A 69,528-nucleotide genomic window follows, 5' to 3' on the forward strand; every position below is an offset into this window, starting at 1 on the left:
GGGTGGGTATACTTTCTCCTCCAGAAATGTTTCCCATATTTGTATGGGGTTCCCATACCCTAGCAAACATATGAGTCTTTCCTTCTCTCCCTTCCCCAGGGCACTTTCTCAGTCTCTACCCATATCAACTCCCAGGCCTCTTTCTCTAGCAGAACAGACCGACCTGATGTGAGAGGTCCTGTCCAAAAGCCCTCAGCTCCTCAGGGGGAGCTGGTGGAGGGGTTGGATGCCTCCACCCCCCCATCCCCCCGACAGTCTTCCTCTGAGGCTGAGCCTCTATGGGGGAAGCTTGGAACATTTGGTTGGTCCTTGGAGGGGCAGGCAGAGAAGCTATTTTGGGATGGCCTCAGACAGAGACTTGAGCTTCTGCTATCTGTGGGATGCAGACAGTGGGAGTGGTGGCCTGGGCCAGCCAGGAGGTGTTGACAGGAGAAGGGGAGGAACCGGAGAGGCTGCAAGTGGGGGCAGGGAAGGCTTACTCCAGTATCCCTTTTAAGATGCTTCATTGACTTCAGAAACATGCTGTCCCTATCACTCTGGCTCTCAAGAACTTTGACCTAGGGTCCAGTGACCCCTGACCCCCAGGTTTTCTTCCTCTAGACAGGGGCAGGGCCTTGGTTGCCTGGTGTGGTGGCAGAAGCCTTGGTTTTGGGAGTCAGAGAACAATGATGACACTACATCTTCCCTTCCTTTCATGTTTTAAGGTTTACAGAATGCTTTCCTCACAAATATGGCTTTAAATCTTAGCCCTCAGGCTCAGTGAGTAATAAAGGAAAAGCCATTCCGTGCCTCAATTTCCCCATCTGAAAAAGGGAGACAATCATATCTGCATGATCTATGTCACTGGGTGTTGTGAGGCAACTTGAGAACACTAGAGAAATATTATTTCTGTCTGATGTGGGCTGGGAGCTCTCCTGCTTTATTGTCCTGCCTAAGTTGGTTTGATGATCCTGGGCTAATGCGTTCTGTGAGGTATGTGAGGACAGGCTTTAAACTGTGTGCCATTTATTGATATAAAAATGTCCTGTAGAAAGAAACATATAAACAGGGAGCTTGTGTTGGGGGCATGTAAATACAGGCCAGAGGGGGAGAGGGAGGGAGGGATCGCCTGCCCTGGTCCCTCATCCTCCAGCACAGGAAGAAGGCCTCTGGAGTCGGAGTCCTCTTTGGAGGGGAGGGTGCTGGGTCAGGGCTGTCCTCAGCTGAGGCCTCGAGCTTCGCTGGCATTGAGCCTTCGCCACTGGTTGAGGCTGGCCAGCCGCAGCTTCAGCAGCGTCTCCTCCTGGACCCGGAGCGTGTGGGCCAGCACCCGCAGGGACTCGCTCTGTAGCACTGAGACAGGTGGGCAGAGAGCAGAGGCCTGCACTACCCGGGGCTCCTGGGCCGCCCTTTCCCTCCCATACGGTGCTTTCTGGAAATGACTGGATTATCCACCACATGCTCTCTCAGCCTAATCCCGTTTCCTGTAACCACCCAGCTGGTGCCCAGGGGAGCTTGGAGTCAGGAGACCTCGGATCAGATCTAGCTGCCATTTTTTAGTAGCTGGGTGACTTAGGGCAGTTCAAAGCTCTCTGGGCCTCTGCTTCTCTGTAAAATGGGGTAGCATGAGGTGAGCTTTACAATCCTTTCCAGCTGTAATCCTAAAGTCGTGTGATCTAAATGCTGTACTTAGCCTGAGCAAAGCAGGGAAAATAATCTCTTCCCTCTTCCCCCCAAAGAGTTAATTTTGGGATTCTTTGCTGTTGTCCCCCCTCTCCCCCATGCAGGTAACAGAGGTGAGTGCAAACAGTGACCCTCTTTGACCACCCCACCCCACCCTGGTACCCCACCCTGGCACCCCAGCCCTGGTACCACTCAGGTAGACAGCCAGGACGGCAAGGGCAAGGCAGGTGAGGATGAGCAGTGCCAGCAGTATCAGGAAGGCCCCTCGCGCGTGGGCCGGGTTGCAGCCAGCCTGGGCACAAAGCGATGGGGGCAGTATACCCATCAGCTCCTCCCACTGCTGTGAGGCTGGGTCATCAGTCAGGTAAGGGTGCAGGACCCCTGGAGGAGACAAGCGTTAGATGGCCCTTTCCCAGGGAGAACTCCCTCTCCACCTACAGCTTAGAAAACATGGTCTATACCTCCATTGTGCAGGTCACTGATGGACTCAACAGGGTGTAGGCTGACCTCAGTGAGGTGGCTGGATGGAATGGTCCCAGTGCCCGGGCTAACCATGATGGGCAGGATGGCATCTGGGAGGGAAAGATGTGCTGGGCTGAGTGGCTGGAGTGGGGGAAGGAGTCCCCCCATCCCCAGTGGAAAGGGCCCACAGGTCAGTGTTGTTCCCCTCACCACAGGCCCTGGATCAGTCTAAAAAGTTAATTCCATCAGTGCCCAGTCTCCTCCCCACCCCCTAGTGCCGAATCATTGGAGCCCAAGAGAATTTCACACGTGTTCTTGTAGCCAGCACCCTAGAGCCAGTCCCCTTCCTCTTGCCCTGCCCCCAAGCCCACAGGATTAGTCTTGGTTTCTTTCCTCCCCCTCCCTGCCCATGCCCATTCTGATGCCCACAGAGTCAGGCCAGGGCATAGCCAGTGAGTGTCCATTTACGCAAAACCCTGTATACTGATGGGAGACCTGGAGGAAGGAAGGGAGATAGTCCTTGTCCTAGGGGAGCCCCTGTCTGCTGTCTGAGTAGACATTGAACTTGACCTCAGGGAGTTCCTGATCTGCATGAGAAACCAGGACCCCTTCCTCTGCCATCTTCCAATCCAAGGGAAGACCAGACCCTCCTGAGGTGCACAGGCAGGCTCATAGCAATCCCTCATCAGTGGAAGTGGAAACTGTCGGGAGTGGGGAGAGCTAATCATGAAGGGCTTCTGGGGGTGACCGACTGGATACTTGGGCATGCTGTAAAATGGAGTCTCAGCATCAACCCTTGGGCAATATCAGCAAACTAAATCAGACCTGGACTGCAGTTTCTGAGGTCTTAAAGGCCGGAGAAGTATCTCAGATACAAGGACGCAGTCACCCTGAAAGACCAGGAAATGAGGCGCCACAAGAAGGAACAAGGAGATCTCATGGAACAGATTTAGATGTTGGGGTACAGGGAGGGGAGGCAGCCAGGGGTCCTTGCTCCCCATCCATCTGATCTGCCCTGGAGCAGTTTAAGAGATGACAGAACCCACAGCTGTGTTATCCAATGACCCTGTCCCAGACTGTCATGCCTCCGCCCCGCTCCTATACCCCTAGCTTCCTCCCACTAGGACCGGAACCCAGGGCTATTCCAGAGCCATGCAGCTGCCCAAGTTGCTGCCTCCACTCCTAAACCATCCCATCCCCAACCCTCTCTTTGCAGACAGATGACCCATCTCCCAACCATTGTCCCCCTGCAGGGAGAACAGGTAGAGGAGCCGGGGTAGAGTAGGAGGGATGCTGTGACCCTGAGTCCTTTCTGCCCAATCTGATGGGCCAGACTGGGAATTCAGAGGAGCAAGCTGGGTATCTTGGGGGTAAACTGTCCCTGTCTCCTTAGAATGGTTGGGCTAGGGGCATCAATGATAGACAGGACGCCTCAGTGGGAAGGCCGAAGTCAGCTTGGGCACATAGGGACAAGGATAGGGAGACTCCTACTCTATGCTTTTTCCCCAAGCTCGGAAGGCCAAAAGAGGTCCCTGGAGCGAAGCAAATGGATGCCTGAAACCACCTACTTCCACTTCTCAGATGCCTCCCAGTTAGTAATGCCCCCAACCCAGTACCTTCCACTCCTAAGGCTCTGGAGTCTGAACCTTGCCCTTGTCCAGTTCTGCCTGCCCAGGTGCCCACCCACCACCCAGACCTACCTTACCTTCTCGGGCCTCCCCAGGCATGGCCAGGTGTGGTGGTCAGTGGGGTTGGAGCCAGATGGGTAGTGCCCTGGGCAAGGGGGAGGAGTAGAGGCAGCAGCCAGCACCTCTCAGAACCCTTGTCCAGGCCACTGGCTTCCCAAGGCACGTTTGCCCAGTCCAGAAATAGTCTTGAGCTCAGCCTAGAGGGGGTTATATTTAGAGGAGGCGGGTCTAAGTAAGGTAGGGGCAGAGGGAGCAAGAGCAGTTGGAAGTCCCAGGAAAGGCAGTGGGGCACATGTATTCTGGCGTGGGAGCATGGAATGGTATTGTAGGTATGGAAAGGAACCAGAAGATGATCTCTTAGGCCCCCTCATCTTTCATCTCAGGACACAGAAGAGCAGAGAAGATGAGGCACTTGTCCAAAACCAGTTAGTTAGGAAGTGGCAGAGCTGGGATCCACACCCAGGCCTGGTTCCAAGGCCGTTCCTCTGTTACACCACATTATTTTTGTCTCCGCTGCTGCCCAAGGTGGTGAGAGGCTGGTGTTCTGTCTCTGAATGTCCCTGTTTGATTTTGGTGCAGTATAAGCTAAGGGCAGCCGATGGTGACCTTCTGCCCCTCGCCCAGCTGAAGGGTCCTGGGATACCCCAGAAATGTTCTGCAGGAGGCTGGGCCTTGGGTCTCCCTTCTGACTCGACTCAGAGGGTGTCACAGGACACACTCTGCCTCTCTTCCTCCAGGTTCACCACGATCTGGTTGGTTTGGCACCATTCACATCTTGGTGACCCACATCTGCAGCTAACACTTTCATAGCACTTTGTACAAAGTACTTTTATATGTATTGCCTCATTTGACCCTCACAAAAGCCCTGGAAGGCAGATGCCGTCATTATCCCCATTTCAGACACGAGGAAACTGAGGTTGAGAGTGGTTAGAACATTGCCCAGAGTCTCTGAGGCAAGAATGGAATTCAGGGCTTCTAGATTCCAAGTCCAAACTACTGCTCAGTTGGTCTCAATATATAGAATAATAGGATTTAGAGCTCAGAGAGGTCTTAGAAATCACCTAGACCAACTTGGTTTTTATACATGCAGAAACTAAGCTTGTAAGAGATTGTGATTTGCTCAAGTAGCAGAGTCAGGATTTGAACTCAGGGCTTCTGGCCCCATAATGCAGTGCTTTGACCACTTCTTGCCTAGACTGCAATGGCCTCCTAACTGGTCTGTCTGTGTCCAGAGCAGATGTTCTGAACCCATTTTTATGTCTTGGACTCCTTGGGCTGCAGAAGTTCTTAGAATGTTTTTAAATGCATAAAACAAAACATATTGAATTACAAAAGAAACCAAAGGGTAGTGGAAATGAAGATGTCATTTTTTCCCATCCACGTTTATAGGCCCCTGGTAATCTGTTCACAGACTTCTCAGGAGGCCCTGGAAAGGGGAAAGAGACAGAAGTGTCCTCCCCAGCCTCTACGCCCACTCCCACTCATGTCCTTACCTTCCCATGGTTCTGCAAGCCAAAGCACCCAGCAGCCGGGCCCAGGAAGTCTGCGCAGCATCTTATGGATGTCTCTGTGCATAAGCTGTTACCAGATGAGTCACAACTGGCTGTGTTTTCACTGGGCACTAACCAACCATAGGGGTGTGAGGAAGAGACAAAACTGTAGCATGAACAGACCATTGGAGACTGGCAACCAGGAAGAGATACCACATGCAGGGATATGTGTGTGTGTGTGTGTGTGTGTGTGTGTGTGTGTGTGTGTGTGTGTGAAAGAGAAAGAGAACAGGACAGGACAGTAGTGCCTTTTGCTAGCAGATTCCCAAAGGTCATTCACACACACAAACATACACACACACACACACACACACACACACACTGCAGACTGTTCGGGTTAGTACGGAGTTGGATTACTGTAAAATAGTCTTGCACGCCCACATACACACTCCAGCAGGCTATGTCCATATAGAGAAATACCCAGATCACACACACTCACACAGACACAGCTTTACACTTGTCCATCCACCTGGGACAGCCAGCCTTGATATTTCTCAAAGGCCTTACGAGGTTGCAAGGAGTGCTACACCAAGAACCAGGGAGGCACAGTCTCTACAGACATCAACACATCTGCCCATGATTGTATACATGTTATGGCCCAGTCTCTTCTCAAAAAATCCCAGAATGTCAGAGCTTGGAGGCAACATGAGAAACTATCTTGGCCAAGCCCTTCATTGTGCAGAGGCCCAGATAGGTGAAGGGACTAGTCCAAAGTCATACAGACAGTAAGGGCAGATCTACAGCCAAAACCTAGGTCTCCTAACTTCCACCCCAAGGCATCCTCCCCCCTCCACCCCACCCCCTTCATCAGCAAGGGGGAAAGACATGTAGGGTCAAAGAGAGATGGGAGAGACTAGGTCCCCCATATGAAATACACTGGGAGAGTGGACATTGGGAAGGATTGGGTCTCATATATAAAGACATTTACATAATACATACTAACACATTCAAATATCCATAGAATAACAACCACATCCCGATGCATACAAATAAGGAATCCCCAAAGTGGTCACAGGTATTTGCTTTTTCACTATTTGAAGCAATAATCTTGTATAAATTATTATATGTACAATATATCATTGCATTATATATTACATCATATACAGTATATAATTTATGACTTACTATAAGCATAATGTATAATTATATATTAGAATTTCAATTCTATACATTATAACACACTATAATGTATATTTCTACAGTATATATTATTATACTTATGTCTAGTAATTGATTCAACTCAGTGAAACAGGCGGTGCCAATCCAAACACAAGGCTACTTCAGGGGACCATGTCATTCTCACTAATCAGGACCTGGGAGTAAACCAAGACGTGGGAGCTTGCACATAATGCATCTTGCCACACACATGCATGTACATATACAGAGATAGGGCCAGTGCACACCCTTACACATGTGAACATGCAGACATATATTAACAGCTGGCATTTATGAAGTACCTGACGGGTCACGGAGGCTGTGCTTTCCAAGGAATAGAGAGCTACCCTATAGCCAAAAGACTTGGCTTCCTGCAACTCCGACACATAGTAGCTATGTGACCTAGGGCAAGTCACTTAACCTCTAGGGACTCTCTGAGGCTACAGTTGCAGAGAAGGTGCTAACTTGTATTAATAGAGGATACATTTAGTCTTCTGGGAGTTCTCTATCTTAATAAAATAACAGGCCTAACCTCCATCCCAAGATTTGCAAAGTGCTTACCATAGGTATATACGTGGATAAGCAAATGCAAACATTTAATGCCTTGCCCAGTCAGGCCCATGTGTGAAGGGGAGGGTGAGTGGGAAGGGCTGAGACCGACTTTATCATCCCCCTAGGGAGAGAGACGGCCAACATGCTACCATCTGGCCCAGGCCATGGGGGCTCCTCTTTGGGAATGGTCTCTGGAGGTACGTGAGGGGATGGATTTCACTGCTGTGAAGTCAGGAGGGGGAGCTGAGTCTTCCCTTTCTCTCCATCCCAACCCTCACTTCCCTAGATCACTGGACTAGACTTCCAGCAACTTCTATCCCATTCCCCACCCCCTCTCACACTCCAAGGATGAAGGTTGGAGAGAGTCAGAGCTAACAGGCTCTGGATCCTTCCCAGACGTGACTCTGCAAAGCCTGCACCGCAGCAGTTCCGTTGTCTTCACATCCAAGGATGTGCGTCCTAAGGTCAGCAATCTGGGGTTCCAGGTGGGTCATCACCCCTCGTCCACACACACACAGATCCTCACGCCACAACAACGTGTGACCATTCAGTCCTGTGCTGATGCCAACCTTTTTTCACCTCTGTCTCCCTCATCTCTAAGTCACACCCAAATCAAGATGTCTCCCTTAGGATGTCATTGGTCTTCAAGAATGAAGGATGGACAGCCACAACAAAAAAGGAAATGCAAATCTAAGGATCATCGGCCACATTATCAAGCCTGGCCATCTCGAGAATACACCCCCAGTGAATCTCCAAACCTGGGGAGAGGGGGCGTTCACTGGATTTCCAGGGAGCCACACATGCACACATACAGAATCATAATAATAATATATTGCATTTATACAGTTCTTTATACTTTCCAAAGTACTTTCACATCTGTTAGTTCCCTTGATCCTCACAACAGCCCTGTGAGGTAGGCAGGGCAGGAATTATCTCCATTTTACACAAAAGGAAGTTGAGGCACAGAGAGGGGAAGGGACTAACCCTGGATCACACGGTGATTTGGGGGCAGAATTTGGACCCTGTCCAAGGCTTTCTCCCCTGCAACCCACTGCCTTCTCATGCTTGTATATCCACACACAGACACACAAACATATACAGTCACATGTGTGATCCCCACGATTCTTTGTGGTCCCTGGCCCAGAAAGGCAGCACTCCCTCCTTGGCTAATCACCTGGTTGTTGTATTAACATCATACACTTCCTCCATTCCCCATTCCTGCCCCATAATCACTCTGTATCTCCTGCTCTCTCTTCTCTCTTTTTGGGGGACCTCTAGCCTCAGGGGGAAAGTTCTCAGCTTGCCATATTCTTTACTTAAGCCCTAAGAGATGGTGGTTTTTGCTCTTTCCCAAGGTTGGAGGGTGCAGTTCTCCCCCATGCTCTCAAATTCCCACTTTCCCAATGATCTGGAACTGATTGTCTAGTCCTGGAACACTGGGGTGGTTGGTCAGTGAACCTTCCCAAGTCCCAGGCATTGCCAGCTGGAAGCAGAAAATAAGGCCCTCAGGGAGGAGACACACATGACCCCAGACCACCAGCAGGCCCCCGGTCCCATCTCTGGCCCCTGTTGGGGTTACATTCATTGGTTACGGTCTGTTAATAAATATATCAGTGGTTGTTTCCCCGGCTCTGGGCCCCCAGGGCAGGGAGATTGAAAGGAGACCCCCTGCCCCACCAAAAGGCCAGTCTATTTCTCCTGGGTCCCCTTCTCCACATTAAAAGGCTGAAAGGCACCCCAGTTAGGCAGGAAGCGGGACACCCCACTTGGTCCCTTGGCCCTTCAATCCCCACTGATGTCTGGGGAAAGGTGGCAGGGTCACCATTGGGTCGCACTTCGAGGTCCCCGATCGGCCCGAGGAGGGTCTGGGGGATGGGTCCGGCGGTTCCTTCCTTTCCGCTTCTCCTCCAGATGTTTCCACTTGTGACCTTTTGGCCGAGGCCCCAGGGCTGAGGTCAAATGGGGCTCCTTAGCACTACTCCAAGATGGGGGGCACATAGGGCCTCCCCCACCCCTCCCAGGTGCGTCCACCAACTGCAGGAAGTCTCGGTACCAGAGCTTGTGGCTAGCAGGAGACCCTGCCCCCATGCCCTGGGTCTCCTCAGCCCTGGTCAGCTGCTCAGCTTGGTGGGCACCCACCACACGCAGGCTGAGTCTCCGGAGGGGCTGAGTGAAGCCATGCTCTGTAGCATGGCAGTGGTAGAGTCCAGTGTCCTGGGGGCTCAGGCTGAGGAGGAGCAGGCCCCGGTCTGTCTGGACCACTCGGTCATCCAAGTGTACCTGGGGATTAGAGAAGATCACGCCTTAGAAGGTGGAATGTTAGAGGGAGAAGGGCCCTCCAAACATACAAGACAGAATGTGTAGGGGCCTTAACAGTAACCAGAGAACGTAATAACAGCTAACAAAGGCCCAAAAAACCTTTAAGGTTTGCAAAGGGTTTTGCATATAGGATCTCATTTGATCTTCATAACAACTCTGTGAGGCATGCATCATAGGCACTATTATCCCCATTTTACAGATAAGGAAATTGAGCCTCAGAGAGGTTAAGAGATTTGCCCAGAGAGTCATATTGATTCTAAATGGAGTGGTTCTTGAGGGTCTTTCATCAATCATTGAATATTTCCTAAGCTCCTACTATGAGGCATATGCTAGTAATGGAGACAGAAAAAATGAAGGGATCCCTTCTTTCTGGCTTTTTCTTGGGGGGGGGTGTTGAGGAGGGAAGGAAGGGCAATTGGGGTTAAGTGACTTGCCCAAGGTCACATGGCTAGTGCATGTTAAGTGTCTTAGGCCAGATTTGAACTCAGGTCCTCCTGACTCCAGGGCTGGTGCTCTATTCACTGCACCACCTAGCTGCCCCAATCCCTTCTTTCTGTTTGGAGGAGACAAGTACATTTACGAATATATCCAGAATGTCCAAGAAAGGAAAGGAAGGCACTAATGTTTAGGGGGATTAAGTAAGGACTTTATATAGAAGTTGGCACTGTTATCTTAGGGACTGTGTTAAATGCTTTACATTTACATTTATATCCTCATAACAACCCTGGGGAGTAAGGGCTATTATTATTCCCATTTTACATTTTAGGAAACTGACATTAAGTGACTTGCCCAGGATCACACAGCTACTAAGTGTTTGAGGTCAGATTTGAATTCAGGTCTACCTGACTCCAGTCAGGGCGCTTTATTCACTACCCCACCTAGCTGCCTAGGGGGAAGAGAAAGTAAGCTCCTTGAGAAGTTATTCCTTACAATTATACCCCTAGCACTCAACACAGGGCCTAGCACATACTTGAATATTTTTGGATTGACTGAGTCTATGAAGCAGAGGTGAGGAGGGAGTGTATTCCAGACACAAGACGTGGGGCAAGGAGACAAGAGAAGTATTGTGTGTGAGGCAAAGAGAGGAGGCCAGGAGACACTTGAGGGAGTGGGATCATTGAAGACATCCAGGCAAGTGGTGAGAAGGGACCAAACCTGGGTGGTGGCTATGTGAGTAAAGAGAAGGAGAGCTGGATGGGAGGGATGTTGTGCAGCTAGAAACAACAGAGTTTTGTCAAATGATTAGATATGGGAGGTAATAGAGATGAAGAAGAGATAAAGCCAAGTTTATGAACCCTGGAGACCAGAAAAATGATGGTGCCTTTAACAGAAACAGGTAAGTCTGGAAGAAGGGTGGGCATTAGGGGGGAGATTATAATGTTCTGTTTTGGGCATGTGGATTTTCAGGTATCTCTGGGACATCCTGTTTGAGATGTCCAAGAGGTAATTGGTGATGACAGACTGAGGTTCTGGGGAACGACTCCCGGCAGGATTCCTAGATCTGAGTCATCTGTATAGAGATGATAATTAAACCCATGGAAGCAGACAGAATTGAATGAGACAGAGCCAGAGAAAGAAGAAAAGAGACCTAGAAGAAAGTCTTGGGGTACACCTACAGGTAGGATATGGATAGGACATAGAATATTTGAGCTGGAAGGGAACGACTCACATTTCTAGCACTGGAGACTACAGATGGCTAACACCAAATGGAACCTCAGATCTCACCTGGCCCAACCTCTCCATTTTAGAGAGGGAAACTGAGGCCCCCAAGGGGGAAGGGAATTGTCCAGCTCATGCATGTCAGGATGGGGTTTGGGCTCACACAGGAGAGTGATACCCAGCCCGATGTGGGGGATGCTCACCTGGGTTCGTGGGCTATCACTTGCCCGCTGGTAGGTCCATAGCACCTGGGCCTGCAGGGACTTGGGCTGACATTCAAGGAAGATGCTGCTGCCTTCAACCCCGAACAGTTTCTTCTCCAGCAGTGTTTGGCGTGGAGGGTCTAGTGAAGGGTGCAGAGGGGCTCAGCCATAGCATGGGTCGGGGGGATTTGTTGGGTTTCTGGATTGGGATGGCAGTGGAAGGGGTGACTGTGGATAAGTTGTCCGGTTCAAGGCCTAGCCTGTCAGTAGCCCTTCATGCATAGTAAAGGCTTTAGGGAGTTTCTCTTTGGGGTTTAAGGAACTACGGGAGGAGGAGACTGATGTGAGGCTCACTCACCCCCAGAACATAGTATGTTGGGGTCCCCATTCCGAACATCCTGGCGACGATACCTCCTAAGGGGAAAGCAGAAATGTGGTTAAGTCCTTGGGAGGCTGAGACAATTCTTGATGCCAAGCACCCCTCTGTTATGGCCACAGCCCTTGAGCATGCTAAGTGGGAACCAAACCCCTGCCCCCTTGGTTTCCATCTCCCTATCCCCTTGGCTTCTTAGCCTCCTTGGTAGCTGGAGTCACAAGTCTCTGATTCTCTGACCACTAGCCCCATGACTTCCAACCCCTCAGCCCACCAGCCCACATCTCCCCCTACCCCTTGACCTCTTGGTGTCTCCCTCTCCCCAGCTCCCAGCTCTTATCTCTTGACCCCACACCTCTTAGTATTGGGCAGATAGCGGGTACAGGCAGCCCCATCCCAGGCACAGTAGGGATCTCGGGCCAGGCAGCACTCAGCGCAGGCACGGCCATAGGCAGCACATCGGTGCAGGGGCAGCTGGGAGAGAGAGCTCTGGGAGGCCACATAAAGCTGGTGCTGGGAGTCGGAGAAGGGAGAGAGAGGGATGGAACATCATTATCAGCACCAGCACAAGCCCAGCCCAACCATATGGAAACTGGACCCAGGGACAGGAAGAGGCTGACCCAAGCTCACATGGCAAGTTAAGGCAAGGATGGAGCTGGCCCTGGAGTCAGCAGACCTGGGTTCTGCCACCCCATTTTGGTAAGCCTTAGTCTTCCCATCTATGAATTGGGAATGACACTGGCCCTACATACTTTGCAATGCTGTGAGTTTTAAATAAAATAACATAAATAAAGCATGTTGGGTGGTGCAAAGCATAGAGTGCCAGGTCTGGAGTCAGGAAGACCCAAGTTCAAATCCAGCTTCAGACACTTTCTAGCTGTGTGACCCTGGGCAAGTCACTTAACCCTATTTGCCTCAGTTTCTTCAATTGCAAAACGAGCTGGAGAAGGAAATGGCAAACAACTCCAGTATCCCTGCCAAGAAAATCTCAAATGAGGTCACAAAGAGTTGTATACTACTGAAAAATGACTGAACAACAAACTTGAAAGTGCACAATGACTATTACTACTACTACTACTCTTGCTGCTGCTGATAACCATCCTCAGATCACCTAGCTTCCAGTCCAGGAATATCGGCAGAAACAGACACAGGGGAAAACATGGACCCTCTAAAGGGCAGCTGGTGGCTCCTGGTAGCAATGAGGCTGGCATGGAGAGGCCAGCCCTGGAAAGCTCTGGAGACCCCAGAACGAGCCCTGCTAGACCTTGCTTCCCCACCCCAAACACTCACCCTCTTGGAGGAGATCTGCATATTGGAGATGGCCGCAGCATTCTGGAATGGAAAGATACCGGGATGAGGGCTGAGTGGGGGCCTAGCCAAACAGGGCCACTCTGGATGGACACTGCCTTCTCACCTCAAACACCTGTAGCTCCTCGAGCAGAAGTCCCTCTGTGCTCTGCCAGCTGTCCTTGGGTACTGAGATCACCTTGAGGACTGTGCCAATGTCTGCAAGAGAGAGTGGCAATCTGGGGCTGGGCACCCCTGGTGGAGGTGGGGAAAGAGCCACACACCCCATCCCTCCATCTTTGTCCATGAACTCTTTCTACCAGGGCAGACTGGTGCTTTCTCTCCAACTCACTGTCCTTGGGAGTTGCCTAGGGCACTGTGAGCAGTTCTGGGATCTGTCCAGGGTTGCACAGACTGTAGGGGTCAGAGGCTGACCTTGGCTCTTTAGCACCAGGCCGGGCTGTCTCTCATATACTGTTAGTAAATCACTGCTGACTTGAATTGATTGGACTGAACTGAGCTGAATGGGGAGAGGGGAAGGGGCCTCTCTTGGATCCTGCTGAGTTTCAGCTGCATTATGAGGGAGACAGAGACAATCCTTTGAACATCTGAGCCAAAGAAGGAGATGAGCCTACCAAACCCAGTCTCCCCCTTACTCTGCCCCAAATCTACAGAGAGAGAAACTGAGACTCAGTAAAAGAAAGTCTTCCCCACTTAAAATCTGTATTACATAATTACTTTTAGCTGTGTGTGTGTGTGTGTGTGTGTCTGTCTGTCTGTTTAGGTGGGGGAGGGAGGAATGGAAGAATGAAGAGACAGATGGAGGGAAGAAGGGAGGGATGGTGAGGGGGAACAAGGAAGGGAGAGAGAAAGAGAGAGGGGAGCGAGGGAAAGAGGGAAGGAAGCAAGAAAAGAAGAAGGAGAGAGGGGAGTGAGGGGAAGAGGGAAGGAGGGAAGAAAAGAAGGAGAGAGGGGAGTGAGGGGAAGAGGGAAGGAGGGAAGAAAAGAATGAGACAGAGACAGAGAGATGGGGTTGGGGGGGGACCCCAGGAAGGGGCCAGGTTAGCTCCTCTAAGTGTTGACACTGTGAGTTTCTTCTTTCTGTGATTCTGTGACTCTTTTATCATTGTGGAGAAGGGGAGTTAAAGCAAGATTCAGGGGCAGCTAGGTGTCAGTGGGCCTGTAGTCATGAAGACCTGAGTTCAAATCCAGCCTCAGCCACTTACTGTGTGACCCTGGGCAAGTCACTTAATCGCTGTCTGCCTCAGTTTCCTCAACTGTAAGATGGGGATAATAATAGCACTTACTCCTAGGGTTGTTGTGAGGATCAAATGAGACCATATTTGAAAGTACTTAGCACAGTTTCTGACACATAGCGGTGGCCTGGCAGAGTCAGGAAGGTCTTCCTAGGGGGAGGTGAGACTGGAGCTCAGCACCTTCCCAGGTAGGAAGCAGTGCATAAAATCAGACTGGCTGAATAGGAAGAACACAGAGGTCACCACAGGGAGAGCAGGTGGGGCCACATCAGGGAGGCCTTGAATCTTATGGACAAGGTGAGAACAAGTCTTGTTTTAGTAACTGGGGTGTGGATCGCAGATCTAGCAATCACTCCTTGTATGACCCTGAGTCAGTCCTTTCCCCTCTGTTTCATAAAGGAGCTGGATTTGAATCCCCAGACTCCTTCCGGATTTCTAGCATCTATGGGAGATTCAAAAGGAGCTCTGACCTGTGCCAATGAACAGAACGTCATAGTGGCCATCAGTGGCGGCCACACGGTCAGCGACGATCTGTGTGAAGGTGTAGTCGGTGCCGGTCCGGAGGAAGATGGGGCGCCCGCCGACAGGCAGAATGGGGTTGTACATGAGGGGGTGGTTTCGAGCAAACTGGATCACATCATCTGGGAAATCCTTGGTGGAGCCAAAGGTGCCAAAGGTCTTGCTGGGACACTGGGGAGGCCAAAGGGCTGTGAGGTCAAGGGGAGCATCAGGGCAAACAACCCCCAACCCTGGGAGCCCTTGGCCTGGGAGGGAACAAGGGCCTGATCTTAGGAAGCCCCTGCTCAAAAGGGGAAGTCATAACCAACCCCTGCCTTCAGGAGCCCTCGGTTTGAGGGGAAAGACAGCTTTGACCACCAGGATCTCTTAATCTGAGGGGACCTATAAGCCCTGCCCAAGGGGCAGGTTTAAGGTTTCCAGGAGAAGTTACATTTTGAGCAGAGTTAGAGGGAGGGTGGGCTTTGGGGAAGCAGAGGCAATGCAAAAAGCTGGGGGAGGTGATGAACATCTAGTCAGTGACACTTTATCCTTCCTTCCCCCTTTGTCTGTGCCCCCTGGGAGCCAGGACCTACCATGCCTGGGCGAGGGTAGGGCACTCGGCCCTGGTAGGACACCCACTGGTAGTTGGGTCCCTCCTTGTGTGCAAAGGGACCCAGGAAGGCACGCCGAACATCATTCATGCTGTACACACAGACCGCTGAGCCCTGAAACACGCTGCTGTTGGGGGGACAGTGGCAGGATCCAGGTTAGGTGTAAATACATGAATGTGCACACGTGTGTGTGTGTGTGTGTGTGTGTGTGTGTGACACTCCTGCCTTCCCTGAGCTGCCTCCAAACTCAGTCCTGCTTCCTCTCTCTCCCATTTCCCCAGGCAAGGCTCTGACCTGGAAGTAGAGAAAACAGCATAGAGCAGGGGACTCCTCCGATCCTTGGTGGGCAGCAGGAACACATCGCCTGTGGAAGACATGAGGTCAGTGAGCTCCTCAAGCACCCAGCATCCAGGACTGGGGTCATGGTCCACGCCTCCCAAGCCCAGCTCCAGGAGCTGTCCCCTGCCCCTGGGCCCACCTCAGACTCTGGCCCCAGGCCCAAGCACTCACGAAGGTCATCAAAGGCTGTGTCACTGGTCCCCTCCACCCCAGGCACAGAGCAGACTAGCCGGGCCTTCAGGAATGTGGTCCACTTGTTCACCAAGCTCCGCTGTCCTCCTAGGTCATTCTGCGTGGCAGAAAGGGAGTTAGCGATCTTTGAGATATGGGACCCCAATCTCCTTGGCCCATGTGACTCAAGTTTTGCTCATTCATCCAGGAATGGCCTGGCCAAACACCTATGTATGGTATATCTGAGTGTGCATGTGTATGGCCGCCTAGTCCCAAGTCTGGTGGGAACATGTGAGAGTGTCTATGTATCTATTTGTGAACATGAGTGTGGTATGTATATATTTATGTGAAGGAATGGGGTGTATCTACGTGTGTGTATGTGTGTGTGTATCTGAGAACAATTCAGGATTCTGGTTAGGTATATATATGTGGATTCTTGATTCTGGATAGAATGGAATACAGGATTATGGATTCAGGAGGATCTGAGCTCAAATATGGTTTCAGACACTAGCTGTGTGGCCCTGGGCAAGTCACTTAACCTCTGTTTGCCTCAGTTTCTTCCTCTGTAAAATGGATATAATTATAGCACCTACTTTCTGAGATTATTGTGAGGATCAAATGAAAACATTTGTAAAGCACTTTGGAAACCTTAAAACACTATCTATCTATCTGCTAGTTGTTATTATGTGTGTATATATTATATATGCATATATTATTATATGTGTATATATGACTGTGTTTTTTTGTGTGACGGTGGATGGGGTATGTGTGTCTCTGAGAGTGACAGTGTGTCTATTAGTAAGTGTGACTATGGTATTTGTGGGGGGGGGTGCACATGTGAATAGAGAAAAGGACTCACTCTGCAGATCTGGCCAATGCGGGACACTGACACCCTGCCCAGGCCTGGGTTCCCCTCCACAGCCACCTCCCGGAAGAAGAAGTAGATTTTGTCATCGTCGGGATTCTCACTCTCCGGGATCCAGAAAACCTTCACAAATTTGGGCTCTGGGCCCCCAAGGAGGGGTCCGGTCAGTATCCTGAAGACCCCTCCCTCTGTTCTTCCCAGGTGATTCCCATCCCTACCCCCATCCCAGCCTCTCCCCCTACTTCCAACCTGTCTCCTTGCACCAGAGGAGGCTGCAAAGCAAAGACTGGACACTGGGGGGCAGCACCAGCCCAAGGCTCAGCCTGGCTCACTGATCTGGGTAGCCCAGACTACCACTTCTCTTTCCAATTTGGCTTCACTCACCCCACACAAACCCTCTCCTTTCCTCCCTTCCTGAACGGGATGTGTGTGCACATGCAGGTACTGGGAGCACATAGCTACATGTGTGCCTGTGTGTCTGCATGTCCACTGACACGTGCGCTCACCTAGATGCAGCCCTTTCCAGTTTAAGCAGCACTTAGTCACAATACCTCTGAGAGCTGGAATGAGGGGGGTGGGCCAGACAGTCTCTCAGGCCCCTTCTAGTTCTGACATTCTGTTCTGCGCTCTTAAGTCCGTTCCAGCGTGCACATCCTGCATCTTAACGTTCCATGCTCTACAATCCCTCCCTCTTGGCTCTGACATTCTGAGCTCCAAGTTTGAAAGTCCCTCCCAGACTCTTTGAGGGAGGTACAATAGGGAGCATTGTTCCCATTTTATAGATGAGAGACCTGAAGCCCAGGGAAGGGAAGGGACTTATCAAGGGTGAAGTGGCTATAAAAAAAGGGCCAAGCTAGCACTGGACCTCGGGTTTCCTGACTCCAATTATAATAAATAACTGAGAATATATAACATAACTGACAATATAATGATAGGAACTCCCATTTCCATAGCATTTTAAGGTTGGTAACCCTCTAAATTTACAGCCACTCTGTAAGACAGGTACTATACCCATTTCTCAGATGAGGAAAGTAAGGCCCAGGAGAAGGGGAGTGATTTGCCTAATATCAGATGGCTAATTAGTGGCAAGGCTATGATTTGAACTTGGCCTCATGATTTTCACCCACTCCAATTTTTAGAGTCCTCTCATACTGGTCACTCAAGACCCTCACCATTGATTTTTTTTTCTTTTGGCCTGCTTCTTCTTTCACCATAACTAATATGAAAATTGGTTTTACATGTTTGCACACCTATAACCTATATCAAATTGTTTACATCTTAGAGAGAGGAAAAGGACAGAGGAAATTTAGAACTCAATTTTTTTAAATGAATGTTAGAAATTGTCTTTACGTGTAATTGGAAAAAAATTACTATTTAAAAAGAAAGTCCTCACCATTGAGCCATCGAGAATCATGCTGCTCTGTTCGGAGGTTGGGGCGCCGGCCAAGGCTTCTGAAGATGGTGAAATCCCGGCCCATGAGGTCTGTGGCTACTCCGGAGTAAAGTTCCTGACCTGGGTGTGGAAGAGTGGACAGGGGAAATGAGTGGAGGGGACTCCACTCATTGTTTGGGGGAGTTTGGAGAGGACCTGAGGATCCATAGAAGTTTGGGGATGGGCTCACAGGTGATAAGAGAACCCAGGAAGTTTTATGGGGCTGTAGGAACCAGGGAGGGTCTCTGGGAAGCCATGGGGAATGAGGAGGGATGAAGGCTGCCAAGAGACCCAGAGTGTGTGCACGGGGTGACCTCAAGGGCCCCTTGGACAATTTAGGGGATCCCAGTCCAGCTTCATTCCTCCCCCAGCCCTTCTCCCTCCCTACCAGGGGGAGCAATGGGCGGGAGTGCTCCATGATGATTCCGGGGTATCTCAGGAGCTCAAGCCTTACCTACAAGCACAGAGGCTGCCCGATGCTTGGGATCGTAGGGGCTCTTCCCTTTTCCGTCCTCTAGGCTGTTTAGATCCAGCCTCAGCATTGGCTCCTGGGAGTGGGCAAGGGGAGAGGGTTCAGAAGTGTCTCCTGCCCTCTCCCCACTTTGGGAACTTGTCCAAGTTGAAGGGTAAAGGAAAGCTGCTGAACCCTCAGGCTAGGATGTGCTCCAGCTTCTCTATCCCCTCTGCCCCAACCCTTTCCCAAGTCTGATCCTCACCTCCATCCGGTACCCAACCTCCAGGAAGCCACAAACAGGATGGAAAGCCCCTGTCCCACAGATGTACAAGTGAGTTCGGTTATAAGGGTGAAGTAGTTTCACGAAATTCACACACTCAGCCTGGATAGAAGGGGAAGACAGAGACAGGAGATTGGACCCAAGGTCTTCAAGTCCAAGTTCAGCCTCTCCCTGCCCCATCCCCTCCCACCTCAGCTCATTACTCACACTTCTAGATAGCCTTAATGTTTAGGAAGGGCCCTCCCCCTTAGGATACCCCTGCCCTCTGAGATAGACAGGGCAAGGGCTTCTCTTCAAATTTCAGGAAACTGAGGCCCAGAGAGAGAAGCGGTTTGCCCCGTCATATAAAGAGTAGGTACACAAATCTAGACGTGTGACCTTGGGCAAGTCACTTAACCCCAATTGCTCTACTGTACCCCCTCCAAAAAGAAAAAAGAAAAATCTAAAAAAAAAAGTGTAGGTGACTTGGAACAAAGTCTTCCAAGGGCAGGGTTTGGGCTCATCCACACCACTCCCCACAATTCCTTTGGTTTCTGTTACTCCATTAAATGGGTCTGTCTCCTCCAAGGGGCGAGGGGGTCTGAGTCACAGCCTTCTCCCAAGGTAGGTGGATCAGGGCATCCCCCTGCCATCCTCACCAGCTCAGTCTGCCCAGAAGACACTGAGACCCTTCCCCTCCTTGCCCCTCCTCATCTCCCCAAGGGCCCAGGCCAACTGGTCACTCACACTGATGTCCTTGCCAGCCCAGTTACATTCTTCTCGCCACTCCACAGGCGCCGGCCAGGCCAGCTGAGCAGGGATGGGGGAGGGAGGGAAAAGAAACAGAGGGAGTCATCAGGCAGGCTGGAGAAGGGTGCCCTCTGTCTCCGAGCTAGAGCTTGGGGAGGGGAGGCTGGGGCGTGGTAGAACCTGGGGGAGAGGGTGTCCCCTCCCTGGGTAGTGGTGGTATCTCTGAAGGGAGGGAATGTATCTCCCAGAATATGAGACAGTTTCTTTTTGAGGGGAGGATCTATTTGTCAGTAGTAGGTTAATATCTCTGCAGAGAATGTTTCTTCTGGGGGAATGTTAATTGGGAGGGGAGGGAGTATTTCTCTGGAAGGGACTGTCAGAGGGGTTGTATCTGTGTGTGGGTAAGTTATCTTTGGAAGGGGAATATTTCTGAAGAAATTGTATCTAACTTAGTGGGGTGGGGGCATAGAAATCAGTCCCTGAGAGCAGAGAATATGTGTCTTGGGGGATACATCTTTGAGGGAAATATCTCTCGGGAGAAAGTCTCCTGAGTCTGTGTGTGTCTGTGGAGGGGAGGATTTCTTTGGGAGAAAGCAGGACATTTCTATCCTTCGGTGATATCTCCTAGAGAATGTTTCTCCAGGGGGTGGTCTTTGGAAGGGATATCTCTGGGTGGAAAGAGAGACTATGTCTCCCTAGAGGTAGAGGTGGGGGGGGTGCTTTGTAAGAGGGATATCTATGGGAGGAGGGTGGCAATGTCTCCTAGAGGATGCTTCTGAGGGAGAGGGCTGGCTTCTGAAAAAATACTACTTTAGGGAAGCTTTTCTCTGAATGTAGAGAAGCTCTCTGCTTCAGGGCAGGGTGGGGCAGGGGCCTGCATCTCTGGGGAGGATGTCTCTGGGAAGAAAGGAAAAAAAGGGGCTGGAACAGATGCTCTTAGAGGTCCTTTCTGTATCTAACTCAGCAATCCTACGCTCTCTCTCAGGCGTCATATCTGTAGAAAACTGTATCTCTTGGTGAGAGATGCCAACAGGGGGATGGATAGAATGTCTCTCTCAGGATATCTCTGGGAAGAATGTCTTTCAAGGAGGGTCTCTGGGGGAGATCCTTGTCAGAGAATCAGTCTGCCAGAGGTAGGGCTGCTCTGCCAGAAAGGGACACTTCTCTGGAACATGACTATATCTCTGGGTACCTTCTTGTCCTGTTTGCTGATGTTATCCAGGCTGAGGGAGGCCACGTAGTTCTGGGCACCCACAAACAGCCTGCCACGCTCCTCATCCAGCAAAAGAGCCTCATAGCAACAGGTACGTGGCAGGGAGAAGGTACGAAGGCCATGCCGGGCCCTGAGCTCTGCCAGGAAACATGAGGGAGAATTTGAGGGTAAAGAGAGAAGGTGACACACAAAGCACGATTAGGCCTGTGGTGTCTAGTGGTCCCCCGAGGCCAGGTTTCCTTTTTCTTTATAATAGCTTTGGAGCCTGAAAACTTGGACACCTGGGTTTTGATTCTAGTCTGGATGGGGAGAGCAAGCCTCAGTCTTCCTCCCCCCTTCTGCACCTTTCTGTACCAAGGATCCCAGATCCTGGGGAAGAGGGGAGGCATGAAGCAGGACTCAAGATCTCTCCCTACATATGCATACACAATTACAGAGTCATGGGGCAAATAACCTGTAATTGACTGCCAGACTATAGTTGCCTTTGGTGGGCAACAGCTACCTCAGAGGTAGTCTGGATGGGGTGGCAGTTTGGGGTTGGCCTGAGGAACACTGAATCCATCCTTCCTCCAAAGAGACAGCCAGGAGTCTATTTCCCATACCTTCCCTCTTCCCAAGGGTGTATGTGTGGGGTGGTGTTGGGGGCCTCAGATCCCTGCCCAGCTCACCCCCAGCACAGCTCCCAGGCTGGAGCTGAGGCTTCCAGGGAAACTAGCTGGGCAGACACTGCTGCCTAGCAACCTGTGGCCCGACCCCTGCCTCAGGACTGTCTGCCTCATGAGTTCTCAGGGTCCTAGGAAATCTTGGTAAGAATAGGGGAACACCCCTTCAGTCATCTGTCCCTGAAATCCCATCTCTGTCCCTGAAATGGCTGGGGTAGGGGTTCAGAATCAGGGCACAGGCCAGCAAGAGTTAATGCGAGACCCCACAAGAAAAGAGGGCCCCATGGAAGTTCACTCTTAGCATAGACCCAAAGGGAACTCTCAGTCCTACCCAGAGACACCCTAAGCTGGGCAGAGGACCCTGCATACCCCCTTCCCCAGAAGCAGCTCTCTCCCGCTATAGGCACTGGAAACCCTCCAACTGATGGCATATCAAAGACCCTCCATCCCTCTTCCCCTTCCCCTGCTACACCCCCAGGTACACACACTCAGCTATCCAGATATGTAAATACCAAGGCACCAGGCCCGGCACACACAGTCTGTGAAACACACATGTGTACACACACAGAGCTTTACATGCAGTTACACTCATACACACGCACTCACATAGCTACATGTTCCCAGAACTTGTTAGATGCAAAGTTGTATTTGCACACTCAAAGAGAAAACTACACTGTTGCATTCACATTCTGCAAAGCACTTATACAGACATGCACTCACAGCCACACACATGAGCGTTACGCAGTCACACAGAAACACACATCCTGGCCCAGCCTCATAATCCTCCCAGCAGGTGCACCCTACCTTGGAAAGAGAGTCGGAGGCGAGGGGGGCTGTTGGCTGGGCCCCCCTTGGCCCCCAGCACCAGGGCCCAGAGCAGGGCCAGGGCCGGGAGCATGGTGAGAGAGACTAGGCAGATCTTGGCCCCTTGGGGTCCCAGGGAGGCAGAGACAGCAACAAACACGACGAGGGAGAGGCAGAAGCTCCCGGGGCTGAGCCTTGGACTCTGACCTCTGGATCTAGAAAAGAAGGAGTCAGGGAGGGAGGGAGGGAAGGAAAAAGGGAGGAACCAAAGAAGACAGAAGACAGGGTGAGAGGGAGAAGGAGAATAAAGGGAGAAGAGGGAGAGAGACTAAGTGTGTGAGTCCCAGGGGATCAGATTACAGCCGGTTTGGGCGCTGGGGCAAATACAGCCACATTCCAGTTGGCTTAGCCCCTTCCTCTGAAGGACACACACACACACACACACACACACACACACACAGATACAGAAAGACAGAAACGGCACACATGCACGTACCAATATATTCCCATATACATATACAGGTAAGTAGATGTTTGCACACTCATAGAGATGCAGGTATGTGCACCCATCCATATACTCAGGATAGCTGGGAGCTCTGAGGAGCCAAGGGCACTACGGGGATTGACCCCCAGACATCCTTTAGGGCTCAACCTCGTTTTGGGGGGTGCTACATCACCCCCATTCAGCTACCTGGCCCCTTCATCTATTCTGCTGCAAATGGTACTTAACGCCAAAGAGAGGAGTGTTGTGTATCTTTCCACATATGTTTGTGTGTGTCTTTCCATGTATGTGTGCGTGCACACACTCCATGAGGCTGGGGGGTGGCAGCCAGGATGCTGATGGGCCTGGACTCCCTCGATTGTCCCATGGAGTCTAGGCAAGGAAGTGGGGGCGTCCACCTGGACAAAGGAAGGCTCAGGGCGGAAGGACATAGTAGCTGTCTCCAAATATTTGAAGAAGGATTAGATTTGCTCTGGTTAGCCCTGAGGGCAAGAGCAAAGAGAGGTGGAAGCTGCCCAGGCAGATTTAGGCACGATGTCAGGAAGCATCTCCCAGCTCTTAAACCGAACAAAGAAGAGATGGGCCGAGAGGGGAAGTGAGCTCCCCATCTGCAGAGGCTGGATGGCCCTGTGTCTTTTCCAAGTCAAAATTCTGTGACTCTATGTGCCTTTAAGGTGCCTATGTATAGATGCATAGAGGGGTGTGTGTGTGTGTGTGTATACATGTGTGCTAGGGTACAACTCTGTATGGGTGTATGTGTCTGAAGAGCCAGAGAAGGGGTAAGAGGGGGCCTACCCAGGAATCTCTGAAGAGCCCTATCTCACCCCCACCCTGAGCCCAAATGTCCCCATCAAAGGGAATTTGGGAACCTGGGATATAGGAGACCTTTACCAAAACCCATTTTCCAGAAAGAAGAATTAAGGCCTGCCAGGAACTGGAACAGAATGTCAGGCTGGGTAGGGGTATTAGTCACCTCCCTTTCTGTTGGCCCCAAGTCTCCTGATCTTCCCCCACCCCCCTCCCCAGTGCATGACCCTGGCTGAGTCTTCCCTCCCTCTGCTTCCAGTACTGCCCTATTCTTTCTGAAGGGGGGGAAGGTCAGTGCTTGGTCCCAAATAGCAACTCTCTTATGTCACCAACCAGGCTCATATAGGATTGGCACATTAAAGTGGAGTGGGGGGCAGTTGGAGTGTGTGTATGTGTGTGTGTATGTGTGTGTGTTGACACAGAGATTCAGCATAGGGTTCTCATATCCACAGTATGGAGAGAGAGAGAGAGGATTACTGAGCTATCCCTCTCATTCAGTCATCAGCCCTTCGATGAGCTCGTGCCCTCACCCTCACTGAGCCTCATTTCCTTCCCTGAGACCTTCCTCCCCTCATGCCAACACACTGGGTCCTTCATCCCATCCCTCGGAGCCTCCACTGCCCTCTCTGATCCCCATCAGTGAGACATGGGAAACTAGAAAGTGTCTCAAATATTTCTCTGAAGCAAGAAGTGCTCCCCACCGAGGACCCCCACCCACACTCTGACAGGCTTAGTGGGGCAGAAAGAACTCAGGCCTGGGAATCCGGAGACCTGAATCTGGGCCCTGGCTTCTCCATGCACTGTCTTGTGAGCCCTGGGCCTTCCTTTTCTCTGCTTCACAGTACGTACAGCTATAAGGACTCATGGGGATCACCTGGTTCAGCCCCTTTCCTTTTTAGCAAAGCCATTATTTAGATGCGGGTCTTCTGACATCAGTCCCGTTTCCCTTCCACACTAGGCAAGCCCAGCCCTTATCCCCTTGTATCACCCATGGGGTATGACTCTCACCTGTGCACAGGAGTCATCTCCACAGTAGTAGCCCCTATTTCTCACAGGACTACTGTGTACCTCAGCTCCTTGGCCTAACTGGAAGGCAGTGCCCCAGACACTGAAGCCTCCTTTGTAGCCCTGGCCTTGGCCTGCCTTGCTTGGCAGCAAGCACCAAAATGAGGAGTCAATGCCAGGCTAGATAGGTGCCAGGGGGAAGACGTGCCCTGGGCCTGAGGCTGCTCCCTTCCTGGGCACACAGGAGAAAGCTGTAGGTGACTTCCTCCCATCCCCCAACTAACCTGTGTTTGTGGATGGCTCCACCAGCTTCCCAGTGCCATCTTTGACCCTTCCACCTCCCTCACCCCTTGGAGTCAATCAGCCACAAGTTCTGCCATTTTTACTTTTGCAAAAGCTCTCCCCCTTACTCTCTGCCTGGCCTTAGGCCTTTCTGTCCTTAAACCCAATAGCTCACCACACTCCTCTCTTCAAGAACCATAAAGCAGTTCCTCATTGCCAAAGTAAAGCAGAAGTCTTGAGCCCGGCATTCAAGGCTCCACTTTCCTAGCCTTAGCTTATACTATTTTCCTCTTCCTCCCTTTTATTGCCAGTCGTTTCCCACTCTTGTCCTGCTCCAACCTCATCCCCCATGTTCCTAGGAACATGGATCTAAAATTGGGAGGGAGTTCTGAGGTCATTTAGTCCACCCCACACATTTTACAGACAAGGAAACTGAGGCCCAGAGAGGTGAAAATAACTGATCCAAGTAAACACAGAACGGTAGTAAAGGTACCTGTGACTCCCAGGTCAGCACCCTTTGCACTGTACCCTCATTCTGACATCAGTGACTAGGAAAACCTTTCTCCTCCTTCCAGGAATCTTGCTCCCCAGGGAGTCAGCCTGCCACAACCTCCCCTTCTCCACCCTGCTCCAGTCGAAGTACTTTGCCCGATCTACTATCAGGCAGGCCCTTACCACCACCTCCCTCTTGCTCAGTTTTTGTATTTGGCTTCTCTCCCCTTTCTCTCTCCCTCATTAGATCTTAAGCTCCTTGAGAGCAGAGCCTGGGTCCAATCCCCCAAACTGCTTAATAGGTGGTTTAAAAAAAATTGAATTGAGTCTCCACCCACTGGGCCAATGGGTGTGACCCCCTGGAGAGGCTCCTCTCCCTGGGGCCAGGGGGACTTAGATGGTCTCTTGCTAGGGGTATGGGGAGGAGTGATGGAGCAGCCTGGCCTAGACTGAGCTCCAGAACACTGGGCGCCTCTTGGGGACAGAAGAGGCTGACTCAGAGTGAGTGCCTCTTGCCAGGGTCCAGGCTCCATCTCTGCCTGCCTAGCTGGCCTGGGAAAGGGCTAGGGGAGAATAAGGGGAAGAAGCAGCCATTTCTAAAGGACCTACTATGTGCCAGGCACTGCACTAATATCATCTCATTTCGCTTTCATTACAACCCTTTGAGGTAGGCTCAGTGATTGATCTACTCTGGGCCCCAGGGATGCTGCTTCCCCCCACCCCGCCCCCCTTCTCTAGCTCTCTCCTCGGGAGAGAACATCAGCCAGAAATGATAGAATGTGAACACTAAAAGCATCACCTGCCAGGCCATCTAGTCCAACTCCCTCCCACTTTACAGATAAGGAAACTGAGGCCCAAAGGGAAGAAGCAGTAGAGTCTGGATTCAAGTCCATACCTATGGAATCTTGTGACTCTAAGTCCAGAGCTCTTTCCACTGAGGTCAGCTAGGTGGTGCAGTGGATGGAGCCCTGGGCCTGGAGTCCAGGAGTCCTGAGCTCACATCTGACCTCAGACACTTACTAGCTGTGTGACCCTGGGCAAGTCACTTAACCCTGTTTGCCTCAGTTTCTTCATCTGTAAAATGAGCTGGATGAGGAAATGGCAAATCACTGGAGTATCTTTATCTTTCAAGAAAACCCTAAATGAGGTCACAGAGTCAGACATGACTGAAAAATGACTAAACACACACACACACAGGAATAGAGGGCAGAGAGGGTAACTTCCTTGCCTGTGATCACACAGCTAGCAATCCAATTCAATTCAACAAACCTCTATTAGGGGCCTGCTATAGGCAAGGCCTTCGGACAAAAACACAAACCAGGTGTTGGAGGTTGGAACCTAGGTTTCTCTGGGTCTTTTCCCTCCAGCTGGGTCAAGAGTACAAGTGGATTAATTGAGATGTGGTAGAGCCCATGGGACTGTGCTAATTCTTTTAAACCTAATCTGTGGCTGTTTAGGGCTCTTAGCTTCTAGGCCCCCACCTCCACCCCAAGATTCCAGGCTGCCCCTCAGAGATCAGGCCATTCTAAGCTCTTTCCTAAGGCTACTTTTACTCAGCTACCTCCTCCAGGGTTGGGACCTCTCTTCTGTGGGGAGGCCAATCCCTACTCTATTCCCCCCTAGAACAACAGGGAGGGCTCCTTGGCTAGGGGTGGGGTGGGATCGAAGGACTCTGAAGCTGTGGATGGCCCTAGGCCAAGCCTGCCCCCTTGAAAGCTCAATGCTACCAGTGGGGCTGGAGGGACTGGACAGGATGGGCCTGGGGAGCCAGGGCTGCCGAAGGCCAAGTTACACTGTGAAGTTTCCTGGGTGGGTGGATCTGGTGACAGGCAGGCTTCTGGGAGCTGACAGGGGAGGGCGGTCCTGTGCTTGGGAGGGAAGCTGGGTCACCCAACAGTCACCCTGGTGACGGGCGGGGCTGTGGCCTGGGCACTTTTCTGGAACATGGGCATGGAAGCAGGGCACCCAGGGCAGGACAGGGCAGGGCAGCTCTGCCAGGGAGGCTGACTCCAGGGAGGCAGGGACCCAAAGTTACAGCTCTGTGAGCTAACTCCCCCCACCTCCTCCCTGCCAAAGCTGGCAGTATCTCTGTTTTCATCTCAACCCCCCACCCTCTCCTGCCAGCCTCCCAATTACTGACAGAGAAGAGCCAATGATTTGGAGTCAGAGGCCTGAGTTCAAATCCTACCCTGCCACTTATTACCTGCTTGGCCTCAGTTTCTTCTTTTGAAATGAGTTAGACAGCTTCTAGGATATCTTCTAGCTCCAAATCTAGGCTCCTATGACTCCCCTATTCAGCCTTCTGGCTTCTAATGCCCAGAATTCAGAGAGGCACAGATCCAGCCACTGCTTCCTCCCTTAACTCTCTCTTACAATCTTCCAAAGCTTTCTCCTTCTTTAACCCTTTCTTCCTCTGTGCCCCTTCCCTAGTTCACAACGCCCTCCTCTCATACTTTTTCTCCTTGTTTCTCTTCTCCCTATAGCCCCCTTCTCCCATGGCTCCCTCTCTCCCTCCCAAACCTTTCACAAGCCCCTCTGATAGCCCCCTCTTTTTGGTTCCCTCTCCCATAATTCCACCATACCCTTCTCCCCTCTCTCCAACGGAAACCCCCAATATTGTCCTTCCCATAGTGCTCTCCCCCACATAGCCCACTCCCTGCTCACAGCCTTCGCCTCCCCACAGACCCCTCCTCCATCCATCCCTTTTACAGTCTTCATTTTAACCCCCTCCTCTCTCTGTGTATGACCCTTCCCCTGGGTCACAGCCTTTACAGCCCCATTACCCCTTTACAACCCCATCTCCCCGCTCCTCTCCCCCTTCCAGCAATTCCATGCTGGGGTAAGGATGTCCCAGGAGGGGTTACTGTGTGTGTGTGTGTGTGTGTGGGAGACCCAAGGCTGTGTGCTTGTGAGCTCTGGGTCACTGAGCCCAGCAGACATAAACAAGGCTCCCGTGCACCCCCACCCCACCCCACTCCACCACTCTCTCCTGGCCTCTCCCATCTCTTTGGGCTCCCCTCCGGCTCAACCAAGTCCTCCCCTGCTCTCCCAGGGAGGATCCCGGAGGGACTGGGTACCAGGCCGTCCACCTGACGCCCCCCGCCCATCCCGGGACCCGAACGTAATAGGCACGGACTCGAGATAAGCAAGCGATGGGCACTGCCAGTTTCGGGGGTCCGGATTCCACTTTGGAATGAGGGACCTCCAGAACCTCTGCTCCCCCAGTTCCTGTTCCTTCTCACCTGGCCCCCCCCCTCCAGAAGCCCTCGATGAGGACTGGACGGGCGGGGTCCGCACCTCTGGCCGTGGCCCCAGCCCGGCCCTTGCCCTGCTAGGACTCCGGCTCGGACTCCGGCTCCGGCTCCGGCTCTGGCTCCGGCTCCTACTCCGACTCCAGCGCCTGTGCGCGCCTCGGTAGGTAGGTCGCTCGGTGGCGGTGACAGGGCAGCCCAGAGGAGGCGGCCGGAGGCGGGGAGCAGGGAGGGGAGAGGAGGGTAGGGGAGTGGAGGAGGAGAGGGGAGGGCGGGACCTCGAGCCCAGGGCTGGGGAGGGGGGGCAGAGGGGGGGAGGTGCTCCCGGCGAACTCCGGACGGGGCCAGAGCCACGAGGCCGCGGAACAGGGAAGGCGGCCCGGGCCGGAGTGCGGCCGTGGGGAGGACACGCGCACACACACACACACACACACACACACACACACACCCGCGCGCGCGCACACACACGCACACGTATGCAGCCAGCTACACAGCCACAGACAGGCACAGGCTGATACATAGATCGACCTGAATCCTTGGACCCAAGCAGGGCGGGACAGGCGGACACAAGGAAACACAATTAGCCGCACACACAAGCGGATTGTAGAGGAAGGTACCCTGCGTTGGGCAAATATGGACATAGGCTGGAACCCCAACTTGGCTATTGACTGACTGACTACCTGCTATGTGATCTCCAGAATTCCCTTCCCCTCCCCCCTTTCGGCTCTCCCCTGCCGGAACTCTGCCAGATCCCTACAGGCTCTAAATCGTAAGGCATACATAACTACCCACGGACCTACGGATATCCACACACACCCAGGGACACACAAACACACAACTACACAACACAACACACGACAGGCCATGCCTCCAGCAAAACAACTTCACAAAACCTGCACCCGTGTTGAACTCTATACTAGACACCGCAGCACAATCCACAGCCACGTACAGAGAGACACAAGTCCCCCAGCCATGACGATGAAGGCTCATTTTATGTAATGCACATATACAAAGCCCTATTGCCCACACCTAGACCTCTTGGAGGCCCTGATTCCACATATCTCATATGCCCATAGAGGTTGAGCCTACCCCAGAGGAAATTTGGGGACTATGGGCAGAGACTTGGGTAGAGGTGGGGAGGAAGGTCCTTTGTCCAGGATTACACTGGTAAATGGTGTTGTTTTTTGTTTCTGTTTTTAACAGCTGGCTCTATGGGAAGGGCCCAGATTAACATAAAACACTTTTAAGTTTTTGTTGTTGTTCAATCATTTTAATCGAGTCCAACTCTTCCTGACCCCATCTGGGGCTTTCTTGGCAAAAGATACTGGAGTGGTTTGCCATTTTCTTCTCCAGCTCATTTTACAGATTAGAGAACTGAAACAAACAAGGGTTAAGTGACTTCCCCAGGGTCATACAGCTAGTAAGTGTCTTAAACTTTTAAATTTAATCTGCTTTAATTAACATTTTCTCCATCACTTTCTTAAGACAAGACAATCAACAAGACAGTAAATTAAGCCTTCCTTGATTTGTAGAGTTTGCTGATTTCTGAAGTGTAAATGCTAACAATGGCCTTCAGGAGCTGGTCAGTGTGTTGGCTCCAGCATACCTCTGCCTCTGTCCCCAAAACAAACCAAGAGGTTGATTCCTTCTCCCACCACCGACTGGCCTTTATTGGCCTGCTCCCTCTAGCCTAGCCTAAAGCTCTGGAGAGATTGCTAACCCACTTGCACATGTGCAGACAATCCCCACAGCCTGGTGTGGTTGGGCTCCATCCCAGACTGTCTCTTTCAGTGGCCCTCCAGGTGTCCAGTTCCCCAGGGGGATCTTATGTATGTGGCTAGGCTCTCCACAGGAAGGAGAGGAAGCTTGCGGATGGGGACCACAGCAAGCTGGCACTAGAAGAAAGGGCAGATAGGCCTGTGGCACTGGCCACATGCTGGTGCACACACAGGTCTGGGCAGGTATCTCTGTGCCTCAGGGGAGGTGAGGTGAGTGCTGACAGCATCATTCAGAACATGGGTAATGAAGGCCCTAGATCCCCCCCCTCCACGAAGGAACCAGGATCAAGACTTCCCATTGACTCCTCCCTGCCCCTAATACACACAACTCACATCAGGATTCTGACCTCACCCAAAAACCCCAGGCCACCCACCATTCCTTCCATCCCCCCCAACCCTCCACCCCTGACTCTAGCCCCACCCTGGGCACTGGGTGAGGAAGGAGGAAATGAGACATTTGCTTCTTACTTCCTTGGTGAGTGTTAGGGATGGTCAGCCTGAATGTATATTTGTGACTTTGTGGGTGTGTGTACAGGTATGTCTGTGTGTCCGTGGGTGTATATAGCCATGCATCCAACATCAAGTAAGTACCAGAAAAAATCATTCCCTCTCTCTGAGCCTCAGTTGCCTCATGTACAAAGTAGAGCTAATATTTGAATTCCCTGGGCTGTTGTGAAGAGCTCCCTCCACCAATGATGCTTAGCATAGCCTGTCTAGACTAGTATTAGAGACAGAATCAAACTGGAATCTTATGGTCATAGATGGGAGAATAGATTTGGTGTTGAAAGGGACCTTAAGGGCCATCTGATCCTAACACTATCATTTTGCATATAGGAAACTAAGGCCCAGAGAAGTAAGATGATAATAGCTAATATTCATATAGTACTTGGGTAGCTAGGTGGCACAGTAGATAGAGCACTGGGCCTAGAGTCAGGAAAACTCATCTTCCTGAGTTCAAATCCTGCCTCAGACACTCACTAGCTGTGTGACCCTGGGCAAGTCACTTAATCCTGTTTACCTTAGTTTCCTAATCTGTAAAGTGATCTATAGAGGGAAATGGCAAACCACTCCTGTATCTTTGCCAAGAAAGCCCCAAATGGGGCCACAAAGAGTCGGATACAACAGAAATGACTGTACAACAAAAATGTAGCACTTTAAAGGTGTGCCCGACCCTATGCTAAGCACTTTGTAATTATTATCTCATTTTATCTCACACCAAGCCTGGGAGGTTGGTGCTATTATTATTCCCATTTTACAGATGAGAAAACTGAGGCAAACAGGTTAAATGACTTGCCCAGGGTCACCTAGCTAGTAAATGTCTGAGACTGGAGTTGAACTCAGTTCTTCCCAGTCCTGGCACTCTATTCACTATGCCGCCTTGTCCAAGATCACATTGGCAGTAAATATCAGAGCTGGGATTTGAACCCAGGTTCTCTAACAGTGAATCCAGTACCCTTTCCACTACCCACTCTGTCTCCCTTCTTGCTATTATTATTGCCCTAATACTTCAAGTATCTATGGTTACGTCAATGTGGGTATTCTTTTCATCAGTTCAATCTTCCACATCTTAGTGAGGGGTAACTTCATGAGTTTCGTGTGGCCAGAAAAAAAAATCATTATCTGGTGTTTAGCTTCTGGTGGTATTATTATTAGTAGCAGTGGTAGTAGTAGTAGTAGTAGTAAAAGTAATGATAATAGTAGTGATAGTAGTAATAGTAATAATAGTGGCAATAGTAGCAGTAGTAGTAGCTGCAGCAGTAGCAGCAGAACCCTAGACTGGCCATTGTTGGGGAAACAATGGCCTGAATTCTCAGACCAGTACAGTACAATACAATTTAAACAATGTGTGTGAGAATGCCAGCCTTAGTACAAAGTACTATCCCATCAGAGGTGGGAGAGATCACTCAGGCAGAGAAATCAGGGAAGGCTCCGTGGAGGAGGGCATATGAATGTGGTCATGTCCATCAGTATATTTATCTGCACACACTCAGTGACCAGACATCATCTAACCACAACCTTCCCTCTTCTTGAACTCAATGATCCTTTCAGTTCCCTTCCAGTAGAGTCTGAAGGGAAGAAGGAAAGCCTGGGTTGGGAGGTAGCGCTGGGGAGGAACTGTTGCGAGAAGACTTTTCTTATAGGGGAGGAAAAAGGCAAGGTTTGACCTCTTGGATAGCCAACCCTGGGGAGAGGGATGCCTAGTAATTCCCCAGGGACACAGGAGGAGAGATCTATTCCTTGGTCTTAGGAGCCACTTTTTCTAGGAAGAAGAGTTAGAAGAATGGAATGGGGAGGAGGGTGGAAGGATTCTAAATGGCTTTTCCAGGGAACCATGAATTGGTGCTGAGCCAGAGGAGCAGAAGACGACCTCAACCATCCCAGGGAGATGAGTTCACCTCCAGGGAACAGCGAGTTCCTAAGACCCCCAAAATGTAGACCAAACTGGGACCGTAACATGTGTGTGTGCATATGTGGGCACTGTGTGTGCTGGGGAAGGGGGGAGGTCTATGAGTGCCATAGGCTGGGCTCACTCAGTCTTTTCCAGCTCTCATGGCTTCAGTTATTACCTCTACTCAAATGACACCAAAATCAGCCTAAACTGCTCTTCCCTAAACTTAGACACCCCCCCCCCCATCATCCTTCTGCCTGCTGAACATCTCCACCTGGATGTTCCATAGACATCTCAACTTCAACATATCCTAAAGAGAATAAAGAGATTAATACCCCCCTCCCCCAAACCGACTTCTCCTCCACACTCCCTTATGTCCATCGAGATGCTAGGCATTCTTCCAATCATCCAGGTTTTCCCCAAGCCCATCTCTCTTTGAATCCATCCTCTGGCCCATGCCAGGATGCAGTCAATTGCCAAGCCTCTCTAATGCCACCTGCCCAGCATCTCTTTAATCTGTCCCTTAGCACCACCCAAGGTCAGACCCCTTTCGCCTCTTGCCCAGCCTATTGTAGTAACTAACCTCCCAATTGATTTCTCTGTTTCCAGTCTCCTCCCCTCTCCAATCCATCCTCCACACAGCTGCCTCATGTCAGGAGAGGACTGACACCCTGCCTTATTGTCCATAGAATAAAATGCAAATCAGCCCAATTTAAACTCCTTTATAGTCTGGCTCCCACTTAACTTTCCAGACATTTCATTTTATTCTTCTTCACATGGCAGCCAAACTGGCGGACTTGCTTTTCCCTGGAACTCAATATCTCATTTCCCACCTCCAAACTTTTGTACAAACCGTCCCCTATGTCTAGAACAATGGTGTCAGACTCATATAGAAATCCGGTGGGGGGGAGGAATGTCAGAAATACGTACATAAGAATCCTTTTAGGCTGAATATTGACCTAGTTTTAAAACATGATATTATCAATGTTTTATTGCATTTTAATTTTTTTGGTTGTTTTTTTTTTTCCCAATTACATTTTAATCTTGTTCAGCCCCATTTGGGAATGTTGTGGGAACCTACCAGTTGCCTGTTTGATACCTCTATCTAGGATACACTTCCCTCTATCCATTTTCCCTCTTAGAATGCTTGTCTTAATACAACCCCAACTCCGATGACACTTGAACCCTCCCAGAGCTGTTAGTGCCTTCCCACTCCTCAAATTATCTCATATTTCTTCATCAGTTTATATGTTGTCAACCACACTAGAATGTAAGCTCCTTGAAGGCAGGCACTGTTTTTGTTTTTATTTTTATTTATATTCCCAGTAGATGCTTAATGCACTTTTGTTGAATTGATTAAATTGGGTTGGGGGAGCCAGCTCTGTGTTCCATGTCCCAGGTGGGGAGGGGGACACTGCAGGGATGGTGCCCCCTGCTTCTCCCTCCTCTCAGCTGTCCTGCAACTGCTGACTCTGCCCAGCCCCAGGCAAACAGAATTCTTTGGCTGTTTCCAATTTTCCAGCATAGGCTGCCAAGATCAGCAAGTGCTTGTCCACCCACCCCTCCTCACTCAGGTTCCTGGCCCGTGCCTCAGGTCCCATGGGCAGCAGCACCAGCTGTGGGCCAGGCCCCAGGGGAGCAGGATCTGAGCCCAGGATCCAGAAGCTTAGGCTCTGGTTACTCTGACTCCCTACCTTCCCTCCAGGCCCTAGCACAGGGTCCCTGGGACATGAGTTCTTGTGCCTGATTCCCCTATCCAGGGAGACAGGGTACGTCACTACTGCCCTGATCTCACCCTTCCCTGGGCTTCCACCCTCAGGCCTTGCCTCTCAAATAGGACCCCCAAACTAGCCTGAGTCTAATCAGTCTGTTGGGTTGAAGAACTGGATAGGAAGGATTTTTATTTGGAGGTGGGTGACCTTGGATAAGTCCCTCCTCCCCTTCCCTGAAAAGTGAGGAAACCGGACTAAATGATCTCTAGGAGTCTTTCCAGTTTTAAAATTGTGATCTTCTAATCTTGTGAGATGAGGCCTCTTTAGGCGGTGTCTCTGGCTGGAGGTCTCCACCCTGCCCCCCCCACCCCCACCCAGTCACCAAGGCCAGGCCAAGCCAAGCCAGGCCAAGCCAGATTAGCAGGGCTGCAGATTTTCTTAGAAATGGGGGGGGGGGTGAGAATGAAAGAGGAGAAAGGGAATGGAGGAGAGACTTTCTAGCCCAAACCTGAAGTGGGGTCCCTTGTCTGCTCTACAAACTTGGACCAGCTGGCATTCAGTCCAGCACCCATCTATATCCTGAAGTTAGGGCCTAGCCCCTACCATCCCTGCATCTCTCATAGATTCACAGATCCTTATTTATACACACACAAAGACACATGCAAATAGATCCACATGCACAGAGAGACACAAACACACACCTCATCTACCCCTCTATGCTGGGAGCTCCCCATGGGCACAGAAGGAATATAATTTCTCAACCTTTTGGCTAAGATCAAGTGAATACACCATATCCTCAGTGCTGCCTCTGAGAGAGGGAGTTCAAGTGTTATTATACCCATTTTATTGATAAGGAGGCAGAGGTTTAGGGAGGTTACCAGGTGATAGTAGGTCAAATGAATAAGTGTACCCAGAGCTCATCACTTATCAAGTTCTAAGTGCTGGGGATATGAAGAAAGGCCCTGTTTTCAGGAAGCCCATAATGAATGGATTTTTAAAAGATTTATAAATTCCTTTACCTATAATATCCCTTTTGATACCTCGTAATGACCCTGAGAGATAGGTGGCATTTTTATTTATTATTATTACCCATTTTACAGATGAAGAAATTGAGAAGTTCAGTGATTGATCCAAGGTCATTCAGTCTGAGTCTGGATTCTAACACTCTTAAAACTGTTCTACCTAGACCATCCTACCTATTATACCTGTAGATAGAGCCCACTCCCCACCCACCAGCTAGTGTTGTAGAGATGATGCCAAACTTCTCCTGTCCCCTCCCTACCCCCAGCCTTTCCTAGGAATGGATGTGGTAAGCCCCTGAGGTCCTAAATTTCTTCCCCCCACCCTTCTCAGAGGCTTTGAAGACCAGGGTCCTTGAACTCCCCACCCCTATCCTCTGCAGCCCCTCAGGGGCACTGACTTGGTAAATGAACCATCTTTCCCTCCACATCTCTTAAACTGCCTATGGATACAATATATCTCTTGAATTGTTTCTCCTATAACTGCTAGTTACAGTCAGTGCCAAGGCCACTCCTGGAAAGGGGCCATCAGCCAAAAGGATTGGCAGGGTGAGGGACTGAGGGGATAGGAAGAATTTGGGGGAGTCCAGAAGGAGAAAATCGTGTCTGGATCCTTCTACCTATGCTCAATAGGTGTCTCCCATCAGTTGGAAAGCCCAAGGAGAAAAGCACTGGAGTGTGCCATCCCATGCCTTTGGCAGGAAAGGGGGAGAAGAGCCCTTCCCCCCAGTCTTTTAGGGCATTATATTAAGGCCCCTCCCACAATGCTGGGACTATCATCTGTCCAGAGATTTCTTTGCCCTCCAACAATCTCTTAGATAGGACACGACACTCGCTAAAAATTGGGACCCCTGGTTTCTTTTTCCAGCTTGTCCCTTCTCAGGCTGGGTTTGTCAGCCTTGGGCCTTAGTTTCACTTTCTGCAAAAGGGAACCAGCTGTTCTTGGGACCCGAGTCTGGTCCCTGGGCACCATGGCCTGGGAGGACCCTTGTTTGGGAAGCAGATTTTGTGAGGATCCCTGATTTGCTCCCCAATGCCCAAGGTGGGCACAAGGCAAAATTGTCACGGTCCACCCCTACAATCTGTGCTTAGCCTGAGGGGGGGAGGCTGGGCTGGGTGTTGGCCTGTGCCTGTGCCCTTCCTCCCCCCACTCCCCCGTAGGAATTCACTCTCAGCTCCTGCCCACACCTGCTTTAGCCATTAAGGTCAGGGACTCACAACACACCCCTCCCTGACTATATGGGAATGAAGAAGAAAGGTGGCTATGGGCACTGGGCCTGGGGGATGGGGAAGATAGTTCTAGGACTCAGGAGAATTGGGGGGGGTGAGGTTTATGGTTGGGAGAAAACAGAGGGGGTTAGGGGTCGAGGCACTGACAGAGGCCACAGGATACATGGACACTCTTCTCCTTTTCCCTCCCAGGTCCATTACTGAGGGCCTTTTTCCTCACAAACTCTGCTTGGAAGCAGCCTTGGAAGGTGACAAGCACCCACAAGGCCCCTAGACCTCAAGACCACTGTTCCTTCTTGACCTAGAATTGCTCTTCCTTCCCCTAGCATAAAAACACACTGGGTGTTGGGCTGTGGGCAGAGGTGACTGGCCCCTCAGAGACCTTCCAGATGGAGAAAGGAGGAGGGGGGTAGTGGGGACAGCCCATCCCAGGTTTCCCCCTCCCCTGCCCATCCCTGGGGCTGCTTGGGCCCCCAGTCTAGGTCTCCCTGGTGATAGGATAGGGGAAGCAGGTTAGGAGGTCACAAGGCTGTGGTGGTGGGGGGAGCTGTCCCTGAGGGGCCCCTTCCCTTTCTCTTCCCCTGAGAAAGAGCAGCCCCGCCCCCCTCAGTGTGGGCTCTCAGGGCTTGCGGGGGGAGCCTGACGTGACAGCCTTTCCCCGGAGGCCCCAGCGCAGCCACCACCCCCTGGCAGCCTCCTCCTGCACATTCCTCCCTGGGTGAGGTCAGCCCGCCCCCCCTCCCTCGAAGGAGAGGGGAGGGAGCCCCAGGCCAGCCACATCACAACTTTCTCCCTGCTTCTGCTTTCTCCATCGGCCCATGGCAGAAAAAGCCTGCCTGGGAGGAGGGGAAGGAAAGGGAGTGGGGGAGACCAGGGATGTGCTCTCAGCCTCCACAGCAGGGAGCAGGGGATTAGAGGATCAGACCCCTCCCCCTAAATATTAGGGGCACCCGGAAAGCCCCAGAAACTCAGGACTCCCAGAGTTCCTCTATTGTAGAAATACTATGTTAATCTGCATGTATTTGCATACATTTACATAAAGCTATGAAAATGAATCCCATAGAAACAGGATTTCTCTAAAAGGTGAGGATGGGGGCAGCACCCCCCAAACTGGGGACATGCAGCATATTGGGGGGGCATGAGCCCCTGGACTGGACCTCTCTGACCCTGGTTCAGGAGAGGATAAGAGACGGTGTGGGGCACCTGCCTCTTTCCTCCTTGGAATTTCTCCCAGGAGTCAGAGGTTAAGAAGAAGGGACCAGGACCTCTTCCCTCTGCTTCTCAGCAGGCTACTAGCCTCCACCTCCACACATTACTTCTGTGTGAAGGGACTGAAGGGAGTGGGGGAGGGGAAGGCAGAAAGGACACCCTAAGAATCTGGGGTCATATGAGCCAATCCCCTGCACCTGCAAAGTGCATATGTGTATGTTTATATGTATGTATGTATATATTCATGCGCATATGTGTGTATGTGTATGTATATGTATGTGAATGTGTATGTATATATGCATTTGTGTATATGTGTAAGCACGTATATGTGTGTGCATATATGAGTGTGTATATGTGCATGTGTGTATGCCTGTGTATGTATGTGTATTGTATACGCATGTGTATGTGTACATGTATATATGTATGTGTATAGGTTTGTGTGTGTGCGTGCATGTGTATATGTAGGTGCATGTATACGTGTGTATGTGTGTGTGTATGCATGTGTGTATATGCATATTGTGTCTGTATGTAAGGAGAGATGTTCAATTCAGTGTCCTTCCCCAATTCTCAGCCCAGTGGGCCCTCAACACTCTTCAGGAGACAGAGCCTCTCCTGTCACTACCACTCCAACCCCTCCCCACTTCCACTCTCTGGACCCGGAGGGGGAAGATCTAGAGTATCCACATTTTTTCCAAAACACACTTGCCTTTAGACATCTTGTCCTGTAAGGGGAAACAGATGGGTGGCCCTTCTGGACTTCAGGTGGAACCAAATTTAGTATGTGGCCACCCAACACACACTGTCCTCTCTGACACCCCCTAGTTAATCAGACCCATAAGATACAGTCCCAGGCAGACCAGGACCTGACACCCCACCAAGATATCAGGAGTTTTCCAAAGCTGGGCCCAGGCAAGGGTCCTGCCTGTTCCCTTCTTGATTCCCAAGGTCAGTGATTCAAGCTGAGTGAGCTCCTGGGATAGTAGTTTGTGAATATGTGACTGTACAGACCTGTAGGGTGGAAGGATATGCCTTCATCACCTTTCACCTGGTCTAGGGCAGGAGACTACTAACACATCTGTCCCAGCTCATTCCCTACAGTTTCCAAATTGAAATTCCTAAAGGAATTCCTCATGGTCTGGCCCAGTTCCTCTGTCTCTCCAGAATCTTCAGCAACTCCTTGTTCCTTTTAGGATAAGTCACCACAGGTCTCCAGCCTCCTTTCCATGCACACTTCACATTATTCCTGCTCATACACTCTATCCCAGATAAATTAGCTATCCCCCAAACTTCACACATCATTTGCTGCCTCCAGATCCTTCCACAGGCTCTTTTGGAATGTTCTCTCCCTTCCCTAAAAGTACTTTGCTTCTTTCAAGACTCAACTCCCCCTTGCCAATTTTCCTGATTCTTCAGCACTTCCTCTTTTCAATAGATCAATCGGCAAGCATCTATTAATTGCCTACTGTATGCCAGGCCCATTGCTAGGTGAGGGAGATGCAAACACAAAGAATGAACCCATCATGCTCAAGGATCTTGCCTGCAACATGTCAAATTATCTTGTGTTGATTTATTTACTTATCTGTTTTTATTTCTCTGGCTATGGCTTGCTTCCACTTGAGTCTCTTGAGTGGAGTGACTGTTTTTCTTTCTTTTTGTCTTTGTATTTCCAGGCCCAGCAGTGCCTGGCACCTGGGAGGGTGCTTGTTGAAGTGAATGAAATCGTTTCTAATTGCCGGTCCCGTCTGCCGGACTCTGACTGAGTCTGTGCCTGTATGTGTGTGACTGTGAATGGGTCTGTCTAGGCCTGGGTCTGTGTGACCGTGACTCTGGATGTGAGGCAGCCTTAGTGGGACAAGGGGTTATCAAAGGGAGAAGAGGAGGAGGGAGAGCAGGGTGAGTGGTGAAATCTGTGCCAGGGGCCAGGGATGGGGGTAGGGTTGGAGGGGTGGGTACCAGGAGTCTCCCTGGGGGTTTGGGGTTTTGAGCTCACACCCATCCCCCCACCTTGATTCCCTGGGAGGGGGGAGGGATTAGGGTCAGGTGCCTCCTGGGATAGCCTCCCAGTACCCCATAATCCTAGGAACAAAGAGGAATAAGGGGGGATGAAGAGCCCAATATTCCCTCCCAGATCTCAGAAACTCATCCTTACTGATAATCTGCTCCTGAGGGTGGGCAGAGAACACACACACACACACACACACATACTGACAATGCCAGGCCCCAGTTTGACTTCTCTCCCCATCTCCCTCCCCTTCATAAAGCAGTTCTGAGGCTTCATCCCAGGCCTGAAATGCTGCCATAGCTGGGGTGTGGCACTTTGGGGTCAAACAGAGGCTGGGTCCAGCAAGGACAGACTTGTACTATAGTAGGCCTAGCAATGGAATTGGGGTCTAAGGACATGGGTACAAATCCTGGTCCTATGTTTTACTCTCTTTTTGGAAAATGAGGGTCTAGGACCAGATGAACATGCTGTCTGATGATGGTTAGAGGATTTTTACTTCTTGCCTCCGGCCTACTCAAATTTTCATGGCCCTGCCCTCAACTCAGTTCTATTCACTAGAGGCAAGAGGCCTGAGGCTGCTTGAGTTCAAAAACTGCTTGTCCCAACACAGGTCAAAGGAACCCAAGTATCTGTGCTTCTAACCTAAAGTTGTTGAAGATTGTTTTCTGAATCTGTGCCTCAGTTTCCCCAGTTCAAAAACCATGTTAGTCTGGTGAAGTTGGGGTGCTGGGGCTTCAGGGGGTGTATCAGAGCACATCCGGTGGCCACCTAGCTCACAGGCTAAGGGATGGGTCAGGCCTAGAAATCATTTATGGATCTAAAGGTAATCTAGTCCTGCTGTGAGACACATTTTACAGACCAGAAAACTGAGCCCACAGAAGTTTCCATGACCTTGCTCAAGGTCACATAGCTAGTCAACGACAGATCTGGGATTTGAACTCAGGACCTCTGACTCCAAAGCTTACACTCTAGTTCTACATACCAAGGCTCAAGTACAAACCTGGAGGGGACCAAGATATCCCAGAAAAGTGGTGGTGTCTCTTGGGGGTGGGGTATGTCAACATGGGGTCTGATGACAGGGCCATAGGGTGCATCTGTTCTCTCCTATAATCTCTGCTGAAGCTGGGAAGGCTTGAACATGGGACTTGAAATGCCCGTCTAGTTTAAGCTCTGCCACTAACCTAGGCCTCAGTTTCCCCACTTATGTTCTTGAAGGGGTTGGTGGTTGCCTTACCCCAACCTATCTGTAAAATGCTTAGACCACATAATTTCTTAGGTTGCTCCCCGTTCTGACATTTCTGTGTCTCTATCTCATGCTCTTCTCCTCCTGTCTCCCCTTTGAAAAAGACTGTTGGTCCCATCTCCCCTCCCTCTGCCCCAACAATGGGAATTGTTTTGCTTGGGTCAGTCTCAGTTTCCTCATCTGTGGGCCCTTTTGTGGGCTCCTAAGTCCCTGAACGCTGTTAGTGCTCTGGCTTCCTGGAGACATACAGCTGGTGGCTGCTTAGGGAATCCTCTGTCTCCCATGGAAGGAAATGGAAGAGAAGATGCTGATGAGGAAAGAAGAACCCCCATTTCATTTTCCCTCTGTCTCTCTGTGTCTCTCCAGCTGCTTTCCCCCCTCCGCTGCCCCTCAACAGGTTATAAATAACATGGAACTCCACTCCCACCACATCAGGGCTTTCTGGACTATTTTAGGGCTGGGTGGGACTTCTGGGCACTGCTCCTGCCCCATGGGGGGCGGGGAGACTCAGCTCCCCACCCAGAGGCCCAGGCATCAAAGTAAGTTCTCCCTCAGAGAAGGAACTTGGTGGTGCATTGGATAGAGCCTGAAGGAAGACTCATCTTCCCAAGTTCAAATCTGGCCTCAGACACTTCCTAGTGGTATGACCCTGGGCAAGTCACTTAACCATGTTTGCCTCAGTTTCCTCATCTCTATAAAATGAGCTGGAGAAGGAAATGGCAAACTGCTCTAGTATCTTTGCCAAGAAAACCCCAAATGGGGTCACAACAGAAAATGAGTTAACAGCAATTGACTTCTCCTTATCCTTAGCCCATGACTATAGCCACCCTGGCTGCAACCCTCAGTAAGTGGGCCTGTAAGTGGTCCACAAGCTTGGTTCCTTATAAACTACTGATGAGACTTGAACTTCCAAACCCTACCATCCTAGGCCACATCCCACTCTTCTTCCCTCCCATAATCCTGGGGTCAACTCTCCCCATTCTCCCACAGTCTGTCTCCAAACCAGCAATTTCTCCATCCTCTGAAACCTGGGTTTACTCCCTGGCTGTGGATGGGGAAAGGGGGAGTTAACCCCATGGACTCTTTGGGGAGGGGCTGAATGACTCAATCTATGCCTGGAAAGTAATGAGACCCTTGCTGACCTCTCTTTGCAACTTAGGCTCCCCCACCCCCACCCCATTCCTAGAGCACCCTCTTCTTTGCCCCCACAATGGCTGGGAATTTCCCCTAGCCCCCAAGGAGGTAGATAAGGCCTTATTGAGCCAGCCCCCGCCTGCCCACTCAGGACAATGAAGGCCTTGTCTCCTAGAGTTCAGCGATGCCGAGATGGGGAGCTGACAGAGCCTGCCCCCCCTCTCTCCTTATTTATGTCCTGATCCTGTGGTGGGGAGGGAGGGGAGAGAGAAGGAGGAATGAATAAGTGAACAAAGCCTCAGCCTGGGTCGGGGGGAGCATTCAGCCTTACCACTCTGGCCCCTGTGGTGGGGCCTTTTTTGCCTAAAGGTGTGGGTTTGTGGGCTTGGGGTGGAGGGTTGTGGGCTGTTGCCTTAAGGAATCATTTGTGCACCAGGGTCAGGACTCCATATGTTCTAGAGAGCTGGGGGATCACATCAGACCCCAGGTGCTCCTTCCCCCATTTCCCAGAAAGAGCAGGATACAGGGAGGTAGAGAATAAGTGATGTGGGGGGACAAAAGTCTGAGATAGGGGATTGAGGGACAGAGGAGAAGGAGGCTGGAGGACAAGGGAAAGGAATGGAAGACAGAAGGATGAGGACCTGAGGCCAGAGGGATGGGAAATAGGAGGACGGGAAGACTGGACCTTCAGGTACAGAACAGAAACATGGGATGGCAGCAGAGGGATGGGAGACAGTATGTGTGAAAGGCCAAAGGAAGAGGATCAGGTGTTCTGAGGACAGAGATATTGAGGACAGAGGTATTAGGGGCAGGATAGGAGAGGGTGGTGAGATGGGGCCAGGGGGATTGGGGAGGGGGCAGAGGGATAGGGCACAGTATATATGAAAGACTGAGGGAACAGGACCAGGTGTTCTGAGGACAGAGATATTAAGGGCAGGATAGGAGAGGGTGGTGAGATGGGGACAGAGAGATGGGATAGGGGATGTAGGGGAAGAATTCATCCACTTTGGATCTCTGCTCATTGATCTGTCTGTGGGTGGGATGGGAGAGAAAGGGGCTAGCTAACTAGGGGTTTTGTCCCCTCTTTCCAGGAGAGTCACCTGGACTGGCCCTGCTTCCCAACCACAGAAGGGTGTGGTGGGTTCAGGGTTGTACAGGCCATCATTGACAGTGAAGCCAGCTAACTCAAAGAGACTTCTATGTACCATACCCCAGCAGCTCTGTCCCCGGAATAGCCCCTGGACAGAGGACAGAGGACACAAGGCCTTCCTGGACAGCCTCCCTGGCACAGATGCTTCCGTTTTCTGTGTTCTGTTCAGCTGGGACAGTGGACACAGGGAGAGGGCATTAAAAGGGCAGCTTCCCTGCCCCCACCCCAACTCTATTCTAAGACAGCCCTCTTGTCTCTCACTTATCAGTACAGGCAATGGGTAGGGAGACTATGTTATCACTGGTCCATGTTCCAGGGAGAAGATGGGGAGAGGGAGTCAGGTAGGGATGGAGCCACAGATGCCCCCTCCCAAACTAGTGAGGAGATAGCTGGGAGGCAAGGACTCTGAAGTATCCCTGGGCTGGCAGTTGAGTTCTGGGGAAACCCCATCCACAGGAAAAGTCTCAGGAAGGGGGGGCAGGGGTGTGTCTGCTTCCTTCCCAATGGGGGAGGGGGCTGTCATCTCATGCCAACATCCTACCCACAGAGGAGATGGCTGAGGGGCATGGAAATTGGGAGGAGAAAGAATACAAAGAAATTGGAGGGAGTGTTAGAAGGCCAGAAGTGGGGTGGGACAGGGAGAGGGTGGGACAGGGAGAGAGTGAACCAGGAGACTGGAGAATGGGAAGGATATGGGAATGGAGTGATGGGCCTGGGGAAAGAGACATAGGCTAAAGGAATGGGGGACAAGGGACAAAGAGATGGAAAGATGAAGTGAGAGATGGGACAAAAGGAGGAAGGGTAGAGGGATGGAGGTAAGAGCTGGGTCTTACCTGCCTTCAGCCTCTCCTTGGTTTAATCCATCCTGCATTTGGGCCTCATTGACTCTTCTCATCACTACTTACCTTTTCATCCTAATTTCATACTATTCCCTTTCAGGCATTCTGCATTCCAGCCAAACTAGACTTCTCCCATCCTCCATTCTCATCCTCCTGCCTCCAGCCTCTGGACATTTGCCCAAGCTGTGCCCCCTGTCTGCAGTGCACTCTTTCCTCCATCTTCTCCTTTGGAACATCTTCTATTCTCTTAGACATAGCTCAGGCACCACCTCCTCCAGGAAGCCTTCCTTTGGACTGTAATCTCTCCCATAGTTCTTTGCTTGGGTCTTTGCCTCCATCCCACTCTGCCTTACTGTAGCATATGAGCTGGGGCACCTCATTCTCTTTTCTCCTTTCTCCTCCCCCATTAGAATATAAGCTCCTCTAGGGCAGGGGATGTGCCCTCTTTCATTTGTAGATTTCCAACAGGAGCATAAGGACTTTAGATGCTTAATACATGTAGAACTGAATTGAATTTCTTAGACCTCTCCTCACCTTAGGGCACCTAGCTGTGCCCTTCCTGAGACTCTCCATAAAAGGCCCGTTTCCCCATCTGACATAAGGGAAAGGTGAGGTAGGGGGTCTTTTGGGCACCTCTGGGAAAGGGTGGGTTCGACTTTCCCAAGAAGGTGGGTGGATGGGGGAAGGAGCAGCTGGCTCGAGTCCCTCCCACATTTGGGTAGCCCTGTTGGGTCATTGGGAGTCCCTCCAGTTCTGTCCTGGACAGTAGGGGTGAGACATGAACTAGGAGTCTCCAGCTGTCAGTCAGATAGACTGTGGGCCCTGGGGCCAGTTATCAGTCCCTGCTCCTCTCTGTGCCTCGGTTTCCCCCACCATACAACAAAGGTGTTTAGTCTCCAAAATTTCTTTTCGCTTTGGCATTCCTTATTCTGACACTCTAGGTTCTGTGCTCCTTTCTAGTCCTCATGTGCCGTGGTCTCTGTTCTTTACCTCTGGCATGCTCTCTGCTAAGGCTCCTGGCTCTGACATTCTGTGATCTAGGTCCTAGGTCCCTCCTCCAGCCCCAACATTCTCCATGGTCTAAGTGTGAATCTCTGATGGCCCTTGTCCCTGGGCTCAGAGGCCCCTCCACTTCCCTACCTTACCACATGTATAAGGGGAGTATCCCTGTGGGCCCCAAGGTGGGAGGAGGCACTTTGGGACTAGTAGCACCCTCCTAAGTCTGTGTTGTCGGGTGACTTTGGGAAAGGGAATGTCCTCAGCCCCAGCCTGACCCCAACTGACCCCAGTCTGCTCTCCAACTGAGGCCCAACAATGAAAGCCATTGTACCTTAGGCCCAGGGCCCTGGTCTGGGGGCAGCAGCCACTGAGCTGAGGTGACGTCAGCCTCCCCAACCCTGTTCCCTCATTTAATATCCCCTCTGCTTATTTGGGGAAGGTGGGGTCCCTAGTGGAGGTGGGGGGGGGCCTGAGAGGAGGGAAGTTAAGTTGGGGGAGGGGAAGAAACTGCCCCCCAAGGCCTCAGTCATTGGGGGAGGGGAAGGAGCAAAGGGGTAGAAAAGAGGGGGCAGGCAAGTTATCCCAAGGCTGGCTGAGATAAGGTCATCTCAGAGCTTGGGCAGCTAGGCCGAGCCTGCCCCCTTGTGGGGAAAGACATTTGGGCAGGCTCAGAGTCCTCACTGGGGACGTTAGATTCCCGAGTGGGGAGACCCAGGAGGACCTTCTTTTCTCGGCAGGGCCCAGCCAGCATACCTCTTGGAAGGTGAACTCTGTGGATAACTCGTTGGTCAATCACTTTCCCGTCAGTACCTCAGTGTCCTTGTCTGTGAAATGGGACTAATAATCATTACACTAAGGATCTTACAAGATTGTTCAGAGGAAGGTGTTTATGGAGGACTTGAAGTCCTTTGGAAGTGGGCTCTTATTAATACATAATAATCACAATATAGAGGGATGACTCAGAGTGCACACAGAAGGGAGATACTGAAGGGAGGCATCAAGACACTCTACATAGGCAGCCTGGAAAATGCATTGAATTCAGAACTGAGAGTTGAGAGGTCTGGGTTCTAATCCTGCCTTAGCCATGCACTCAGTGAGGCAGCTGGGGGCTTGGTGCATAGAGTGAGTTCAAGTCTGTCTTCTCACACTTACTAGCTATGTGACCATAAATGAATCACTTAACTTCTGTCTGCCTCAGTTTCCTCAACTGTGAAATGGGGATAAGACTAGCATCTACCTTGCAGGGTTGTTCTGAGGATCAAATGTAGACACCGCACGAATGCTTATGCCTAGTCTGCTGATTTGGGAGAGTCAGTCCAGGTTTCCCTGTTTCCTTCTCTGTCAAACTGGGGCCTTGGCTTGGATCCAGTTGGATGGGTCACTCCTGGGCTGACATTGTACCTTTGCAATCACTTTCCCTGTCTGGGCCTTCATTTCATCATCTGTAAAATCAGGGCAGGGCTTTGGCCTGGCTGGCTGCGGCTCTGGCTGGGAAGCCGGGAGCTGGTAAGTTCGTTGCTCTCCTGGCCCGGCTCCAGGCAAGGAAGCCTTTTTTTTCTTTTCTACTTCCTGCCCTACAGCTCTGCAGGTGTAATCCTCCTCCCACACCTGGAAACAAGGAGCCTGCCCACAGCTGCCCTTCCCCACCACACCCCTGACGGACTTTCCATGCTCCTGATACTTCCTTGATAGGTGAGCCTGGCCAAGCCGCTTCTTCCTCTGAGACTCGATTTTGTCATTTGAAAAAAATGGAGTTTTTACTACCTACAGAAATGGGGGCTGCTATTATTATTAGAAGGATACTTTGTGAGGGCAGGGAGAGAGATCTGGGATCCCCAGGAACCTTGGGCCTGGAAACCGATCATCCTGGCTGGAGGTGAGCAGTGGGAGGTGGGTTATTGGGTAGGAAGCATTCCTACCAAGGTCGGGGATCCATCCTCAGCCTGAACCCTCTGTCTTTGCCCCAGGGCAGCTGCTCTGGTCCCTAATCTGCTGTGTACCTCTGTAGGCCACAGCAAGGATTTAAGGTCCATCCAGCTGCAACTCAGCAGCATGGGCCTGAAAAGCACTTGCCTGTGAAAGAATGATGGTCTTGGAGAAAGGTGCTCAGGGTTTGAACCTTGAATCAATGCTATATGACTCAGGACAAGTCACTCAAACACCCTATGACCTCAGTGTCCTCATCTGTGCAATGGGCATTCACAATACCTGTAGTACTTATGTCACAGGGCCTCTGTGAGAAAAATGCTTTGTAGAGCCAAAATTCTAAAAAAAACAACATGAGTTGGGGGAGGAGGTGAATGAGGATAACAGGAGAGACTGAATCTAATTTGGGAACAGGAGTTGTTAGATGACTGCCTCCCCAAACAACCTAAAGGCAAGGGGCTCAGGGGTCCCTCTGGGGTTTACTTGGTTCTGAGGCCAAGACTTTTCCCTTTTAGCCTCTCCCATTGAAGGGGAGATATAAGGTCAAATGCTTGTGAGGCTAGAATTCTAATATCCTATAACAGTCCCATGAAAGGAAGGCTTCTCAGGATCCGGGTGACCTTTCTAGCTACCCATTTCTCGCCTACACTCTGCTTCCTCTTCATCACATTCTTTCCAGCCTGGTTCCCTAGAGTGCCAAGTACTCTGGGCTAGGGGGAGACTTGGTGGGGCTGCAGGAGCTATACTCACCCAGCTTGCTCCCCTGTTTTCTATTATCTGTAGAAAAGCAGGCTGATGTTGAAATATGTGTGTATGTATATGTATGGTTATATATGTGTGTGTGCATATGTATATGTATGGTTATATATGTGTGTGCATATGTATATGTATGGCTATATATATGCGTGTGCATATGTATATGTATGGTTATATATATGTGTGTGCACATGTATATGTATGGTTATATATGTGTGTGCACATGTATATGTATGGTTATATATATGTGTGTGAATATATCTTTGTCTATCTAATCTACCCATCTATCTATCTATCTATCTATCTATCTATCTATCTATCTGTCTGTCTATCCCTCTTTCTCTTTGTCTATCTCTCTGTTTACACACAAATATAAAAGGTTTTGGTGCTCTATCCTTGGCCCAGGGTATGAGAGAGGGTTCTTCCTGGGCTTTTCCAAAGGCTATGTCATCTCCCACTGCTTACCAAAGGGCACTAACATCCCTTCCCACTTCCTGAGCTGTGGACAGGTGTGGTGGGCTAAGGTTACAACTTGGAATTTGCTTAAAGATAGTAATAAATTAACAAAATAGGAAAACCTGTGATCTCTGCTCTGGCCCTGCTCCCCACCTTAGAGAAACCTCCTGGGACCAATCAACTTTATTCACAGAGACAACAGACTTTTTATTGGCTTGATGATTTTTTGAAGCATAGTAAGCTAACTGCAAAATTAACCATAGATTCCTGTGTGATTCTTCTACCTTCCACCTTTTTTCTACCTGGAGCATAAGCAGGAAAAGGAACTGGGAAGGAATGGCTGGTTGAGAATTTACTGAAATTGACTCAGCAGGTAAGCAGTCAGAGAAACCAAGGGATGGGAGGGGAGTACCAGAGATGGGTGCTGCCTCCCACTGGTCCCATGTTGGATAGGAGGTAAGGATTTTCAAGGCCAGTTTGGTCTCTTCCATTCTTGTTATGGGTCTATTCTGCCTCGTCCTGTTTTGATGGCCCCACACCACTCCAGGTCCCTGCCTTTGGACATCAGCTAAGGTTTCCAGAGTCCTTCGGAATCTGTCCCTTCTTTGGTTTTGATATGCCCAGGCTTCAGTGGCAGGGCCAGTGGGGTTCAGATGGGGAGGGGGCTGAAGGCACAAGTCTTCCTTGACCAACTGGAGATATCAGTCTCTGAAAACTTCTCCTGTACTCCTGGCTACATGGAAAGAACATCATGGAATTGCAGACCAAGGCATTTACTTTCTGTTCCCAACTATATAAAAGGACCAGGGAAAGAACTGAAGCTCTTTCTCTAGATGAAGGCCTAGTTTAGGTCTGAACAAGTTTAGGTATGAACTTTACACCTGCATGTAAAAATCTCATTCTAATGTTTCCTGTTACTTTAGTTCAATCTGATACCCTAGGTGATCCTTGTAAACCCTGCCATCCAGGATAACCTCTTGGGCTCCACCCGATTTTGGACCACCTGCCTTAATCCTATGGATAATTATATGATCTGGGTCAAGCCATCAACCAATAAGAAGCCACCACCCCAGGACTCCACTGAAGCTTCATACCCTGTCTGCCAGCGGGAGCACCACCTGTGTTATAAGCACAGGCCCCATTATTCTCCCAAGTCTGGCATGTATAAAACTTGACTGCATAGCCAATAATGTTGTGGGTTTTTTTTTTTCCAATTTACATCAGAATTTTTGTTTCATTCAAAAAAGGGATTGTCCTTGTGAAGTTAGTAAAAGGGTGCAATAGTGCTTGCTTTATAATGCATTAAGGGGCAGTCAGTACTGGAACAGGGTGCAATCTCTGTGTAAACTTTTAAGGGTTGCCTGAGCTTTATAGCTCTTCTAGGTAGGTGCCAGAAACACCTAGCTGCTCCCAGCCCCTTTCAGTTCCTTTGTACCTGAGCATATCATTTAGGCTAGTTCTCCAAAAGGTGTGAATATTTCTCCAACAATCCTCCATAGCCTATTTGATTCATGCTTGCCTCTCTCCCACTGATATCCTAATTCTCTTTGTCAACTTCATATAACCTAAAAGTATTTTTTTTTTGGAGGGGGAAGGCAGGACAATTGGGGTTAAGTGACTTGCCCAAGGTCACATGGCCAGTAAGTGTTAAGTGTCTGAGGGCAGATTTGAACTCAGGTCCTCCTAACTCCAGGGCCAATGCTCTATTCACTGTGCCACCTAGCTGCCCCTACCCTAAAGTATTGTTCACTCACATGTAGATTAGAATACATTTTCCTGAATGTACTTATTTTACTGAAAAAAAAAATATTAAAAGTCTCAAAGGACAGTCTGAAATTTCAACTCCCTCAGACTCCTTTTATTTTTTTCTATAAAAAATAAATTTTAAATATACCTTTGTCTTCACATCACTGTTATTTCAATCTCATTCCAAACTGAACCCTCTTTTTTTTTCTTTTTCTTTTTGCTTTTTGGAGGGGAGAGGTCAGGGCAACTGGGGTTGTGACTTGCCCAAGGTCACACTGCTAGTAAGTATTAAGTGTCTGGGGTCGTATTTGAACTGAGGTCCTCCTGACTCCAGGGCCTGTGCTCTATGAACCCTCCTTTGGAACAAAGGAAAAACAATCAAGCAAAAAAAAAATCCAGTACCAGTGAGTACTTTTGAATGTAGATAATATTCCCTTCTGGCACTAGATGGCGCCATAGTGCATACAGTCCGAGACCTGGAATCAAGAAGACTCCCCTTCAGTTCAAATCTGGCCTCAGACACTATCAGCTGTGTGACCCTGGGCAAGTCACTTCACCCTGTCCGCCTCAGTTTCCTCATCTGTAAAATGAGTTGGAGAAGGAAATGGCAAACTACTCCAGTATCTTTGCCAAGAAAACCCCAAATGAGGTCACAAGGGATCAGATACGACTGAAAAAATGACAATTAGGAGTTCCCCATGTCAGTTCTACTAAAGAGGAGAAACATTTCATTATCTATTCTCCAATATCATCTCTGATTCTTAAAAATTATTCAGATTTTGACTATTTTAGTGATCTCATTTTCATTGTTAGAGTTGTGTATATTATTCTTAGTTTTTCTTATTTCACTCTAAATTAGTTCATACAAATCTTCCCATGTTTCTCTGAATTCCTCATAGTTTCCATTTTTTTTTTTACTGCATACTAATATTCTGTTACATTCATATCTCTGTGTTTTGTTTTCTTTTTTAAACCATTCCTCAATCAGTGGGCTCTAGCTTAGTTCCTGCTGCTAGGGATATTTTTATATATACTAGACCTGTTTTTTTCTTTGCTTTCCTTGAGTTGTGTGCTCAATAGTATCAGCTTTTAAAACTTACTGCTGGGGGTGGTTAGGTGGTGCAGTGAATAAAGAACCTGCCCTGGAGTCAGGAGGACCTGAGTTCAAATCCCACCCCAGACACTTACTAGCCATGTGACTTTAGGCAAGTCACTTAACCCCAATTGCCCTGCCCTCCCACCTCCAAAAGCAAACCCCTCCCAAAAAACAAAACAAACCTTATTGCTGCTCTTAGGAAGGTTTTAAATCACAACTTTCTCCACTTGGTTTTCTGGCCTGGTGTTTCTCAGGAAGCTCCCTCTGCTTTCAGAGTCTCTTGGAGAAAGAAGTTAAGTCACTTTACTGACTCCTGATCCTGGCCAGTGAGTTAATGGAAAACTGTTGCCTTCAGCTCTCAATAACTGCTCTCAATTTGTAGTAAGTATAAGCTAGAAAGCAGAGGAGAGAGACAGAGACAGAGAGACAGAGGGAGACAGAGGGAGACAGAGAGATGAGAGATACAGAGAGGATCTCTCTCTCTCTCTCACACACACACACACACTGTATGACTAGATAAATCACTTCACCTCTCACTATCCCAGGACATTCTTTAAGACTGTAACTTAGTGACTTTGATAGACTTAGCCCTTCTCAGCAATGCAAGGACCTAAAACAGTTCCAAAGGATTCATGATGAAAAATGCCTTCCACACCCAGAGAACTGGAGTCTGCATGCAGAGCGAAGCAGACTATTTTCTTGTTTTGTTTTGTTTTTTCTTTCTCATTCCTTATAATTCTTCCATGCAACATGACTAATGTTTAATAGGAATGTTTGTGTAGAGCCTATATCAGATTGCATGCCATCTTGGGAAGGGGGAGAAAATTTAAAACTTATGGAAGTGAATACTGAAAACTAAAAACAAATACAAATTTTAAAAAAGATTGTGACTTAGTACAGAAGAATGGCTTCTAGTACATCTCCTTATCTCTGCTGTGAATGAGGTGGCATGTTTCATTATGTGCTCTCCAATATTTTCCTTAGTGGTAAGGGAGTTTCCATATTGGAAGTTCCTTACACTGATGAAATTAACAAGTTTGGACCAATAACAAGGTGTATATTCAGACCAAGATGGTGGTTCTTATGCTAAGGAGAACAAAGAACTGTGGTGTGGTGGGAAGCCCCCTGGATTTGGAGCTCTCAGAGGAAGAGTTAACAGATAGAACACTGGACTTGAGTTTGAGGGATCAGGGTTCAAATCCTGTCTCAGACACTATTAGCTATGTGACCCTAGCTAGGAAAGTTATTTAACCTTTTGGTGCCTTAGTTTCCTTCTATGTAAAATATTGGAGTTGGATCCAGTGACCTCTAGGGGCCCTTCCATTTCTAAATCTCTGATCCTCTGACCTGGATTTGAATCCTAGCTCTGGAATGAACTTGCTGCATGGCCTTAGGGAGTCTTCCCTGACCTTAGCTCTTATAAAATGAGGATTTGGGATAGATTAGTTCTAAAGCCCTTTCACTTGAAATCCTTTTATCCTACTTTGCAAACACATATATTTGACTGATCTGAGATTTCATTAATGTGGGTGATTTCTCCAAAGGTCACACATTCTCGGTCTGGGCATTCTTGTTCTGTCTCTTATAAAGGTGGGGAGGCATCAACCCAACCACACCTCCAAAGAAGCATGAAGGCTATTCATCTGTTATAATAATAATATATAGTCAGTTAATCAACATTTATGAAGTGCCTAATGTATGCCAGGCACTATGCTAAAAGCCGGGGATACAGAAACAAAAGGCAGTCCCTGCCCTCAGGGAGCTTACAATCTAATGGGGGGGAAACAAGCAAACAAATATTTACAAACAAGTGATTTGTAGGACAAATTGGAAATTATCAACAGAGGGAAGGCACTAGAATTAAGAGGGACCGGGAAAAGTTTCCTATAAAAGGAAGCAGTAGGTAGAGATGAGAAAGGAGGGAGAGCATTCCAGGCATGGGGGGGGGGGAGGAATGAAGAGCCAAAGAGCCAAAGAAAATGCCCAGAGGAGACTGGTCTCACTGGATCGAAGGATATGAAGACTGGTAAGGTAAGAGGTGGTGAGGCTGTGGAGAACTCTGAACGACAGAGGATTTGGAGGAAATAGGGCCACCACTGGGTGACGTGTTTGAACCTGCACTTTAGGAAAATCAGTTTCATGGCTGAGTGGGGAAAGACTTGAGGCAGGTAGACCTATCAATATTTTAAGGTTTGCAAAACACTTTACAAATAATTCATTTTATCTTCACAACCCTGGGAGGTAGGTGCTATTATTGCTGCCCCGTTTTACAGAGGAAGAAACTGAGATAGGTTAAGTATCTAGCCCTGGGTCACATAGTAAATGTCCAAGGATGGATTTGAACTCAGGTCTTCCCTACTCCTATCTTTCACTCTTGCTACACTTCCTTTTCTGGTCATTATTCTGCTTCTTGGACACAATTTTATTTTGGTAAGGGGCTGCATATGGGGAGGGAGCCTGGGGTGGTGGATTGAGAGGCAGCCTTGAAGCCAGGAAGGTCTTTGTCTGACCCTGTGTTGCACTTCTCAGAGTTCTAAACAACTCTAAGACTTTAAGTTTAAGGCAGAAATTTTCTTATCTGGGAATTCCTTATGCCAATGACATCATAGTTCCAGGCTCTATCTGTACGGATTTCGTATTGTAGCTGTGTACCTGTTGCTAAGGTTACACAATGCCTTGCAGATGGTGGGACACTTGATAAATTGCCTTGTTCCCTCCCCTTCCTCAACCTCCCCACCTCTCCCTTGTTCTCCCCTTCCCAGCTGAACTTGATAAATGCTTGTCCAAATGAACTGGACATATGTAAGGGGCTTTGTAAACCTTAAAATACTATGGACACACCAGCGACTATTACTCAATTCTAATCTTTCATGATCCCCAAATTGCACTAAAGCTCAGTGATTGGGGACTGGTAACGAACAAAATAGGATTCCAAAGGATTCATGATGTTGTAACCCTCGACCCACCTCGGGACAAAGAAGTGGGCAGATGAAGACATGGGAATTAGTTTTGCTTGTCTGTACTTGTTTTTAACAGGGCTTTTGTTTTTCTCTCTCGATTGGAGGAGGGAGGGGCGGGCGAAAAGGCAGATTTTTTTTTTTGATTGAAAACATTTTAATTAAAAAATAACAGAGGTAAAAAAGATAACAAAAAAAAAATAAAGCTATCTTGGCAATGGAAGGGGCAGAACTACTGGACTCTTTATTTTGCTTTTCTCTTTCCCATCTCTCTTCCCATTACGAAGTCTTTGGACTGGGAAGGCCTGAAAGTGTGGCCAAAAAGGGAATTAATATTCAAGAGAAGTCGGGAGATTTTGAGGCCTTGATGAGTTCAAGTCAGAGGCTCAGAAAACGACATCCTTGGATACTGAAAGAACAGTAAATACGGTTGCCAAGTCCCTCAGCACCAGCGACTTCTGAGAGATCACAGACAACAAGCTAAGGTGTTCATAGGATCGCAAAATTTGAAAGTTGGAAGGTAGTCTGAATCTCTGGGACAACCCACGTGGGAAAAAGGATTCGAAACTACATCATGCTTCACAAGAGATCATCCAGTGTCTGCTAAAAGACATCCAGTGAGGAGGCGCCCATTCCATTTCTGGACAACTCGCCATCATTCCTGGGAAGCTTTTCCTGACATCCTCAATTTGCTTCTTTGGGACTAATGTTCCTAGTTCTTCTTCTGTACAAGTCTACATGAAGTCCCTTCAAATCCCTGAAGATGGCTCTCAGGTTCCATCACTGAGTTTTTTTCTCCTGTCTAAACAATGCCAATTCCTTCAACTGATCTTGATGTCATGGACCCATGTCCTTCAACCATCTTAGTTACCCTCGAACTGAAGAAGTGCAAATATCCCAATTTTCATAAAAAGGGAAGAGAATGGAGTAGGCAGATCTTGCCTAAAATTAGGGAGAATTGTCTGAAAATGAAACAGGCTGTTTTTTTTTGGGGGGGGGGGGGTGAACTCTCCTATGTACTTGTTATACCAGTAAAAGGTAAGGCAGAGAAGTAGCCACTAAACCTGTCTGGGCTTTGTGACCAGCCAACTCCCCAACACTCTATTTCCTTTTGAGTCCTTACCAGGTGATTGGAACAGGGTGAGACCAAGTACCAAGTGGTGGCATTTCCATGCTGGCTACCCAGCACCTGATCCAGGCACAGTGTTTGGGGATTCTCTCTGCTCCATTGCCTCCCACCCTCCAACTGGTAAGTTCAATGTTCTGTCCTCTGAGAAGGGAGGAATATTGGAGGGAAGTATGTGCTAATGCATTGGGAAGAGAATGGCTGGGAATACCTGGGCCCAGAGGCCAACTACCCACTGTACACCACCAATGCTTGTCCAGAATAGGGGTGGGAGCACCAGCACCCCTTTCTGTACCAGGACAGGATGCCCTCCCAACCCCCCAAGCCAGTACAGGGGAGTCCTAGGAACTTAAGTCAGAGACTAGAGCCAGGAAAGACCCCTCAGTCACATCAGAGAAGACAAAGAGGAAGACTCAGCAGGCAAGTTTTTTTCTTTCTACATTTTATTATTTCAAACCAGGTGAACAATTTGATAAAACGTGTGAAAAAAGCAAGGAGGCATCCGATGCTGTTGACTCTGGGGCCTGGGGCAGGGTTCAGGGGCTGAGGATGAGGGATGAAGATGGGAACCCTCATGGCAGTGGCCTTTCCTATCGTTAGAGCTAAGGAGCTACAGTTAATGGAGCTGGCGGGAGAACTGCCGGAGGGGGATGGAGGCAGAGGGGAAGGGGGCCCGAGGCGGAGGGGAAGGGGGATGGAGGCAGGGCTGCTGGGAATGGGGGATGAAGAGAAGCCCCCGGTGACGTTGGCAGTTGACTCAAGACTTAGCCCTTTTGGAAACCTTTGTTGGGGGTGGGGATGGAGTTGGAACAGAGAATTCTTGGGGGGGGGGGGGGCGGAGTTGGAATAGAGAAGAAAAGGCAGAGGGGGAGGAGATGAGGCTTCGGGTGGCTGGAGAGCTGCTGTCCCATCATCAGTGGGTGCAGAATACAGGTGAAGCCCCCACAACAGCCCCCAGGGCCAGAGCAAGCGATGAGACAGACAGATGTAAACAGACAGACAGCCAAGGCACGGGCTCCCCTGAAGGAGGTGATCCAGCACAGACCAGGACGACTCAGCCATTCAGTACATGACAGTTTTAAATAGTCTTCTCTAAAAAGGTCCCTAAAGTTTTGATTTATATTTAAAAAAAAACACACACACAAAAGGCCCAAGAAAAACAGAGGAGCTTTGGGACTTCTGGGCTAAGGAATGTTGTCATCAGCATCACCGTCCTGTTCAGGGTGGCTTTGTGCTTTATCCTGGAAGGGCTCCCCAAGGCCCTGAGGGGGCTGGGCCGGCCTGGAAGGGGACGGGCACAGCTGGCGAGGGGCTTCCTGCCAATGCAGGGACCAGGGGCTGGGCTGGGGGTTGGGGGGAACGTCCTGGAAGGCAGAGGTGCCAACAGTATTGGCCAGAGAAATACAGGGTTTCCTTTACCACAAACCCAAGTTTCAGAAAGACTGACACCCCCCTCCCCCCAACACAGAATAAAATAGAAGAGAAACCAGGATGCGGCCCAGGATGGAGCTGGTGAAGGGACTGCTGTGGTGGGAGGGCTGGGGAGAGGGCAGGGAGGCAGGAGGCCCTCACAGCTGCTGGGCCAGGCAGGCTCAGACTCAAGGCTTGGGGGCCTCTGCCTTCCACTCTTCACCAAAGTCTCTTTGTTAGGTGGGGGAGAAACCAAAACACGGAAACAGAGGGAGAGGGGAGGAGACTGGGGAGAGAAGGTGAAGTCGCTATGACGGTGCATCCTTCCTTGGTCCTGTCTGCATCTTCCTCCTGCTCAGAGACTGACCAGCTCAAGTGGCCCTGGTGGGAGGAGAGATTAGTGAGCCCTGGGCGGCAGCGCCACGCAGCCAGAGTCCAGGTGGCTCTGCCCTGTTCTCGGCCTTCAGGCTGGGTCACTGGCTCCTGGCTGCTCCAGGCCACCCCCCGCCCCAGCCTCCAGCCTCCACCAGGACGTTCCCACTGCAGTGTCTCTCTGTCTCAGCATCCCCTTCTCTCTGGCCTTCCCAGCCCTCAGAACAATGACCAGGCCCATTCATCAAGGTCCTGGCTGCAGGCTTAGAAACCAGTCTGCAGTTGCTTGGTTACCAGGCTTTCTGAGGGCCTGGGGGTGGTGAGAGGGATGCCAGCAGGCCCTCCTCTAGCTATGTCTACAGCCAACCCCCTGCTGCTAGGACCCCCTCAGTGGAGGGAGGGCCCTGTCTGGACTTCAATTCCATTCAGTCTTCCTGCATTAACTCAAAGTGCCTTGAACTTTTAAAACTGCCTTCAAACTGTGTGTGTGTGTGTTGTCTGCACACTGATCTCTACCCAGACCAGGGGCTCCCCAAGGACTTCACAGCCTTCACCTCTACCTTGTCCCCCCTCCTCTTTAGACAGAAGACTTCCTGAGGTCAGAGCTGGGCCTCCCCCAGAATGTTCAGCCTCCGATCTCCCCACAGTGTGTGGTCCTTAGCTCTCTAATCCCCCTTCTGTCCTGGCCTGTCTTCCCTTTCCAGGTTCTCACCTCCCGCCCGCCGGCCCTCCACCTGCTCAGAAGAGGCCACAATCCTTCAGGTTGTTTTTGATGATGACGTCAGTGACGGCGTCAAACACAAACTGCACGTTCTTGGTGTCGGTGGCACAAGTGAAGTGCGTGTAGATCTCCTTGGTGTCCTTCCGCTTGTTCAGGTCCTCGAATTTGCTCTGGATGTAACTGGCAGCCTCGTCATACTTGTTTGCCCCTGGGGAGAGATGGGGATATTGGTGTATATATGGGGAAGAAGAGAGCTGTAGGGGCAGCCGCTGGCCACCCTTGCTACCGGCTCTGTGACTTCCCAGATCCAGTTGAAGCCCCACTACCTCCTTAGCTCTCAGGGGCTAAGCGCCATCTCCAGGTCACCAGGACCAAGCGCCAGAGACAACTCAGGGGATACCTCTGGTGGGGGCTCACCCAGGTAGGGAGAATAGAGAAAAACAATTCTGATAAGGAAAAAGGGGGATAGTCTAAAGAATCTGATGTGGATACAGAGGGAATCCCTCTGGCCACTTAAGATCTTAAAATGACTTGTGCAGAATGTGTAAGCAAGGGTAGATAAAGGTGAATACAAAAACAAGGCTGGAGAAGACAACTAAAGAGAACAGCTTTCTACTTATACTGGGGAAAAGAAGGATCATAGAAAGCCCAGGGCTGCTGCTCAGGCTGGATGGGACAATGGAGATGAATGTCCAATGAGAACGCTTATGTAGCTACTGTTTTCTCTGCCTAGGAAAGTCATCTTTGGACAGAGAAAGAATGAACAAAAGTGGGTGATCTGAGACTGATTCTTTTGTTTTTTTTGAGACTAATGACTCTTGATGAGCCCAAGTCACCAGGTCCAGAAAATTGATATTTCTGGATACTGAGAAGACGGGCAGACATGATTACTGAATCACTCACTGTCAATGAACTTTGAAAGACCATGGAGAACATGGAATCAGAATGGGGCAAAAACTGCCCTAATGACCCAAAAAGGGGAAAAAGTAGAATTTATCAACTATATGGATGTTATCTGAGCTACTATAGGGATGGCTAGAGAATGGGACATCGAGAAGAGAAGGCAGTAATCAATCACAAAGAGGTTTTCATGGGTGGGGATAAATGTAATTTTATACTTTGGATCCCAAAGTCAAACTCCCAAGTCTCAGATGGCCTTTTTAACAGCAGTTCAAGTTATTTTACTTCCTTTTCTGGCTCCATTTCTAGACCGATGCCCATTATCTAGCTTTCCACCTGGATTGCAGAGCATTTACTAAGTGGTCCAGACAAAGAGATGTGGGCTTGATAAAATTCCAGGGAGGCCAGTTCTGACCTGCTGAATGGCCATGTCCAAAGAATAGTCATTCACCATCTGATGACAACTTGGAAGGCATTCTCTAGGGAAGGGTCCTTGGGTCATGGCCTTGGCACCATGGTCTACTGGAACAAGTGCCAGACTTGGAGCCAGGAGACAGCTCAGTCCAGATCCAGCCTCTGAAACTCATTGGCTATGTGACCTCTGGCAAGGACCACTGGCTCTTCTCAGCTCACTTCCTCCATCTGTAGAATGGAGATGTTACCCATGGAATCTACAGTACCTCAATTCAATTCAATTCAGCAAGCATTAGTAAATGCCTGAAGTGTGCAAGGCTCTAGGGATACAAGGAGAAAATGAAGAAGAGCCCCTCTTTGTCAAGGAATTACATGCTCCTGGAGGTGGAAGATGGGAAGTGAGACATCCAGGGTGATGATGATGTCGATAACAGTTGTCATTTATATAGAGCTTTAAAGTTTGCAAGGCAAACCTTCGATATTCACGACAACCTGGTGAGGAAGGTGCTATTACTGTCCCCATTTTACAGATGGAGAAACTGAAGCTGGGGAAGGTTAACTGACTTGGCCAGAGTCACACACAGTAAGTGACTGAGGCAGGATTTTAACTCAGGTCTTCCTGCTTCTGGGTCCAGTGCTCAACCCCCCCAGCTGGCTCAAAGTAATTTCAAGAGGGAGAAAGCACTAACAACCTGGCAAAAATCAGGCGAAAGTCTGAGTGAGACAAAGTAAGAGGTGGCCCTTGAAGGATGCTAGGGATTCCAAGAGGCAGAGGTTAGGAAGGAAGGCATTCCATGCATGGGGACAGTCAATGCAAAGGCCTGGAAGCCGGAGGTCTCATAGCTAGTCTAGGGAGCAGGCAGAAGACCAGCTTGGCTAGCAGCTGTAGTATTGGGAGGAGAGGACTAGAAAGTAAGTGTGGAAAACTATGTGGGGAGAAGACTGAAAGGCCAGAGAGCTTGTGTTCTGTCCTAGGGACAGCAGGGAGCTGTGGAGGATTCTTGGGAAGGGGAGTGACACGGCCACACTAGTAATTTAGGAATATTCATTTGAGCTGTGTAGAAAATGGACCGGAGAGGAGGAAAACCAGAAGCAAGTAAACCAAATGGAAAGTGATGATGGTAGTCCAGGCAGAGGAGAGATGGAGTCCTGAGAGCTTGAGTCCTTCAAGGAGAGGGAAAGGGGATGGATAAAAGAGATTCTGTGGAAGGTGCTGGTTGGTCAGGTGGTGGGTCAAGGATGTATTAAGTCACACTCTATGCCAGGTCCTATGCCTGGGGTACAGAGAAAGGCAGAAACACAGTCCTTGCCTTCAAGGAGCTCCCATTCTAATGGGGGAGACAAAATGCAAAGAACATTTCTATACAGTTAAAATGCCGGTCATGTCAGAGGCCTGTGAGGGAGGGGAAGAGGGGAAAAGAGAAGCGGGACAGGCCTCTTACATAAGGCGGGACTGAAGGAAGCCAGGAGGGCTAGGTGATGACAGAGTCTGTACCATGCATGGAGTCTGGCCACTTAATGTCCCAAGTACAAGATGGTGGAAAGAGAATCTGAGTTCAGGAGGAGCCACCAGTGTGATGTGGTACAACCATAGCCTCTTGGTGTTTTCCAGAAAGGACCTTAAAGACTGCTCAATGCAAGCCCTCGCTTTGTTTCTCATTTCTATTTGGAAGGATGCATGTAATGTGGTATTTGTAACTTTGCAAATAGGAGAGCATGTTTTAAAGTTTGCAAAGCATATCATATCATATAAATCTCATGAAAATCCTTGGAAAGTGGTTGTTATTATTGTACTAACTCTATCAGTGAGGTAAAATGTTCTCAGCTAAGTGGACTATCCAGGGTCCACCAGCAGATGGGATTCAAGCCTATCCAGCATTGACTCCACTAGGCTGCCATGTTGTACACAGAGTAGCAGGGGCCCAACAAAGTTATCACTGAGGTCACGTGGGTATTGAGCTGAGAAGCTACCCCAGGCTCCCTCTGTTTTATATACCATGCTGTGCTAACATTAGCCAGGGAGAAGCTCATTGGCTTTTCTCCTAAATGAAGAGGCAGCCAGGTATCACAGTGGGAAGAGAGCTGGACTTGGGAGGTAGGATTTGAGTTCAAGTCCTTCCTCAGACATTTACTAGCTGTGGGACCTTGGGTAAATCACTTGGGCTCTCTCAGCCTCAGTTTCCTCATCAGTAAAAGGATGGGGTTGGGCTTGATGGTCTCTGAAGTCCTTTCCAGTCCTAATTCCATGATGCTATGTTAGGGTGAAGCAGCCTGAGCCAGCTCAGGCCAGGGCCATGGCCCCATGGAGCTGAGAGTTTCAGGACAAGATTTCAGGGTGATTCATTTGTACTTTTCTGTCCTGTGGCCAGTAAAGCTCTAGGAAAGGCATTAAGGCCAGGCCTTGATGGGATAGAGGGATAGAGATCAACGTGGCCACACCACTTGGGGAGGTGACAAGGAAGGGCAGAAGGAAGAGAAGCAAGCAGGAGCCTAGTGCTAGGCCAACGTCTCTTCCTTCCTGGGGTCTGTTTTTTCCCCCAGGTGTGTTTACAAAAGGAATTCAGAGGAATGGAGGCCAAGACAAAATCTTAAGTCTGGAGGCTTGAACAGACTCAGAGGCCATCTAGGCAAGCACCTTCAGTGTATAGGTGAGAAAGCTGTTGCCAACACGGTTGGTGGCCCAGGGCCAGCGGCCAGTCATCGTGAGAGGGGAAGCTGGCACACAATTCAGAGTCTTCCCATCACTGTCCTCCCCACTTCTGCCTTCCCTTCTCTTCTGGTTACTGGTAGAAACCTGGCTTATCTTCCCCAGTACGATGGGTCCTGTCAGAGGAGCTTCCTGAGGCCCCATCCATCCCCTCTGAGACAGTTTCTATGGCTAGAGAAGGAGCGAGGGGAACTTGGCTTAGGAGTAGCTGCCATTCTCCTCTCCTCCAGCAGGGGTCCCCCTTGGACCACTGGACAGCACTCTGTCCTTTCTCTGGCCCAGTGGTGTCCAGTGGGGTCTCAACTCTTCTCCATGACCCACCCTCCCGTCAGGGCTGACTTGCCTCCTATTCTCCCTCTCCTTCCAGGGCCTGGTTCCTTTTTCCTTAAACAAGGTAACACCAGGAAGGGGGCACCAGGAATGCCTCGCCTGAGCCCTTGGAGCCTAGTCTCCAGGGCCCTGCCCTCGCTGGGCTCCAGTCCATTCTGAGCACTCAGGGGTGCCTTTAGGTCATCTGTTCTGACTGAGGAGTTCAAATAGGTCACATTGGTGGTAAATGTGTTCATGTTGACTCCTTCACTACTAGGGGCTGCAGAACTGAGAAGCCCCCTGTGCACCCTGGGGATGGTCACTGTTGGGAGCTGTGAACCTGGCCTGCGAAGCTCCCCCCCACTCCCCCAGGGACTCGGGGGAGCAGATGGAGAGGCCTCCTCGGCACCTGGGGAAGCAGACGACAGTGCTCCTCCTCCCTTCCTCTAGCCAGGCCTCATACCTGAATACTCAGGAAAGCAGATGGTGAGGGGGCTGTGAGTGATCTTCTCTTCAAACAGGTCCTTCTTATTGAGGAAAAGGATGATGGAGGTGTCTGTGAACCACTTGTTGTTACAAATGCTATCGAAAAGCTTCATGCTCTCGTGCATTCGATTCTAGAGGCAGAATGAAGAAGGAAGGTCAGCTGAGGGGGAGGAAGCAGCAGGGAGTTCCCAGAATTTCTGAGACGATGTCCTAGGCCTCAGGCTCCAGGGTGGGAGGGAGAGGTGCACAGGAACTGCTCTTTCTAGCCCCAAGGCACAGGAGGTAGAATAGGGAGGAAGGGAGATGGACCACAGTAGGGCCCACCCCAAGCCACCTGCCATGGGCCAGAAGAGGTCCCCTGCAGGGCACAGCCCCAGCCCCAGCTGGGCAGTGGGGCTGGGGGGTTAGAGGGATGGAGGGAGACCAGGACTGTCATATGACACCAACACGCTGGGGTGTCTGGGAAAACAGAGCTCAGTGAGTAGAGTCAGGGCCCTGCCGCTGCTGTCCACCATGCCTAGTGTTCTACTTGTTTGCTAGTTTGCCAGCTGAGCCCTTTCTGGGAGCTACTGAGGCTGATGAAGGAGCAGGGAGGGCAGGAGGAAGGCAACAGGGGGTGTAAGTGAGATACTGAGGCCCCTCTGTTACTGGAGAGAAGTCACTCAGCCTTTTGGAGGGGGAGAGGACAGGAGAGGACTGAGATGCAAGGCAGAGCAGCAATGCTCTATCTGCAAAGCCTCCTTCCTCCTCCTACGACCCAGCCCAAGGTCCATCCATATCCTCCGCCCCCACAACTCCTTCTGTAATTGGAGGAATGTTTCATCTAGACTGAGGGCTCCTTAGGACAGAAGGAAGGGGTGCTTTGTTTCCCCCCTCTTGGTCTCCAAGGCCTGCTGACTTCTTATTCCTTCCTTTCCAATGACCCTCCCCCTCCCCTTTACATCTCCTACTAAGCTTTGGTGTGAATGGGGGGGAAGGGGTCCATCAATACCATGTGCCTGAAGCCTCTGTGTGGGGCCCTGGGGTGGCAGTGGGGGGAAGGGGCAACACCTTACCATCTCCTCATCTTCAGCCAGGACCAGGTCATAGGCGCTCAGTGCCACACAGAAGATGATGGCCGTCACACCCTCAAAACAGTGAATCCACTTCTTTCGCTCAGACCTCTGCCCGCCCACATCAAACATCCTGCAAATACCCAGGGCTCAAGTCAGTCTGTGGCTCCTGCTGGTGGAGCTGCCTCTCCTCCGCCTGCCCCCAATTTGGCATTAGAAGGAAACTAGATCCCCTCCTGGCTCCCACCCTGCTTGAGCCTGACGCTGGGCACGTCTCTTCCAGAATCTCAGAGGGCATCTAGTCTAACCAATCTGGGCCCTCAGCAAGTAGTGAGCCAGCTCAATATATCCAGGGACAAGATACTGAGGACATACCAGGTGGCCTGGCCTTCTGCTGGACAGGTTCCAAGGCTAGGAAGTTTTCTTTACCTTGAGACCAAATCTTTCTCTAGTGCTGCCCTCTGTCACTAGCTGGGTTCTCAGTATCAGGTCCTTGCTCTGTTACAGGAGGGCACTGGGGCCAGGCCCAATCTGCTCAGACCTCTCTAGGTAATAAAGGGGTATACAAGTAGGATTAATTATGCTCAGCATCGCCCAATCCCAGGGGAGGGTGGGGATGGGAATTCCTGCCTCCACTTTGGGACCGGGCAGAGCACAGTCCTGTCATCAGACTGTACATCAAGTCGGCAGAACTGACGTGGGGCATCCCAAGTCTGCAGCTTTCCCACTTACTTTGGCTGCCACAGGCCTTAGAGGGCTGCGGTTCAAGGACCAGGAGTTAAACCTCATTCTGAACTCTCCTGTGGGGCACAGTGGTCTAAGGTCTGCAGCAAATGAGCTCTCCCAGAGAGTGGAAAGGCCCCTGGTCCTCACTGGTGCGTTCTGGCCAAGTCCCTTCCTCTCTCTGGCCTTCACCAAATGAGGGCATTGGACTGGTCAATCTTCAGGGTCCCCCCCATTCTCTGATTCCTTGTGGTTCTCAGCCGGATTGAGGCAGCTCAGGCCTCAGCTCCTGCTCCTTCTGAGTGAGCATGTGTCTCCCTCCTTTTCATAGTGACGGATTGCAGAGTGCTCCCAGGGCTACCCCTGGGCTTCAGCCGCATGACCTCCCCAGCATTTGTCCTGGAGGGCAGCTAAGGCAGGTCAGCTGGTCCAAGGGTGACTATCCCCATTTTACAGATGCAAAGCTAAAGCTTCACCAGGTTCGGTGCCTCTCGAGGCCACACCACCAGCAAGAATCTGAGCCAGGATTTAAAACCAGGGTTCCAGGCTCCAGGTCTCTTATTCTCCCCTTTACTCCCTACTACTCATCTGCAAAATGGGAACAGTCAATCATAGTCCTACAATCTGCCTCATGCTAAGTAAACTGTAACGTACTGTTACGAGTTCTCCTGGGCCTGGCCTCACCCCTTCTCCTTGGCAGCAGGGCCCCGGCACACAGCTGCGCCCAGCTCACCCTCCAACTTGCCAAGTCCTTTTCCCTTGGGCAGGGAATCGGGTTCTGGTCCCGGATGTTCCAGTAACTTACTATGTGGGTACAGGCAAGTTTCTCTAGACTCTGGGGCTTTAATTTCCTCATCTTAAAATGGAGGGGAGAGCTGGGCTAGAGCCCCTCCCACCTCTGACATCATGGGATTCTCTAATGAGCACTGCACTATCCTCTAATCATCAGCTCTTTCTCTGGCTCCTCAATAGACATAGCTATGGGAAACAATCCCAGATACCTTTGTTTGAGGGGTCCAACCTTCAGGCAAGGGCCATCAGTGCCCCCTCCTTGGCGGGCTCAGCTCTCCTGGCCTCAATAAAGGCTAACAACCCACCTCTTTGCCTTCGCTAACTCCTTCCAACCCCCTGCCCACTGAGGCAGGCTCAGAGAAGGCTAAACGAAGCAGCTACTTTTCTGCCTGTGCTATTGCAGCTTTCTGTGGGGTGTTCCCTCAGATTTTTTTTTTTGCAGTTACAAAGGTGTCCCCATAGTGACTTTTGAAGGTGATGAGCGTTTGGAAAATACTTTTTTTTCTTCAGGGGGAAAAAAATGGAGGGAGAACCCTATTGGAGCTGGGAGAGCCCCGAGAGGTCATTTAATCCAATTCCCTCAATATGCAGATGTGGAAACTGAGGCCCAGGGGTAGAGAGGGCACTGAGCAGTCACACAGCAAGTGTGTGCTGGCTGGCGCCTGCTGCTGATGCTGTGACTCTCTGCCAGAACTCAGCCCCCAAAGTGGGGGATCTGGCCAGGCCTCCTCCAGAGTTCTGGGGAGAGATCCCTGGAAAATTCAGGGCAGGACAGGCCCTTTCTCTCAGGACACACGTTTGAAGCCTGTCATGGCTGCTCACTACAGCCTTCTTCATTCTGTGACTCAGTTTCCTCACCAGTAAAATGAGGGAAGAGTGGACTTGATATCTAGTCCCATCTAGAGACAAGCCCTGATTCTGACACTTTTCCAGGGGCACACAACAAAGAACAGGCCCCTAGCCCTTCTTTGGATGTGTATGCAAACGCCATCTAGAAAAAAAAGTGTTTGGCCAATATAATCTCATGCCATCCTCATCTAGGGCCTGGAGGGAAAGGGGGCCACAAGAGGGCTACAGGGGCAGAATCGTCCAGCTCAGCTGTGGCAAGCAGGAGGCTGAGAACAGAGCTTCGGGTATTTGGGATTTTCCCTCGAACACCTGACTGGCTGCCCACTCTGGGTGACTGCCTCCACACTCTCCTAGGCCTTCTCTTCTATTCTACAGCCTGTCACTGCTTGTCTGGACGACTCCATAGCCTCCCTGCTCCGATGCATTGCTCAGGACCCTTCAAAGGCTTCCTACTGTCTCTACTTGCTCTCCTGCCTGAGACTCAAGGCCCTCTACAATCTGGAGTGCCTCTGAGGTTGTGCCTCATACTCCCCCTATGCCTCAGCCCAACTAGACAGCTCTATGCCCCAGCAAACTCACCCTATGCCTGCAGGCCTTATCAGGTTGTCCTCATTCCTGGAATACTCTCCCTCGTCCACTGTGGAATCCTCACCCGCCCTTTTTGAAAGCCTGGTTCCAAAGCTAGTTCCTCTAAGAAGATAAGATCCCTCTGTTCCCCAATGACTGGGACCTCAGACAACAAGCACTCTATACACACTTACACAACAATCTTGCTGTTTACCATCCTCTAAGATTATAAACACCATGAGAGCAGGGACAGTCTTATCTGGAGGTATTATGGCTAAAAAACTGGCCTTAGAGTAGGGAACCTTGCCTCAGATACTTACTAGGTGTGTGACCTTAGGCAACTCAGTCTGTTTCTGCATCTGTAAAATTGGCAATAATACCAGCCTCCTGGGATTGCTGTGGGGACCTAGGAGTTAAGGTACATAGTGCTCGGCAAATCTTAAAGGCCAGGTAAGTGTTTACCATGTTTCGTTTGAGTCCAGACCTGTGCCTTTATTAGTGTAGAGCACTTAGGTTAGGAAACTCCCTCTGCCCCTGCACACTACTGACAGTCCACCAGGTCAGCATTTGTCAGAAGTGGGATTTGAACCTAGGTCACTCTGACTCTGAGGACAACTCTTATCTACCACATGGTTTCCCTCTTATGATTAGGAAGTTTTGTTTCTTCTCAACCCCTAACCTTGTGCTCTGAATGCAGTAGGTGCTTAATAAATGTTGACTGTCCTTGACTAGGGACATGCAGCTTCTTGAGGTGAGTCTTTTCATCTTTCTCTGCAACACTCACACAGTGGAAACAAGCAGCTATCACTCATCTGCCCTGACAAAGGGGGAAGGACAGGGATCACAGAACCTGGTGAGCCTGGAAGGCTGGAGGTAGGGCCAGAGACTAGGCAGGATCAGGAGTCTAAGAGCCTGGGGTTATATCCTGGCTCTGCCACGGACCACCTTGTGTGACCCTAGCAATCACTTAACCTTTCTAGGCTTCATTATCTCCATTTGTAAAATGAGGAGGCTGGGCTTAATGGTGTCCTGTGACGTTTTTATATCATTCTTCTTCAGAGAGATTGGTTGAGAGTTTTCTTTTTTGCTTTTATCCTTTCCTGGTTTTACCCACTTACTTGAAGTGTAGGTCCTTGAAGGTGAAATGAGTCTCCACAATACCAGTGGTCTTCACTCGGGTTCTCAGCACATCCTGCTGAGTGGGGATGTAGTCGGACCGAGATATCCTTTCCAGATCATTTAGATAGCTGGGTGGGGTGAAAAGAGGGACAGGGTCAGGAAGGAAGGACCTGAGGAGGTGCTGAGGCATTGAAGCCTGTCCCGAGACATAAGAGAAATCCAGCATTCAATCCACCTATTTGTCCCCGGCATCCCCAGGCCCTAGACATATATTCACCCAAACCCAAAACCTCTCCTTCCCCTCACCGAACACAATGTATTGTGAGTCACCACCCTCACCTATCAAAATTCTCTGATTTTTGCTTCAAACAACTAACACCACTCCCTCACTTTAAAAGCCTGAGCATAGTTTTCAAAGCCCATTGACATCTATGATCTTCCTGGACCCTGGCCATGCCCTGAGAGGGAGATGGGGCAGGGGCTATTACCACCAGCTCTCCTACACCCATTGTTTCAAGCTGAGGAAAATGAGATCCAAAGGAGTTGATTCAACTTGCCCAAGTGCTAGGAAAATGTTTGCTGAAAGAGGAAATTTTTTAAAAATCTGGATCTGTGACTGTTATGCAGAAAATTCTTTCAGTAGATGTGGACAGGCAGCTCATCTGTCACTGACAGTTCCAGAGCTGCTTGGGGCATTGACGGGCTTCAGTGACTTATGCAACGTCACCCATCTAGTCTGTCTCAGAGGCAGGACTTGAATTCAAGGCGTCCAGACTCCAAGCCCAGCCTTCTATCAATAATACGCTGCATTTTCAGTGAGAGCAATAATAGCTTGCATTTCTATAGTGCTTTAGGGTTAATGGAGCATTTCCCTCACCACAGCTTGGGAAAGGAGGCAGCTTGAGTCTGAGTACCCCCATTTTACAGAATGGGAAGTTCTGGCTCAGAGAGGGACAATGATTTGTCAGTCTAGGATGCATAAGAATTGAGAAACCCTGCTCTTCTGACTTTAGGACCAGAGTTCTTTCTACTATCTCATCCTGCCTCTCATGAATTGGTTTCACTTTCCTAGTCTCTTTTTGGGAGAGGGCCAACAGTAAGTACTCAGCCAAGGATGGCGTGCATGGGCCAAAGAGGACGGGAGCCAGGTAGTCCTTCTGCTCTGAGGGAAGCCAGGCTCCAGCTAGGTCTCTGCCATGTAATCTCTGGCATATAATTGGGTTAGAACAAACAGGCTGCCTCTGAACCATTAGCTGGGCTAATCAGGGAATTCTCCAGGCTGTAATCTGGCAATTAGCAGCTCCTAGCTTCCCAGACACAGAATCTCTCCCACCCCAGCCCCACCTTCTCCCAACAGCAGGGTGGGCTGATGCATGCTGGCCTTCCCAGGGAACTGACAGCCCCATCACAGTCTAGGAGCTGGGGGCCTCACAGGGAGGAGGTGGTGCCGACACCTGTTCCCTAGGGCCTCAGCTCCCTTTTACCCGATAATTAACAAAGCTCCTCTCTCATTAGTGGCAAAACACCTTACGGGCAACAGCTGCTGGGTGGAGGCTGTGCAGGAAGAAAGCCCAGCTGGAGTCCTTGATGTTCCAACCAGGCTGGCAAACAGCCTTTGCTAAGTCCCTACTGTGTGCAGATGCCTGGAGTGGGGGCAGGGAGCCAAACAAGGGACAAAAGGGTAGTGAGAAAGCAATGTAGGGCAAAGTACTCTGGACATAGTCAGGACATCTGGACACCAGTCTTGGCTCTGTCACTCACTGTCACCCTGAGCAAG

The 69,528-nt window shown here is 50.2% G+C and overlaps 3 protein-coding genes across 8 annotated transcripts in view; all 3 read right to left on the reverse strand.

Annotated features, from left to right (window-relative positions):
- Positions 1-988: 988 nt before the first annotated feature.
- Positions 989-4,008, reverse strand: LSMEM2 (leucine rich single-pass membrane protein 2). 4 transcript variants are annotated; one of them, XM_069095669.1, is made up of 5 exons: positions 3,830-4,008; positions 2,950-3,014; positions 2,124-2,234; positions 1,852-2,043; positions 989-1,332 (listed from the first exon to the last, which is right to left on the reverse strand). In XM_069095669.1, exons 3-5 carry the CDS (start codon positions 2,215-2,217, stop codon positions 1,199-1,201), a joined length of 420 nt encoding a protein of 139 aa, XP_068951770.1. In that variant the 5' UTR covers positions 2,218-2,234; positions 2,950-3,014; positions 3,830-4,008; the 3' UTR covers positions 989-1,198. The 4 variants fall into 4 exon arrangements, with proteins under 4 accessions (XP_068951770.1, XP_068951771.1, XP_068951769.1 ...); XM_069095670.1 differs by having other exon boundaries at positions 3,825-4,008; XM_069095668.1 differs by lacking the exon at positions 2,950-3,014.
- A 3,893-nt stretch (positions 4,009-7,901) lies between these two features.
- SEMA3B (semaphorin 3B) lies at positions 7,902-28,795 on the reverse strand. 2 transcript variants are annotated; one of them, XM_069095667.1, is made up of 18 exons: positions 28,610-28,795; positions 22,225-22,439; positions 20,738-20,895; positions 19,543-19,605; positions 18,799-18,918; positions 18,537-18,630; positions 18,044-18,163; positions 16,645-16,790; positions 15,786-15,903; positions 15,570-15,639; positions 15,258-15,402; positions 14,637-14,856; positions 13,038-13,129; positions 12,914-12,955; positions 11,979-12,136; positions 11,609-11,664; positions 11,251-11,390; positions 7,902-9,349 (listed from the first exon to the last, which is right to left on the reverse strand). In XM_069095667.1, exons 2-18 carry the CDS (start codon positions 22,316-22,318, stop codon positions 8,888-8,890), a joined length of 2,298 nt encoding a protein of 765 aa, XP_068951768.1. In that variant the 5' UTR covers positions 22,319-22,439; positions 28,610-28,795; the 3' UTR covers positions 7,902-8,887. The 2 variants fall into 2 exon arrangements, with proteins under 2 accessions (XP_068951768.1, XP_068951767.1); XM_069095666.1 differs by having other exon boundaries at positions 28,555-28,795.
- Positions 28,796-56,499: 27,704 nt separating this feature from the next.
- The window catches only part of GNAI2 (G protein subunit alpha i2), a 95,291-nt gene continuing 82,262 nt past the window's right edge, over positions 56,500-69,528 (reverse strand). Inside the window, exons 5-9 of one of the 2 annotated variants that reach the window (XM_069095673.1) lie at positions 67,751-67,879; positions 63,705-63,834; positions 62,627-62,780; positions 57,847-58,041; positions 56,500-57,121 (exon numbers count right to left, since the gene is read on the reverse strand). In XM_069095673.1, the coding sequence (XP_068951774.1) occupies positions 57,851-58,041; positions 62,627-62,780; positions 63,705-63,834; positions 67,751-67,879 (604 nt within the window). In that variant the 3' untranslated portion in view covers positions 56,500-57,121; positions 57,847-57,850. Of the gene's footprint in view, positions 57,122-57,824; positions 58,042-62,626; positions 62,781-63,704; positions 63,835-67,750; positions 67,880-69,528 lie in introns of both variants that reach the window. The other variant, XM_069095674.1, reaches the window with a different exon arrangement.

Source organism: Petaurus breviceps, unplaced genomic scaffold (genome assembly GCF_028583685.1).
Source record: "Petaurus breviceps papuanus isolate PSGF00001 unplaced genomic scaffold, PetGlider_PUasm1.0 227, whole genome shotgun sequence".
NCBI lineage: Eukaryota > Metazoa > Chordata > Mammalia > Diprotodontia > Petauridae > Petaurus > Petaurus breviceps.

Excerpts from the sequence above, each read along its gene's own strand:
- LSMEM2 (XM_069095668.1), bottom strand. The coding sequence starts at position 3,851 with ATGCCTGGGGAGGCCCGAGAAG. Across the intron at positions 2,044-2,123 it reads CAGTGACCTGCACAATGGAG|GGGTCCTGCACCCTTACCTG; the intron begins GTATAGACCATG and ends TGTCTCCTCCAG. Across the intron at positions 1,333-1,851 it reads CCTGGCTGTCTACCTGAGTG|TGCTACAGAGCGAGTCCCTG; the intron begins GTACCAGGGCTG and ends CACCTGTCTCAG.
- SEMA3B (XM_069095667.1), bottom strand. The coding sequence starts at position 22,318 with ATGCTCCCGGCCCTGGCCCTGCTCTGGGCCCTGGTGCTGGGGGCCAAG. Across the intron at positions 15,403-15,569 it reads GCTGTTTTCTCTACTTCCAG|CAGCGTGTTTCAGGGCTCAG; the intron begins GTCAGAGCCTTG and ends TCCCCCCAACAG. Across the intron at positions 13,130-14,636 it reads CGTTCTGTTCATTGGCACAG|ACATTGGCACAGTCCTCAAG; the intron begins GTCAGAGCTCCT and ends TCTCTCTTGCAG.